The following is a 56,395-nucleotide window of genomic DNA, read 5'->3' on the forward strand; positions in this document are numbered from 1 at the left end:
AGGGAATGACTCACTTAGGAAACCAGAGAGGCTTGTGGAACAGGGCCAGGAGCTTGGGCTCAGGCCCAGCCCAGCCCAGCAGCTGGACAGGAAAGGTCTGAGGAGGCAGCTCCTGAGAGAGGAGTCTGGAAGGGAGAGAGAGTCAGCAGGGCGGCTGGCCAGTCTCAGGGCTGTGTGTTTTAGCCATGGGACTAGAGAAGTGTGGTCTATTGTCCCAGTGGTCAAATACGACCCTTTCACTCTCTCCTCCTCTTTCGTATTTCTTACTTAAACCACTCTTACACGTTCAGTTGAATAACACTGATTACTTTAATTGCGATACAACGATCACCGTTTCCAACATTCTAAAGGAAATCAGCTCCCCTCTTCTTCCTCTGTCAGTGTTCAGGCACCTGTACTGGTCTGCCCTTGTCCTGACAGGATCCGTCCTCAGCTGCAGCTACTAAGCAGCTCCTGCGCACCTTTGTTAAGTTCCCTTTTATTTGTTTATTTATTTATTTTGTTTTTTTGAGATAGGGTTTCTATGTAGCTTTGAAGCCTGTCCTGGAATTAGCTCTTGTAGACCAGGCTGGCCTTGAACTCACAGAGATCCATGTGTTTCTGCCTCCGGAGTGCTAGGATTAAAGGCTTGGGCCACCACCGCTTGGCCTTATGTCCCCCTTTTAAAAGGTAGGCCTTGTCCACCTCCCGTCTTTCTCTCTCGCCCTCTCTCTCTCTCTCTTCTGCCACACTTGTTCCCAGAAACAAGTTTCTGCCCCCTCTCTCTGCCCCTTCTCCCCCCCCCCCCCCTCTTCCGATAAACCTACGTGAGCCCTGTTGTATGGCATGACTCCCGGCCATCTTACAAATTACAACACTGCCTCCTGGTAATCTCTAACCTGCTTTGCTTCTGTGCATTTGCCTAGTCTAAGTTTTCTTTTTAATTTTTTTTCTTTTCTTTTCTTTCTTTTTTTTTTTTTTTTTTTTTTTTTTTTTTTTTTTGGTTTTCTGAGACAAGGTTTCTCTATGTAACAGTCGTGTCTCTCCAGGAACTTACTCTGTAGACCAGGCTGGCCTCAAACTTGCAGAAATCTGCCTGGCTCTGCGTCTTGAGTGCTGGAATTAAAAGAGTTTTCCACCAACACCCGGCTAAATTTATGTATTCATTCATTTTCTGAGACAGGGTTTCTCTGGAGGCTGTCCAGGAACTTGCTCTGTAGACCAGGATGAACTCAGTCTCACAGAGATCCACCTGCCTCTGCCTTCCAAGTGCTAAAATTAAAGACCTGTGCCACCACTGACCGGCTAAAATGTGTAGCCCAGGTTGGCCTTGAACTCATGATCCTCCAGCCTCTGACTCATTCAGCAAATAAATTTATTGTGTCTTGCTATTTGGCCTGAGATTTACACTTAGCCCAAACTGACCTTGACCTCAGTTTCTAGAATGCTGGTATTACAGCATTTATTTATGGTCTCACCCCACTATTCTAGGGAGTGTAGGTAAGTAACTTCTTTCAGTTCTATCTGGCACATTTGCTTAAACAACCTGGCGCTGGTGACACGTACCTTTAATCCCAGCATTCACGAGGCAGAGACATAGAAGTTTGAGGCCAGCCTCCCTTTCAGAGGACCAAGGTTCAATTTCCAGTAACCATTGGACAACTCACAACTGACTGTAATTCCAGTTCCAAGGGATCCAACATGCTCACACAGCCATGCATGCAGACACAACTCCAAAGCACATGAGATAAAATAAATAAAAAGGACTAAAAATGTATGAGAAGCCGGGCGGTGGTGGCGCACGCCTTTAATCCCAGCACTTGGGAGGCAGAGGCAGGCGGATCTCTGTGAGTTCGAGACCAGCCTGGTTTACAAGAGCTAGTTCCAGGACGGGCTCCAAAACCACAGAGAAACCCTGTCTCGAAAAAGCAAAAAAAAAAAAAAAAAAAAAAAAAAAAAAATGTATGAGAAAAAGAATGCTTTAACCTTGGCGTTAGGAGGCGGAGCCAGGAGGGTCTCTGCGAGTTGGGAGTTGCTGGTCTGCACAGTGAGTGTGAGTTCCAGGACAGCCGGGGCTGCACAGTCACCTGCCGTCTCAAAAAACAAGCAAGCAAACAAACAAAAAAGAGTAAACGCAGCAGGGCGGTACGTGTTTGTTATCTCAGTGCTTGGAAGAAGGTAAGGGCAAAAGACTCCAACTGACTGGTGCCCAAAGATGTGGCAGCTGAGCAGCTGAGAACATGCTCAGTGTCCTATGCCACTAGGGAAGGAGCAGGAGCGACCACCCACACACCAAAACAACCACACCCTGCGCCTATCTGCCAGGCCTAGAATGGAGTAAAAGAGGTGTGTAGGCCCGGCGGTGGTGGCGCATGCCTTTAATCCCAGCACTCGGGAGGCAGAGGCAGGCTCATCTCTGGGAGTTCGAGGCCAGCTCTGGTCTACAAGAGCTAGTTCCAGGACAGGCTCCAAAGCTACAGAGAAACCCTGTCTCGAAAAACCAAAATAAAATAAAATAAAATAAAAAAGTATAAATAAATAAATAAATAAAAGAGGTGTGTGGGGCTGGAGAGATGGTTCAGAGGTTAAGAGCACTAACTGCTCTTCCAGAGGTCCTGAGTTCAATTCCCAGTGAGATCTGGCACTAAAGTGTATATAACAATAATAATAATAATAATAATAATAATAATAATAAGAAGAAGAAGAAGAAGAAGAAGAAGAAGAAAAAGAAGAAGAAGAAGAAGTGTGTGAAGAAATCCTCTTTCTCCAGCAGGAAAAGAGGCGACTTATTCTGTGGTGCTGATACAGGATGGAGAATGGTCAAAACCAAACAATGACAATATGAAATGCCAGTTAACAGGTTGGGGGGCAGCAATGGGAACTCTCATTTGGTGCCAGAGAGGACTGGGGTCTGAGAAAGATAGGAGTAGAGGGGGTTAAGTGGTATAACCCAGAGAGAGAGAGAGAGAGAGAGAGAGAGAGAGAGAGAGAGAGAGTTTAGTTAGGCAGAATCTGACTATACATCCCAGAATAACCTTGGACTCCTGTTCTTGCCTCCACTGCCCAAGTGCAGCTGGTGCTAGGTTCACAGGAATATTCCACCACTCATGGATACTTTGTCATTTTCTTTCTTTCTTTCTTTCTTTCTTTCTTTCTTTCTTTCTTTCTTTCTCTTTCTTTCTTTCTTTTCTTTCTTTCTATCTTTGGTTTCTTGAGACAGGGTTTCCCAGTAGCCATGGAGATAGTCCTGGAACTCACTCTGTAGACCAGGCTGACCTTGAACTCAGAGGTCCGCCTGCCTCTGCCCCCAGAGTGCTGGGATTAAAGGTTTGCATCACCCCGACTAATTTGCCATTTTCTTAGATTGAACATATTATTTTTGTTTTTGTTTTTCAAGACAGGGTTTCTCTGTGACTTTGGAGCCTTTCCTGGAACTAGCTCTTGTAGACCAGGCTGGCCTCGAACTCACAGAGATCTGCCTGCCTCTGCCCCCTGAGTGCTGGAATTAAAGGTATGCATCATCACCACCCAGATAGATTGAACATATTCTTGCCATCAGAACCAGCAAGCACTCCTTGATATTTTATCCAAATGATATGACAACTTGTGTCCATACAACAATTAGTACCCATGTTTACAGCAGCTTTATCCATTGTCAAAATGTGGAAGCAAGCTAGACAGACACAGTGGCCTCCAGCTCAGAACGTAGCTCCAGCTAATCGCTAACCTTGACCTGTTTGCCTCATTCTTCCTAGGCCGGGATTCTAGGTGTATGGACCACACCTGACCAGGAATACCCCTGATCCACTCCAGTCTACAGTTACACATTCCCCCAGTGTGTGGCAGTTCCCATTGTGCTACCAGGTTGTGGTGGTGCACACCTTTAAACCCAGCACTTGGGAGGTGGAGGCAGGTTGATCTCTGTGAGTCTGAGGCCAGCCAGGTCTACAGAGCGAGTTCCAGGATAGGCTCCACAGCTACACAGAGAAACCCTGTCTCAAACAACAAAACAAACAAACAAAACAACCCACCAAGCATTTGTGCTAAGATCTTTCTGCAGGCTCCAGACTGCCTATTGTGTCGTGACAAAGACCCACAGAAGGTACACGCCAACTGCTAGAAATCAAGGCGGGAAGGCAACATAGGAAACAGGAAAAACCTGAGGAAAATGCTTTGCCTTGGCAACTCTCAAGTACAGTTTAGAAAACGCTGGCTCTTAGGATCAGCAATGAACAAGTTGTGCAGCTTGGGGTTAAAGTTGAGAGCGAAAGCAAAGCATTCCCTCAGAAATTATTTGTAGGACATTTTAAAGAATAGAATAGTTCGTGGAAGTCCTGTGTTCCAGTTACTGCAACAGGGACTAGGACTGTAAAAATTAGTAAAACCTATCTTTCACCTATGTAATTTGCAATACAGAATCATCTGATGTTGGCTAATGCTGTTTTTGTGACTGGGTCTCACCCCCCAGCCCAGACTGACCTTGAATCTGTCTGCCCTGGCTTTCTGCAAGCTGAGGTTATAGGCGTGTGCTCCTACATATGTGCACTGCTCTGGATTTTCATAGTTTCATCCTCGAGTTCCCTCTGTGATATATATTATACAGGGACATGTAATACATAGTGGGACTTATAAAAGCAGGTTGTGGGCTGGGATGCATCTACACGATAAAGTACTTGCCTAATGTACACACACACACACACACATAGAAGGAAAAAGCAACTAAAGCCCTGTATATGTGATGTGAACAAACTTAAGGCAGTACTTCATAAGCACCTATGTGTAATCTACTGCAGGGATTTAGTGGGCTAAGACCCAAGGGCAAAACTTCGGAGGATGAAGAACCTTTCTAAGGGAAGTCAGTGGTCACCTCCTTTCAACTTGGAGCCTGAGGATGCTGGAAAGACTGCAGGGCAGAGGGAAGACACTCTAGCAGCGAGCACTACACCCCTCCTTATGCTTTCTCTCTAAAAATACATTTATCTTAAGATTCTGTTTGTTTGTTTTTGGGATAGAGTCTCTCTATGCAGCCCTGGCAGCCCTGGAACTTGCTAAGTAGATCATGCCAGCCTTGAACTCACAGAGATCCACTGTCTCTGCTTACCCAGTGCTGGGATTAAAGGAGTGGGTCACAACCACCCAGCGACTGGTCTTATTTTTAATTGTATGTATACACATCTGCCCCTGTGGGGTTATGTGCACTTGAGCACAGCCAATTTAGGAGGCCAGAAGATGGTTTCAGATCTCCTACATCTACTGTTACAGAAGAATGTGTGCTGTGCGATATAGGTACCTGCAACTGAACTCAGATCTTCTGGAAAAACAGAAAGAGCTCTTTACCTCTGAACTATCTCTCTCGCCCCTTATCTCCTTTTTGTTTAGTGTGTGTGTGGTGTTGTCAGTATGAGAAACAAAACAAAACAAAATAGAAACAGAGCTAATGAATAAGATCATTAACCAAAAATATTTTTGTTAGAGCTGGGTGGAGGTAGAGTGGGAAGATCAAGGGTTCAAAGCTAGCTCATGAGGCAGACTCATTAGAGATCAGCCTGGTCTCCATGAGCCCTGTCTCAAAATCCCAGCAGAATAAAACACAGCCCACACAAAAAACTGATGTGGCATGGGTTTAAGCCAATAGTTTTTGTTTGTTTGTTTGTTTTTTGTTTTTTCTGAGACAGGGTTTCTCTGTGCTTTGGAGCCTGTCCTGGAACTAGCTCTGTAGACCAGACTGGCTTCAAACTCGCAAAGATTTGCCTGCCTCTGCCTCCCAAGTGCTGGGGTTAAAGGCATGAGCCACCACAGCCTGGCCAATAGGAAGCTTGTATCAGCCACCCCATGACTACACTGGGTGTTTGGGATCCTAGTGTGGCCCTGGAGCCTTCCAGGGTAAGATTTTAAGCACAAAAACAATGTCCTGGCTTGACATACTTCAGTGAACAAGAACAGTTCGCTAGAAGTGGAACTATGGAGGCCGAAAAGCAAGGTTAGTACATTTAGAGACTTCCCCAGAACTACGGACTTTAATGAATTAGGCCTTTTTTTATTATGACTTGAATGGTACTTTCATCATGGAGTAAGTAGGTCTGGGGCCCTATTACAAAACAACCTTTCCTACGTAACAAATCCTTACAGGACCGGGCCACATGGGTGCCAAACTGTTGCAGTACGAAAGATTTCCACACTAGCCCAGAATGGAGCATAATAAAGGATTATTTATACGGAGTAAACTCACAGGAAGAGGAGTGATCCACAGTCCTCTGCGTGCTCTGGGAACTGGAACTGAATCCTGCAGCCAAGGAGCCCCGTGCACATTCTTACATTGTAGCGCGCCAAGGCGCTCTGCGCACCATGGCGCTGTCAGCTGTCATGTTCACAGGGTCTGGCACTAAGCCCGTTGCCGCCATTTGCTAGTGTCCCTAGTAGTAAACGACTTCTGCACACGCTCGCTACCGGCCCAAGAGTGGTTTGAATCCACCTATCAATTGCTCACACGTCTTGCTCACGCAATTGCATCAGTGTGGGCCGAGCCAATCAAGCAATGACACATCATAGGCGGACCAGGCACTGTATATATTCCCCCGCGCGGTCGGGCTCGGGGTCTTTTCGCCTCCATCTTATCTTCAGTCTTCTGCGCTCCAATAAAGTACGTTCCAAGAAGAATCCTGTTGTGGTCGTCTTCTCTGCTGGAAGAGTTGCGCGCCGCATTACATCTGCATTTGCAGCACACAGACCACACCCCAAGTGGGCCAGTATCTTAAAGGCTCTTGGCTGAAGGAGTTCCCACAGCACCGGCCTAGTGGGTATAGATCGGCCTGTTATCGGAGGCACTGGGTGGCAGGATGACGGCAAGTTCAAGGCCAGCCCCGGCTACGGCGTGAGGACAAGGTCAGCCTTGTAGCTTTAGTGCTAGAATGTCTAAGGAGTGTGAGGCCCTAGATTCGATCTTCAGTACTGAAAGAAGAAAAGAGAGAAGGAAGAGTACTCAAGAGGCCTCTAGAGATTCACCTTTGTTTCATACAGCGACATTTAACTCAGCCCTCTGGTAATATCCAAGCCTTTTCCTTGACATTATTTGTATAGCACAAACATAAATTCTCATACTCTTTGACATCCCAGGCCAATGCCTGTCTTTATGTTCTTGTTTTTGCTTAAGCAGAAATTATAAGAGTCACACAGGGCAGGTGGTGGTGGCACATGCCTTCAATCCCAGGAGTAGGGAGGCAGAGGAAGGTGGATCTCTGTGAGTTCCAGGCCAGCCTCAATAACACAGAGCGTTCCAGGACAGCCAAGACTCCACAGAGAAACCCCATCTGGAAAAACCAAAGTGGGTAGTGGTGGGGAGTCAAGGCAATTGATAAATGAATGTCTTTTTTAAAAAAATCTTCAAAACAAGATTTCCCGTAGCCTAAACTGGCCTGGACTTTGTAATCCTATGGCCTGAGCCTCCTGAATGCTAAGATCCCAGGTGTACACCACGTCCTTCAGCTGCAGCTCTGAGATCTCTGGCTCAAGTGTGAACTGCTGGGCTGTGCAGAGTCACCTTTTTTGTTTGTTTGTTTGGTTTGTTTTTGTTGTTTTCAAGACAGGGTTTCTCTGTAGCTTTGGAGCCTGTGCTGGAACTTGCTCTGTAGACCAGGCGGGCCTTGAACTCACAGAGATCCGTGTGTCTCTTCATCCTGAGTGTTGGATTAAAGGTAAGTGGCACCACCGCTCAGTGGGCTGTGCAGATTCTTATCCCCAGCCTCATGCTGTAGCTAGGCTGGCTCCATCAGTGCAGAACAAGGTGCGGTAGGTGGTCGTTGTGCTGCTATAGGACTCAAGAAGACAGAATTGGTTGCACCAGTTGGGATAGTCCACAGCTTTTATGGCCAGGCATGCAGAATCATGGCTTTCATTTCTGCCAAGGAGGAAGTGGCAGCCGCTGAGCAGAGAATTAAAAAGAGGTTGCCTGCTACCTAAAAGCACACTGACTTTGGCTCCTCCAAAGCTCTTTCTCTTTTTCAAAGTCACTTTGTGAGCACTGACTGTACTGGAATAATCAGCATTCCCTGTGGCTGGCTGAAGGATGAGTCAGGATTCTAAATTCTAGCTGCAGAGCTGGGGAAATGGGAACGCCAGGGAAGGGAGACTGTGATGTCAGCTGCTTCCCAGGGCTGATCAAAATGCTGGAGAGCATGGGCGGGGTTTGCAGGAAAACAGATGCATTTAAATGCTTAAAATGATCAGGGGAAAGCATTACTAAGACAAATCTATGAGCTTTTGACATCTGCCCTCAAGCAGGTAGGAGCTTTGACAGCACCGATTAAGGTATACTGCAGTGTGGTGGGAAGCCAGAAAGACCTGCCCTACTGAAGAGTGGTTCTGTGGACCTCTTCAGTCCCTTCCCACCCTCAAACCTCTAAATAAAGTGGTTTGACTCCTTTCTGACCAAAATAAAATATCCTACAGACACAAAGTGATGCAGAACAAATGATAGCTACCAAGTGTGTTGGCTACAGTGATGTCCACGTGCTCAAAGTGAACGGACGCCCTCACTAACTTGACCACACACTCATGTTTCAGCAATTCTCGAGCAATTCCTAAACTTTCTAACACTTTGGAAAATAGTACTCATTAAGACGGAAATGAACAATCTCATGTGACTGTGACAGCTGATCATGTTTGGAATTGCCTCGAGAGTCATCTCCAGGGGTATTTGTGAGGTGTTTCTGGAGAGGTTTCGCTGAGAGGAATGCCGACCCTGAAGTATGGGAGGCACCATCCTGTGGACAAGGGTTCTGAACTGAACCAAAAGGAGAAAGTGAGCTGAGCACCAGCATCCATTTCTGTCTGCCCCCGGGTCTGGGGTGCATAGGCTTGTGCTCTCACGACCTTCTTGATTGGATGGACCATACCCTCACACTCTGAGTCAACAGAAACTCGTCTTTCCTAAGCTGCTTTTTTTCTTGGCAGTGAGAAAAATAACCAATACCCTGCGAGAGGACTGGGGATTCAAAATACGTATTAATATATCTTGGAGCCCAGGGTAATGGATCATGCCTTTAATCCCCGCATTGGGAGGAAGATATAGGAGGATCTCTGTGAGATCCAGGCTAGCCTTTAAGTAACAGAGATCCTCCTTATCATAATTTAAAAAATGTCTGGGAAGGAGTCACACCATACAACAGGGCTCACATAGGAGTTTATTGGAAGAAGAGAGACAAGGGGCAGAAAAGGGGACAGAGAAGGGATCAGAAAGAAGGGCAAGAGTGTTGGAAGAGAGGGAGGGTGAGAGAGATGGGAGGTGGACAAGGCCCACCTTTAAAAGGGAACATAACGAATGAGCATAGGGGCTGCTCTTAGTGTCTGCAGCTCTGATGTATCCTGTCAGGACCCTGATGGCAGGGCAGTACAGACACCTGAATACTAACCCTCTGCCTCCCGGTGCTAAGATTACCACCATGCTCGGCTGGTATCACATTTTAAAGGATACATTTTTTAGGAGTGGAGCTGAGTTGATGGCTTAGTGAATAAATTGTGGCTTTGTGAACATTCGGAATGTGTTTGAAGCTTACTCCCTCTCATTCTGACCTTGGGCAGATTATTTAAGATCTCTGAACATTTTCCTTCTGGGGATAATGAGAATTTTTTTTTTTGGTTTTGCTAGACAGGGTTTTTCTGTAGCTTTGGAGCCTGTCCTGGATCTAGCTCTTGTAAACCAGGCTGGCCTTGAACTCATAGAGATCCACCACAGTCCGGCAGTTTTGTGAGAATTTATGAAAAAGTTTTTAAAATGCCTAGCACAACTGGGCACGGTGGTGCATATCTGTGACCCCAGTAATTGGGGAGGTAGAGACTGGAGGATCAGGTGTCCTAGCTCATCTTGGCTCTGTAGTAAGTTTGAGTCCACCATAGGCTATAGGAAACCTTGTCTTAAAAACAAAAGAGGGCCAAGTGATGGTGGTTCACGTCAGGTAGATCTTTGTGAGTTCGAGGCCACCCTGGTCTACAAAGGGAGTTCCAGGACAGGCTCCAAAGCTACAGAGAAACCCTGTCTCAAAAAAGCAAAAAAAAAAAAAAAAAAAAAAAAAAACCTCAAACAACTGGTAATGGTGACACACGCTGGCAGGTTGACCTGAAGAGATGGAGGTGAGAGGATCATGAGTTCAAGGCCTGCCAGGACTGACAGAGAAGAGGCAGAGCTCTATGAGTTTTGGAGATTTTTAAAAATGAATTATGTGCGTGTGTCTTCATGGGAGTATGTGTATGTGAGTCTGCACTAGTGAGAAGGGCCTGGGATCCCCGGCTGCTGGAGTCCAACAGCTGTGATCTGGGAACTGGACTGGTCCTCTGCAAGAACAGTGCACACCCGTAATCCTCCTGCTGTCTGTCTAGCCCTACGTTCTGTTTTTCTGTTTTTCTGAGACAGGTTCTCACCTTGTTGACCTACTTGGAACTCCTCCTGAAGGTCCGGCTGGCCTTGAATTCCTGATAATCTTCTATCCTTGGTTTCTGGACTGTGGGAGCACAGGCGTGCTCTACCACGCCCAACTCTGATTTCTTTTCCAGGTTTTAGTTTAGCCCCTGTGTGTCTCTGCTTTGGAGATGTACTTGAGATGGAAACATCAATTTATTCTCCTCATCCTTAGCTGCATACTTTCCAAGTCCTAGCAGTTTCTCAGAAAGCACAAAGGAGGAAGTCCTATGCATCAGCTCAGTTTGACAGCAGAATATGAGGCTTGTGCTATGCAGGTGGGCATTGGAGTGGAAACGAAGAGTTGGCAAGTACAGCTGTTAACTGTGACCCAGTTTAAGAACTCACCCCTGCTGAGTCATAGCGTTTCAGCGGGTCGTCTCTCAAATACTCAGTACTTTCTTATGGCCCTTGTTAATACGCCAGGTCTTCAAGAGCAAGGTCTAGATGATAACTAATTACCTTTGTTACCTGTCTAACACTGGGCACAAGGTCTGACTAATATGGCAGGGAAGGAGGAGGAGGTAAAACACATTCCCAAGGCCAGAGACTGTGACAGGAGTCTCTTTCTTCCAGTACCGACAACTTAACGTTTTAATTACATTTTATTTATATATTTTTGTATGAATATACTTGTGCATGTTTGGGATACTCTATCACACGAGTGGAGGCCAGAGGATATGTTCGGAGTTCATTCTTTCCTTCTAACATGTGGTCTCCAGAGATCAAGGTAGGCAGCAAATACTGTTACTTGCTGAACTGTCTTGGTGATCTACGGCTTAGCTTTTGATAAAGCTGGGTTTTTTTTCTTCCTTATTTTTAAACATTTCGAGTGAAACAGGTGGTCCTATTCAGGAAATACAAGTTAGCTTCCATTACAGATCTATTTGCCAATATCCTAATGCCTCACGGCCAGTCTGGAGTCATGAATAGTGAGAATTACAGAAAGTTGGATGCCAAGTGTAGAGTCATCAGCTGTCACACTGACACACCCAGCTGAAACCAGTTTTTCTTATAAGGAACATTCATCTCTGGGCCTAAGAATAAGATCAAACATTCTGTGTGATTGTATTTAGAATGGTAAGTTTAAAAAAAGCCATAGTTATAACTTATCCTGATACAGTGTTGCACACTTTTAATATCAGATAAAAGGGGCAAAGGCAAGCAGATCTTTGTGAATTTGAGGCCAAGACTACATAATGAGACATTGTCTCAAAAGCAAAACCAGTTATGGTTCTCATACCCTGGAGAAGGAGATGCACCCAGTCTGAACTTGGGATATAGTCTTGACTTGTACATGATCACTGCTTGACCTTAAGAAGGTGATGCTTGTCAGCAATTGCTTTATCTCAAGGCTGGATGTGGTGCTGTGTGTCTGTAACCCCAGCACTTGGGCAATGGAGGCAGGAGGACCAAGAGTTCAAAGTCATCTTTGGCTATCTAGGGAGTTTGAAACCATCCTGTGCTCGGAGACCTGGTCTCAAGCAAACAAGAACACACAAAGATAGGAAAGAAAAGATCGAAATAAAGCCTGCCACTTTACTACTGGGAAGTCTGATGTTACAGCTTAATCAATTGCTAAGGATTTAATCAATATGGCTGGAAATGTGATCTTTTGATGCTGACTACGAAAACATTTTTTATGCATCATCATTTTTGTTTAAAAGTTTAAAAATAGCACTGGTTCTTAAAATCATGCATTCATGTGTTGATAATTGTCACCTTTTTTTATTAACACTGAATTAAACATGAACCGCTAAATACTTTGCAGTGATGAGTAGTGTTGATTTGAATCTAGGTTTCATGTCTCTCGATCATTCATAGCCTCAGAACTGAAAAGGTAACTGAGATGGTATTCTAGGCAAAAATGGTAGTTCAAGCAGGAGTGGTGCATGCCTTTGATCCCAGCACTTGGGAGGCAGGGGAAGGCAAATCTCTAAGTTCAAGACCAGCCTGGACTACAGAGACGCTTTCCAGCATAGCTAGGCCTACACAGAGAAACCCTGTCTCAAAAAAAGCAAAGAAAAAATGAATAAATAAAAACAAAACAAACAAAAACAGTAGCTCAAGTATACATAGCCATCAAAAGAATGAAGGGTACTGGAAGGGGTCTTCATTCTTGTTTTACCTTTTACATTTTTTTAGATTTATTTTTATTTTGTGTGTATGGATGTTTTGGTTACATTCATGTCTGTGTAACACATTGGTACGGTGTCTGTGGAGGCAAAAAGAAAGTTTTGGATCCTTTGGAATTGGAGTTATAGATGGTTATGGCATGCCATGGGGGTGCTAGGAGTTGAGTCTGGGTCCTCTGGAAGACCAGCTAGTGTTCTTTCCAGCTGAGCTGTCTCTTCAAACCCTTTGTTTTGGTACTGGGTATTGGAAACCAGGATCTCACACGTGTCAGCCACTCTACCATTGAGCTCGTATCCCCAGCCTGGCATTCAACTTCCATAGATTTCTGCATTGAGCTTTAAAAAAAAAAGATTTATGAAGCCGGGCATGGTGGTGCAAGTTTATAATCCCAGAACTCTGAAGGTAGATGCAGGTGGATCTCAGTGAGTTCAAGGCCAGCCTGGCCTATATAGTGAGTTCCAGGACAACCAGGGCTATGTAGAGAGACCCTGACTCCAACAAAAACAACAAAGATCTATGTGGCTGAGTGTATTTATGTGCACCTTCTAAGACAGAGGGTATTAGCTCCTCTGGGATTGGAGTTAATGGTAGTCAGTAGTTAGCAGTATGAACTAAATTCTGGGCCTCTACAAGAGCAGCATGTGGATTTTTTTTCTTTTCTCTTTTTTTTGGTAGTGCTTTTATTTTTTATTTTCCAAGACAGGGTTTCTCTGTGTAGCCAGGGCTGTAGGGCTGTCCTGGAACTCACTCTGTAGACTAGCAGACCAGGCTGGCCTGGAACTCACTCTGTAGACTAGCAGACCAGGCTGGCCTGGAACTCACTCTGTAGACTAGCAGACCAGGCTGGCCTGGAACTCACAAATTCGCAATCTCCTCTGCCTCCAGAGTGCTGGGATTAAGGTGTGTACCACCACCTCCTGACTTTGTTTTGATTTTGAGATAAGGTCTCACTACGCTTGAAGGTTTTGTTTGTTGAGGCTGGAGATGGAATCCAGAACCTTGTGCAAGCCAGGTAAATGCTCAACTACTAAATTGAATTTCCACCCCAAGAGTCTTGCCATGTAGCCAGGGCTGGCCTGGAACTTGCTGTGTAGATCAGGATAAACTTGAACTGACAGAGATTCTAATACCTCTATTTCCCAAGTGCAAGAGATTAAAAGTGTGTGCCACCATGACTGGCTGCAAGTGCTCTTAACTATTAAGTCATTTCTGCAGGCCCATATTTACGTTTAAAGAGCAAGTCATTCGTGGGAACAGAGTCCACTCTGGACACAGCAGTCACAATATGGCTAACCCTGATAAGTGTATTAATATTCCGACAAATTTAGTTCTTTTTGGAACTCATGAGACTTATGAATGTTCCACTTTTTTTCCTTGTTTGTATTAGAAACTCATTCCAAAATTGGATAGAGTTCTAGAATGTTTTAGTTCACATAGAACAACTTTTTGGGGGTGGGATGATAGTACTGGGGAGCAAATTCAGGACTTAAAATGAAAACTTAGATTAAAGCCTTCTGGTTTGTAGGCCTTTTGACTGACTCACACAGACTCTCTATTGGAGACACCACCAAATTCAAACTTAAGATCATTCCTGAAAGGGACTGCCCAGGCCAGTGACTTTCCTGGCCTCCTTCTCACCCAGAAATCCTAGGGATGTCACTCAAGACTGTCACTAGGATGTTGTGACACAGATCTCAGTAGATCTGCCACCATCTTCACCCTCATTAGGCATTTTCATTTGGGAGGACTACCAAGGGCACTAGCAGCGCGATGTCGAGTTATACCCAGGAGGCACAAAAACCAAACGCCTCTCATGGGCCATAATGGTGGCCACAGCCACTTCTATGACCAGGCTACTACGTACGACCTTCCCTCAAACTTAAGTGTGTGTTCTGGAAACTTGGCCTCCTGAGGGCCACCGGCTTAGGGGACGCCGGCTCCCGCAAGCTGCGACCACTGCCCAGGACAGTCCCCCTAGAATACGGCAGGCAGGAGCGGTCACTCCGGGCTGGGGAAAGCCTACTAAAGTTGGAGGGACGAACCGCCGGAAAGAGAGCAGCTGACAAGCCCTTGAGCTCAGGAACCCAGCTCCAGGCGGGAAGCCACGCGCCGGACAGCCGGAAGAGGCGGAGCGCGAAGGCGGAGCCTGCCCCGCCCCACGCCGCCCCCGCGCTAGACCGCGCTCCCCGCGGGCGCTTCTGATTGGCCGGCCCCGTTCCCTGCGCTGATTGGACGCGTGGGCGAGGCGGAGGAGAGCCGTGCGCAGCGGCGTGTGTGGGGCCGTGTGCAGACCCGCGTGTGGCGCAGGCAAGGACTCTGAAAATAAACAGCCGCTGCTTTGCGAGTCGTCTTCCAGGCCCTGCGTCCGAGTCTCCACCGCTGTGGGCAGCTCAGACGCCGAAGGTGAGGGCTGGGGATGTAGACGGCGCCGCGGAGGCCGCGGGGTTGGCGCGGCCGAGACCGACTGGGGGGCCGGAGCTGCGAGGCGCGATGGCGGCCGCACCTTGGCCTGCTCCCTGCTGCGTCAGGCGCGGGGCTCGGCCTGTCTGCCTCCTGGGCCTTGGTTTCCGGCCCGCCGCGGTCGGGCGACCGTCCTGGCCGCCCGGCGGCGCGGGAACTGGGAACCGGTGCGTGGGGGGCCTCGCTCGGCGCCCACGGTCGCGCAGGCCGCAGGCGAGCGGCGACGAGGCCCGGCGCCCTTGGGGCTGAGGCGGAGAGGGTCGCGCGCGGGCCTAGCGCCCGGGGCCAGTGTGGCGGGAAGTCCTGGAACGAGGCGGTGTGCTGGGAAGGGCGCTCGGGCGCGGGGGAGGTCCGTAGGCCGACCGCCGGGTGGAGGCCTGGCGGGCCATGTGCCAGCGGCTGCGGGACCTCAGGAGCCGGCCCGTGTCGAAGCCCGCGCACGCCCCTGTAAGGCTCCGGAGTCGGGATTCAGTTCTCTAGATTGCCAACCTTTATTCCTCTTGATTTCTTGTAGTTTTTTTTAATTATTATAAACGGCTTATTCTACGCCGGTGCTCAAGCCGCTTTCTCCTGAATCGATAAGATTCAAGTTTTAGATCTTACGACTCTGCTGGGGCGGCTGGAGGTGGGAAGGGTTCCCAGTTTGTCAGTCCCTAAGGCCATCCCGGCGGCAGAAGTCGTTGCCAGTGTTACTCGGATTAAACGGATATAAATTACAACAGGCCTCGGAAGTAGAATTGGCAGGGGTGAATTTAGATTTTCACTAGCGTGGAAACCTGCTTTAGAACGGTCTAATCGCCCCCACTTGGGTTTGGGTGCTGATTTTATAGGTAAATCTTTAGCTTGTTGCCACATGTCAAGCACATGGCCTCAACTATCAGCACTTCCAGAGGAAGTGACTACAGATGGCCTGGGGGTGGGGGCGGGGGTCCCGGAAAGGAAACCCCGCACAGCAATCGTCCGATTTCAAGTTTTTGAAATATTATCGAGGACACAAAACAGGCAAGACACTGAACTTGTCTGCATCAGTGTAAAAGGGAATTAAGTTAGCTCCATTTTGTTTCCAAGTTTTAGGAGATAAAAATCCCCATTTCCTATTTTGGAGAGATTTACGCCAATGATTTAATCGTTGGATTTAAGTTTTCTCAAGTTTGTTAGCCATTTGCTCCTAGTATATATTGAGTGTAGGGTTGTTGAGAGTTTTAAAAAGATACATGAACTGTGGTTCTTACCGTCCCCCAATTCTTTAGTTCTGAAAAACTATTTTAAAGAATTATTGACGTGGTTAAAGTGCAAGCTTATCAAGCTGTAACCCTCTAGTTCTATCTGCTTTTTTTTCAGCATGCCTTGTCTACAAGGAACTCTGTGTATGCTGTATAAAGGGAATAGGTTATTGGGATCCCAAGGGCTGAATTAAGGGCTTAATTTTACCCCCAAATTACAGCTCCTGGCAAACAGTTTATAAAAACCTAACAGTGCTGTATGTTTGTACTTGTCTCCTTCATATTAAAAAAAATCTTGTATTTGAATTCTTTTTCATACTGATAGCAAGAGATAATTTATTTTATTTTAAACATGTGCAATCTGTAAAATACTTTAAATCAAATGAGTGGAAGACAAAGGGTTTTTATATTCTGGCAATTGAACAACTGCAAATGGGCAAAATAGTAACTTTTAAAGTATTAAAAATTTTGTAATTATTTATGGGATTCTTTTGGACTTTTAGAACCTGATAAAAATTATTTAGTAAATAAGTCACTGCTGGGAATGCTCCATGAGGTAAATACCCCAAGAGTTTGCCTTTCTCTTCATAGCCTCCTAACAGTAAGTTGAGAGCCAGAAGACTAATACCGAGGCATCGTGGCCAGCTATGTGGAGAATGCTCTTTTCCATACTGCCTCACTTAATAAGGGCTCTTATTCTGGCAGTGTCTGATTTCAGGTTGTTAAATACATGGGATAATAAAGTGAACTTAGGCCTCTAATGTAGATTACAAATAGGGCTCTGTATATTAGAAATACAAGCCAGGCGTGGTGATACAGGATTGTAAATAAATTTGAGGCCTGCCTAGGCAACAGTAAAGTTGTCTTAAAGGGCAGAGAAATCCAGGAGTGCTGGAACACTCCTTTACTCCTTGAAATCAGGAGGCTGAGGCCTGTCTCTCAATTTGAGGACAGCCTCCTATATCTAATAAATTACAGACCAGCAAAGGCTGCCTGAGACCCTATTGCCATAAGGGGTGGAGAATGGAAGAAATACAAAAATTACAATAATCATCTGGAGTTGACTCCATAGTTAGAAATGAGTGTATTAGTGAAATTGAGTTGCTAGTGTTTGACACTCAGGTTTAAGGAGGAAAAAAAAAGATTTTGTCTTAAAAATCAAGACATCTCTTGTGAATAAATTTCAAATGACTATTTGGAGTCCTTTTGTTTTTTTGTTTTTCGAGACAGGGTTTCTCTGTAGTTTTGAAGCCTGTCCTGGAACTAGCTCTTGTACATCATCAGGCTGGCCTCAAACTCAAAGAGATTGGCCTATGTCTGCCTCCCAAGTGCTCGGATTAAAGGAGTCGTAACAGTCTAAACTGTAGTTTTTATTCTAAAAGAGTGAATACTTTGTGCATTGGAATTCAGATAATATATAAGAAGCATGTATGTGCATGCTTCTCACCACTTTATCACTTGCCTTAATTCTGCAGAGACTTAGAGGCTGACTGCTGACATCTTGTTAGTACTAGAGTCTACCTTATGACTTCAGTAAGTCACTTGTTCTCTAATTTTTTATTTTTATTTTTTGTCTTTTGTTGTTTAGTTTTAATGAGATTGGTTCTCTGTGTATCCTCGCTGTCCTGGAACTCACTGTAAACTAGGCTGGCATCCAACTCAGATAATGCCTGCCTCTGCGTCCCAAGTGCTGGGATTAGGCGTGTGTGTCACCATGCCTGGCCACTCTGTTCCCTTATTAAAGGGGAGCAAGGATACATAACTTGGAGAGTGGTTAACATAATAGATAATATTTATGGGTGACATACTATTAATCAAGACTTTGTACGGGTAGCCAGGACAGGCAGGAGTGGATGTAATTAACCAAGGTCAGGTAGTGAATTGTCATCATGGTGGCCAGAATCAGGTAACACAAGATTGTATCTTGTTTCCTTTTATTATATCTAGTTTATTACAACAACAGAGTGTGTGGTGTGTGATACCAAGCCAATTTACTGGAGCATAATACTAAGTGAGCATATTCAGAGAGCAAGAACTGCGCTATAGTCTCAGTATAGTAGCCCTGATAAGGCAGGGATAACCCCATGCTTGGGAAAAATTGATCTAAAGCATACAAGCGAATGTAAACCATTGTGCCAGGAAAAGCCAGATGAAATAGTAAAGATAGCTCAATACACACCATTCTTGGTGAGTACCATTTTCTCAGTATTCTTGTTACATAATATGAATGCATTTTCTAAGAGGTAGTTAGGATCATTTTTTTCCTGTGTTAAGGTTGGCACTCTACCACTGAGCTACATCTTCAGCCTAGAGATTGTTTTATTAGAATTCCTGTTAGCTTTGACTGTTGTATACAGTTAAATAGTGCATTTGCTCGGTGGCTTTTTTCTTTTGGTTTTTCGAGACGGTTTCTCTGTGGTGCTTTGGAGCCTGTTCTGGAACTAGCTCTTGTAGACCAGGCTGGCCTCAAACTCACAGAAATCTGCCTCCCGAGTGCTGGGATTCAAGGCATGCTCCACCACTGCCCAGTTTAGTTTGCTGGTTTTGATATAAAAATGTGTTATTGAAAATAAAAACAAATAGCTATAAAGTCTGTTAATTGTAAAACCTGGGTATGTTCAACATCTGTAGAACAATCAAGCCTCTTAGTTTTTGTTTTGTTTTGTTTTTCGAGACAGGGTTTCTCTGGTTTTGGAGCCTGTCCTGGAACTAGCTCTTGTAGACCAGGCTCAAGCCTCTTAGTTTTATACTGGCCTTTTAAGTCAGTCTTTTCCAAACTTAATCTGACAGTTGATCACTATCTATTTTTGAGTGGCAAGACTTACCATATCTTTAGCTGTAGTTTGTGCCATGGCACTGTGATACTTAGAATTGAGGCATAGAATGACACAAAAATGAGCTCAGCAGGTAAAGGTATTTATGGCACAAACCAGATACCTGAGTTTGATTCCTGGAATCCATGTGAAGGTTGAGAAATGACATGGAAGTGGTCTTCTGGCTACAGGATGTGTCCTGCCCTGCACCCCCATACATTTTGTGTGTGTGTGCCAACATGAGTTCATGTGTACCATGTGAATACAGAGTTGTCCGGAGGACAGAAAGTATCAGACCCTCTGCTAGAGCAGTAACTAAGCTTAACCACTGAATCATCTTGCCAGCCTGAAGCCAGTCTATTTATTTATTTATTTTTTTATTTATCGTGTCTTTGTTTTTAATTGGAAATGCCCTTATAGAGTGAGCCTTGATCCTTATTGGAAGCAAAAGCCTTAGCTCCTAAAAAATCTGCTTGTATAAAATCATACCTGTGATTTGACTTGGAGTAATATTGAACCTTTAATGAGTATATAATTGAAAAGTACCATTGTAGTAAATTACTGGTGTAGTAACTTATAATAACAAACTTATTTAGTGCTTTACTGTTGTTATTTGATTAGATTGGATTGGGTCTATATGATATAAATAGTTGCACAAAGCAAAAAGTGCTTAAGGCTTTCCTGCTGTTCCTAAAAGCTGTGCTATATAACTGCCATTTAAAAGATCAGTATATGGTATGCTGTAGTGATTCAAAGGTGAATTACTTGGCCTCAGCTCTTTAGGAATATGATACAAGCATTGTGTTAGTGTGATCTGGTAGCTCTTAACAAAGTATCCTGGATTTTAATACAAATTCCAATTTAGGAGAGGTGTTCAGGTTTTTTTTTTTTTTTTTTTTTTTTTTTTTTTAATAAACTTAGCATTGAAGTAATGCTTTAAAAGTTAGGGGACCGACCGCGCGGTCTTTAATCCCAGCACTCGGGAGGCAGAGGCAGTCGGATCTCTGTGAGTTCGAGACCAGCCCGGTCTACAAGAGCTAGTTCAGGACAGGCTCTAAAACCACAGAGAAACCCTGTCTCGAAAAATAAAAAAATAAAAAAAAAAAAAAGTTAGGGAACTGGGGCTGGAGAGATGGCTCAGTGGTTAAGAGACTGGCTGCTCTTCCAGAGGTCCTGAGTTCAATTCCCAGCAACCACATGGTGGCTCACAACCATTTGTAGTAAGCTCTGGTGTCCTCTTTCTGGCGTGCAGGTATACGTAGAGGCAGGATGTTGTATACATAATAAATAAAATCATTTTTTTAAAAAAATTAGGGGACTGGAGAGATGGCTCAGTGGTTAAGAGCACTAACTGCTCTTCCAGAGGACCCAGGTTCAATTCCCAGCACCCACATGGCAGCTCACAACTGTAATTACCCGCTGGGGGACCTGGCACCCATGATAAAACACCAGTGGGCATAAAGCAAAAATAAATAAAAACTTCTTTAAAAAAGTTAGAAAAGAATGTGACAAGTGAGAGGGGACTGCAGAGAAACCTAATAGGTATGAAAGTCATGATTATCAGCTGTGTTGTTTTTGTGAGTAGTAGATAAAATCTCTATAAAGGTATAACTAAATATGTGTGTGCATATGACGTACTTTGTGAGTTGCCTGGCCAGATTGAGAAGACAATTTGTGTGCACACTATCTAAGACTGCTGAGTTCATTGGCTGTGGATTGACTTTTGGTTTCAAGTTTTTGGGAAAGGATCTCTGTGTGTGTGTGCGCGTGCGTGTGTGTGTGCGCGCGCGCGTGTATCCGAGGCTGGCCTAGAGCTCAGGATTCTCGGCCACTGTTCTTAGCTTGAATTTTAAATTAGTATTTCTTGACAAAAGTAAGCTTGTTTTTCTTTCTGAGATTAAGCCTCCTTGGGCACTAGGCACACAACATGCTGGCAAAACACTCAGGTAAAAAAATGGACCTGGAATGTTGAGGTATTAAGGGGATTATTATCACAAGCATATGGTATTGGGTAAATAAATCAAAGTAAATAGATGGGTGTTATTCTAACCACTATAAAGTAATTCCAAGTGATTAATGTTATTTTTATTATTCCAAAGCTCTAACTGCAGCTATGAGCAGCAACGAATGCTTCAAGTGTGGACGATCTGGCCACTGGGCCAGGGAGTGCCCTACTGGTGGAGGTCGGGGTCGTGGAATGAGAAGCCGTGGCAGAGGTGGTTTTACCTCTGATAGAGGTATTTTTGTCGAATAAAAAATTTGTGGTGCTGCAAAATTCATTAATAACAAGACTGGCCTGATTATCCCAAATCTTTTTATTTTTGCTCAAAATAGGGTTCCAGTTTGTTTCCTCATCTCTTCCTGATATCTGTTACCGCTGTGGTGAGTCTGGTCATCTTGCCAAGGATTGTGATCTTCAGGAGGATGGTAAGTATTTAACACTTCATACTCTTGGGAGAGGTGTGTGCCTACACATGGCTTTGTAATGTTTCTAGTTTAGAGGGTTTGTAGCATGTGGTTTAAAGCATTGCTTTACTTTGTAAAGGTTTTATAGTCTTGGTCTGCTTCTTTTCCTTATTGTTGAAGCCTGCTATAACTGCGGTAGAGGTGGCCACATTGCCAAGGACTGCAAGGAGCCCAAGAGAGAGCGAGAGCAATGCTGCTACAACTGTGGCAAGCCAGGCCATCTGGCCCGTGACTGTGACCACGCGGATGAGCAGAAGTGCTACTCTTGTGGTGAATTTGGACATATTCAAAAAGACTGCACCAAGGTGAAGTGCTATAGGTGAGTCAATAAGTTGTTGCCTAAAAGCAAACAAAAAACTCCATTGTAGATTTGTGTGTGTGTAGCTGTTGTCTGTTAAAGGGAGAGCTTTATTGGTGCATTTGGTGAAAGTTGAGAGCAACTTATGAGCTTGGTTCTTCAATGGGGTAGATTCTGGGGATTGAAAATCATTAGGCTTATTGGCAGATGACTTTGCCCACTAAACAATCTCGTCCTTTTTTACCATGTAGTCCAGATTGGCCTTTCAACTTAAGGCGTTCTTATTTCTTAGCTACCACTCCTGGCAAAGGAAGACTGCATATATCCCATCTCCCTTGTGTCCATCCCCCATTTTTTTCCTTTGTGCTACTGGGTATAGGACAAGAGGCTTCAAACAAAACCTAGATAAAGCTGGGTGGTGCACACCTTTAATCCCAGCATTCCAGAGGCAGAGGCAAACAGATATCTGAGTTCGAGGCCAGCCTGGTCTACAAGAGCTAGTTCAGGACAGGCTTCAAAGCTATAGAGAAACCCTGTCTTGAAAAACAAAAGGGTGGGGGGAAACCTAGATAAAGTGTGCAGTTTGGGTCAGCAAGGGCTTGGTGGATATAAAAGTAATTGTGCATATCTATGTTCTGTCCTACATACTACAGTGGAAAGAGGAAACAGACTTCTGCACAAACATGACTGCAAGGGATTTTTTAAAAAAAATCTTGGGCCATAATATCTCCCAAAATGTTTATAGTCTTAAAATGTTCTTGTGTTAATAGCTTTTTGTTCTGTATTGACTGTTGCTTATTTACTTTTTAGGTGTGGTGAAACTGGTCATGTAGCCATCAATTGCAGCAAGACAAGTGAAGTCAACTGTTACCGCTGTGGCGAGTCAGGGCATCTTGCACGGGAATGCACAATTGAGGCTACAGCCTAATTATTTTCCTTTGTCGCCCCTCCTTTTTCTGATTGATGGTTGTATTATTTTCTCTGAATCCTCTTCACTGGCCAAAGGTTGGCAGATAGAGGCTGTTCCCAGGCCAGTGAGCTTTAACTTGCAGTGTAAAAGGAGGAAAGGGGTGGAAAAAAAACCGAATTTCTGCATTTAACTACAAAAAAAAGTTTATGTTTAGTTTGGTAGAGGTGTTATGTATAATGCTTTGTTAAAGAACCCCCTTTCCGTGCCACTGGTGAATAGGGATTAATGAATGGGAAGAGTTCAGACCAGTAAGCCCTTCTGGGTTTGAGTGTGTTCCCATGTAGGAGGTAAAACAATTCTGGAAGCATCTGAACTTCCATAAATAACATTAATTTTTAGTATAATGACGGCCTTGGAATGTCTGACCTCAGTAGCTATTAAATAACATCAGTAACATCTGTATCAGGCCCTCGTAGAACATACAGTTGAGTGGGAGTAAACTGAAGACACAACGTGTTGATGGCTATGCCAGGGAGATCGGGATAAAAGCCCAACACAGGAGCAGCTTCATCCCATACAGATGGTGATGGCAAAGGTGTAGAACACATTTTTTCAAAGACTAAATCTAAAACCCAGAGTAAACATCGCTCAGAGTTAGCATAATTTGGAGCTATTCAGGAATTGCAGAGAAATGCATTTTCACAGAAATCAAGATGTTATTTTTGTATACTATATCACTTAGAAAACTGTTTCATTTGCTGTAATCAGTTTTTAAAAGTCGAATGGAAAAAGCAACTGAAGTCTTAGAAAATAGAAAATGTAATTTTAAACTATTCCAATAAAGCTGGAGGAGGAAGGGGAGTTTGACTAAAGTTCCTTTTGTTTGTTTTAAATTTTCATCAATGTATATAGAACAAAATACCATATTAAAGAGGGGAATGTGGAGGACTGAAAGATGACAGTTTGGACTTTTCTTTCTGTGCTAAGTAATGTCTTCAGTAAGGAAAAGCTGGTAAAGAAGAACACAGTGGTCCTGGTGCTTTGTTCACTTGCAGAACTGTAGAAAATTCTCTGGATCTGCTGAATGGTCTGGTCTCATGGGAAAAGGCATTTGCCACATAAGCTTGGTGACCTGACTTTGGTTCCAGGATCTATGTAAAGGTGGAAAGAGAACTTAACTCCTGAGTTGTTTTGACTTCCATATTTGCAAAAAGAAAATTCTCTTGATTTGCTCTTAGGTCTGTGTTTACTCCAAATTGGTCTGGACCTCACTGCTTTTTAGCATTTTTAAATTTTTTTCTGGGCTTCTGATGATATGATCTGCCATCCCCACCCCAGGATCATTTGATTTAGTTCCTTTATAATAATAAAAGCAAGCTAGCGGTATGTAGTTTAAGTTCAACCATAAGCACTCTTCCTACCCCTGCTCTCTGATAATTGGTATTTTTCCTATTTAGTAGTTAATTGGTACCCTCTCCTTGCCATGTAATTCTTCACACTGGTTTTTTTGTGCATGCTGCACTACCCGCCCCCCACCCCCGGTTTTCAGAGACAGGGTTTATCTGTAGCTCTAGTGCTTGTCCTGGAAGTTGCTCTGTAGATCAAGCCTCAAAGCTCACAGAGATCCGCCTGCCTCTGCCTCCCCAGTGCTGGGATTAAGGCATGCACCACAACTGACATTCCTTCCATGTGTACCTGCAGGCCAGAAGAGTGCACCAGATCTCATTATAGATGGCTTAGTGGGTTATTGTTCCTGAATAATCTCAACATGGATCTCATGTAAAGGTCGGAATAGAGAACTGGCTTTCACAATGTCTTGGTGGACTTCACACACCCTGGGGTGTGCATGCACATATGGTTTCTTTTCAGCCTTTGATCTAAAATTCCAGTACATACTGGAATGTAGGTTTTGGTTCTTTGGCCTTTACAAATAATGAAAATTACAAGTATGTTGGCTTGCTTTTTGGGTGTGTGGGGAGGGGGGGGTCTTCAAGTCAGGGATTCTCTGTATAACAGTTCTGGCTGTCCTGAAACTTGCTTTGTAGACCAGCCTTGCCCTGAACTCAAGAGATCCACTTACCTCTGCCTCTTGTGTGCGTCCTATCACAGTCCAATAGCCTGTATCTTACTCTAGAAAAGGATTTTAGAAAATGTTGATTGACCTGTGCATTCTTACAATACTTTAGAAGTTCTTTCCCCCGAGGAATAAATACCCTTAAGAGCTCTGTGGGGGAGGGTGGTTGAAGAGGTTACCCCACAGATAAGAGCACAGACTCTCTCCCAGAGGACCTAGTTTGTTTCCCAGCACTCACATGGCATCTCACAGCCATCTGTAACACTAGGTTCCAGGGAATCTGATGCCCTCTGTCCTCCAAAGGCATTGTACATACTGACATCCATTCAGGCAAAACACCCACCCATAAAACAATCTGGATGTGTGCTGTGTGCATTTAGTTACAGAACTCTGGAAGCAGAGGAGGTGAGATGAGTTTGAGGCTATCTTGGACTAAGTTTCAGGAACAACCAGGGCTACATAGTAAAACTTAGAAGAGGAGGCCACTAAGCTGTTTAACAGCACTTGTTCTTCGAGGACCAACCAGCATTTGGAGTTCTGGTTCCAGCACCAACATGACAAGTCAATCACCTGTAATTCCAGTTTCAGAGGATCATAATGCACCCTTGGCTGGCTTGGCACTGGGCACCCACTGGTGTTACGTACTAACATGCTACATAGCCTGATGACTGCCTACCCCAGCATTTGGGAGGCAGAAGTTGATGGTTAGCTTGGCCTACATTGAAAGGCCGTGTCTTAAAGATGAAAAAGGTGAGATGGCTCAGGAAGGAAAGGCTTCTGATCTGAGTTTGAACCCCGAAAGAGAACTGGTCACTGTAAATTGTCCCTCTGATCCACCTACATGCTTCATTGGTTGTAGCGACGGGAGTTCATTGTAGAGAGCTGCGTGGAGTCTTGATGGTGCTGGCTCCCGCCCTCCGCAATCCCGAAAGCGAGTGCTCTCTGTGATAATCAACTAATAGCAACTAGGCCTGACTTATGCTGTTATCACGCAATGATTGTCAGCTGCTTGCATATGCGTGGACCTATGGGCAGTGCCCACCTGGCAATCTGGGGTTGGCGGCCCAGGCCTACTTAAGGGCTGGGAGAGGTTTGCCCAGAGAGAGATGATGGAGGAATTACTTTCATTTAATAAAGAAACTGCCTTGGCCCATTTATAGGCCAGCCCTTAGGTGGGTGGAGTAAACAGACAGAATGCTGGGAGAAAGAAGCCGAGTGAGGAGTCGCCATGATTCTCCCACTCCAGACAGACGCAGGTTAAGATCTTCCCTGGTAAGCCAGCTCATGGTGCTACACGGAATATTAGAAATGGGTTAGATCAATATGTAAGAGCTAGCCAATAAGAGGCCGGAACTAATGGGCCAGACAGTGTTTAAAAGAATACAATTTCCGTGTAATTATTTGGGGGCATAAGCTAGCCATGCGGGCGGCCGGGTGCCGGGGTCGCAGCCCCGCCGCTCTTATTACAACAGAGAGAGAGAGAGAGAACGCATTGTCAAAAGGTCCTGAATAAACTGCAGCAGGAAGAGCTCCGGTGTTGCGTCCTTCTTGCTGGCCGAGGTGGGCGTGACAGTATATAACGGTTCCATACAAAGCACAAAACACTTCATTTTCTGATGTGCAATGCAGCATTGCAAGAGATTTTCTTTGACCAGTATAATTAATTGTTGGACTATTTGGTTACAAGGTGAACATCAGAAATTTGAGGTTAAAAGTTGAGTGCCCAGCCGGGCGGTGGTGGCGCACGCCTTTAATCCCAGCACTTGGGAGGCAGAGGCAGGCGGATCTCTGAGATTTTGAGACCAGCCTGGTCTACAAGAGCTAGTTCAGGACAGGCTCCAAAACCACAGAGAAACCCTGTCTTGAAAAAGCAAAAAAAAAAAAAAAAGTTGAGTGCCCACTGTTTCAGAAGTGAGAAATTGCATAAAATGTTGTGGTACTAGAAAAGTATAAAATCACCTTGGGGTGTGTGTATAAGGGGTATATGAACCAATTCAATGTCATGATTAGACTTGTGATCCATGCCCTGAGATAGTATGTCCATACATTTCAAAGACCAAAGTATTTCGTGATCCCAAACACCAGATATGGGAGTTACTCATGCAGCCAAGGTGATGGTGCATGCCTTTAAACCCATCACTCAGGAGGCAGAGGTAAGTGGGGTCTCTGAGGCCTACAGGGAGTTCCAGGGCTGTTACACAAACCCTTTCTCAACAAAACAAAAAACACCATAACTTATGCTGTAAATTTCGGTTTGGGAAACATTGCCCACGAATGATCTGTTTGCAAAGTTGGTTAAAGTATTAGAAGTAAAACCTGATGTGCTGAAGAAGAGCTAAATGCATGTGTTAGTGACTTCTTAGGGAGATAGCTTCATGCTGAGTATGGCACCAGGGACATGTCAAAAGAAATAATTGCACATAAGTCTAGCTCGGTGAACCATGGATTTATTACAGGCACTTACGTGACTCAACAGCTTCTGCATCACTGAAAAGTCCACCCTAGCATGTGTTACGACAAACACATCAAGTAGCTCCCTGTACAACTTAACAGGTAGCCTGGCGTGGGTGTCTACTCCAGCAATTTTTACAGCTTTGGGAAACGAGGCCTTGAGAAGATTGTAACTTGCTGAGTTTTTAAGCCTTATTTCTTTGTCTGAGTTCTAGGAGCCTCCTTTAGGAGGTAATGTTTTCAATAAGGAAGTAGCTTTATGACAACGTATTCTGCTTCTAGTTTTTCAGCATTTGACGGAGTGGTTGGCTAAAAGATTGGTAGGTCTAAATTTCTATGGTTTTTAAGTTACAAGTATATGATTTTCTATATCATTTTGAATACATTGCTTTTGCAATGTCTTAGTATCAGGTGAACAGTGTGCATATAGAAGGGGTCCCAACTGCTGTTACTCATAAAATACTTGTTCTACAAATCAGCCCAATCTTCCAAGTGCTGTGCCTATATGAGTTCAAAGCAAAGATCCTATCATGAGTAGTTGCTAGTATGAACCACTTATTGAAGTTGGAAATTCAAACACTTGGGTTAAATAAATGTTCAAGAGTAGGTTTTGAGCCATCAATATTTTACAGGTTTCCAGATGGTTCTAATATGCTACCAGATTGAAAACCACTAGCTTAGATGACTACAGACAGGTATTACTGTCGGAATAGGAATTTCAGAGCAGCTACAATGCTAAGTCTCTTAATTACTGTGGTTTCAGGTTTTTGTTACTTTGCATGTCTTATAAAGAATTGGCCCAACTACAAAGTTGTTGCTCATAATTAATAAAATAACTATCTGATGGTAAGGTCCATGGTATAGTACTTCAATCTTTCAGTCTATGTTTATACTAATTGGCTCAGAAAAAGATTTATGAATGAGGCATATTGACGTACCACTTACAAGTCAGCCACATGTGATCACTGGAGCTCTTGGGGGAACTCTTCTGGTCAAGAATTGATTAGAGTTTGATGTTCAGTACTATATATTTCTGGCTGATTTAGGGACAATCCTATTTAGGGATATATTAAATATTTTGTATAGTACTTCAATACAAAATTAGATACACGGGGGCTAAAGAGATGGCTCAGCAGTTGAGAGCACTGGCGGCTTGACCCTGCTTCCTGAGTGCTGATATGTGTGCTACCATATCCAGCAAAGATTTTATTACTTTGTATATGTCTGAGTGATTACCATATGTATAGCTGCTGAGGCCACAAGAGCATGTTGGATACCATGGTGCTGGACTTACAGGTGGTTGGAAGCTGCCCAGCATTCGTACTAGAAACTGAACTTGGAGGTTTTCTGGAAGAGTAGCACATACTCTTAACTGCTGAGCAATCTCTCCAGTCCCTTATGTTTTGTTAAATTTTCTTTATATGTGTATTGGTGTTTGCCTACTTGTATGTCTGTGCACCATGTGTGTGCCTGGTACCCACAGCGTCAGAAGAGGGTATTGAATCAGGAACTGGAGCCATGTAGGTGCTAGGAGCTGAACACAGAATTCAGGTCCTTTGAAAGTGCAGTCTTTTGGTGGGAAGTGGGAATTAAAGCAAGCTTTTAATTAGAACTTTATATACTGACCAAGATAAAATTTGGTCAGGATCACTCCATAGAAATGCTACAGGTGAGTTCACCTGAGGCACAAGTTGTTGGGGCTTGTATGTCCAAAACCCATAGGCCACTGTACTTTTCCATGAGGCTTTGTTATTTTCAAGAACTACAACTCCCAGCATTCCAGGAAGTTACCTGGTCCTTGGGCAGATGGGACTTAGAAGTTAATTTTTTTTTTTTTTTTTTTTTTTTGGTTTTTCGAGACAGGGTTTCTCTGTGGTTTTGGAGCCTGTCCTGGAACTAGCTCTTGTAGACCAGGCTGGTCTCGAACTCACAGAGATCCACCTGCCTCTGCCTCCCAAGTGCTGGGATTAAAGGCGTGTGCCACCACCGCCCGGCCTAGAAGTTAATTTAAGGCATAACATTTCTTAGTTGTATCTTGTATCTTGGGTCAAATCCTTAACTCTTTGATGGGTATCAGTTTACATTTAGATCTAATAACCATTAGCTTAATGGTACCCAAACAGGAATTATTGTATCAATGGTGTAAGAGCCAACAGTAATTATCAGAAGCAGAAGGGCCAAAGACCCTGTGATGGATAATATCTTTGTTCTGTATAAAGGATGCTGTATTGTATAGTATTGTAGACCTATTTGTTAATGAACATGCCTGTTGATAAGCCTGATCCCATTTTTCTGATATATCGATTGACATAGATAACCATTTTGTCCCCTAAGTCAGGGAATTTTCTTTTGTCTCAGCATTTCCAGCCTGTTAAGGGGAGCAGGGATGATGTACTCTCTTCTTTAATTCTGGCTGAAACTGGGGCATTGGTTGTCAGGGCCAGGAAAGTTGAAAGGCTAGTCAGTGACCAGGCAATGGGACATTTATCAGATGTATCTGGTTAGCTGATCCAGGTGAAGGGACAGCAGTCACCTCAGTTTTTAGCAAGTCTAGAACTCTGCAGCTTACAGTTTGCATGTGCTTCCCGAATAGTGACTGTCAGCAAAGTGGAAGTCAGAAGTTAAAATTCAGAAATTTAAAGAAAAACCTAGTATTTGGAAATTGCACCTTTGGCCTGTGACAGGTAGCTCCAAATCTTATGTGGAAGAGTAACCAGTGTTCTTAGTCACTGCTGAGACATCTCTCCAGTTCCTTAACTAAGTTTTAGAATCAGGTTAACAATGACAGAAATGTCTTGGACTAAAATAGCTGTGAAATAAGCAGTAATGTGTAGAAGGCATGGTGGTGGCCAGGTGGTGGCACACGCCTTTAATCCCAGCACCCAGGAGGCAGAGGCAGGTGGATCTTTGTGAGTTCGGGGTCAGCCTGGGCTACAGAGTGAGTTCCAGGACAGGCACCAAAGCTACAGAGAAACCTTGTCTTGGGGGTGACAAAAAAAGGCATGGTGGTGTGTGCCTGTAATCCCAGCAGCACTAGGAATTCAAGGCCATCCTTGGCTACAAATATTTCAGGCCATCCTGGACTACCCCAGACCTATCTCAAAACAAAACACAACAAAAACCTTATAAGCCTACACATGCCATGCCGGAGAGGTGGGAAACGGGTCTCATAAGTGAATATAGGCAGGGCTGTTTTCCCTCTGAAAACTCTAGAGAATAAATGTGTGTGGTGCTGGGTATTGAACCCAGGGTCTTGTGCATGCTGGATAGGCACTCCATCACTGAGTTACATCCTTGCCTTCTGCTTCTAGCTGCTGTCCACATCCTTGGCTTTTGCCATGTCAGCTCCCCTTTACTCACAAGATGACAAGTCTCCACCGAACTTTGGCTTCCCTGTTATGAGGGCCCTTCTGATTCCATGGAAACCACTAGAGAACATGGGATGGCGCCCATTTTTGAGTTCCTTAGTTATACCTACAAAACCTCTTTTGGTCTGTAAGGTAACAATTTTCAGGTCCTACCAGGCAGTGGTGGTGCACACCTTTAATCCCAGCACTTGGGAGGCAGAGGCAGGCAGATCTCTGTGAGTTTGAAGCCAGCCTGGTCTACAGAATGAGTTCCAAAACAGGCTCCAAAGCTACAGAGAAATCCTGCCTTGAAAAGCCAGACAAAACAAAACAAAAAGAACATAAAACAAAAACAAAATTAGGTCCCAGGGGATAAGGGTGTGGGCATCTTTAAGGGCTGTGTTTGGATGTTTTTGTTGTCATATCTCCAATAAATTCTGGAAAGAGGAAAGAACAGTATTTGATTCTCATAGAAGGGGTGAAACTTGGAAGTGTTCTTCCAGTCAATTCAATCTACTAAGTTTCCTACCGTGCTTCTGGTGTAGGTGACAAAGCAAGGCCTGAATGGATTGAATTGGCAAGAATAGATTGAGTTGTCCCAAATCAGGATTCTTCTTAAAAATTTTACTCTTTTTTTTTATTCAGTTGTTTTATGTATATGGGTGTGAATGTGGAGGCCAGAGGACAGTTTTTAGGAGGCAGTTCTCCTATCATGTGACTTTCAACATACAATGACAAGCAGCCACGTTTCTTTGAACTGTGAACTGGATGTGGTGCTGTACTTGGCAGTTCCTGCACTTGGGAGACTGAGGCAGTATTAGCATAGAGTTCAAAGTTGGTCTTGGATATAGGAAGACCTTGTCAAAAAACAAAACAAAAAACAAACAAACAAACAAAAAACCCAACAACAAACCAATCCAGAGGTAGTGGTTGCACAACTGTAGTCCTGGGAATCAGAGGCAGGAAGCAAGTCTTTTTGAAGCCAGGTTTGGGGACATAGGTCTTTAATCCCACTACTGTGGATTCAGGTTAATCTGTGCATTTGAGGCTAACTTGATCTACATATGGCCAGGCCAGCAGAACATCCTAGTGGGACCCCCGCCCCCCCCCGTCTTTGTGTGAAGATTGCCCATTCTTGTTTGGAATAAAATATATAACATAATGGGTACAACACAGCAAATGCAATGGCTTCAAGACATTTCTAATTTTACAGAGAGAGAGAGGCTCTAGGCCTGGCAATGGACTCTCTACTGCTCATGAGACTTTCATTTCTCAGTCCAAGTTGGCTGTTCCTAATTAAGGTTGCCTCTCAGAAAAGGGAAAGGGGAAGAAAAGGGAAAAGGTCAAGACTTTCTTTTTTAAATATGTGTTCTAGGTATTTAACCTGGTAATCATTCATTTCATGAAGTAGAGTGATGAACACCTCTCTGACTCCATTTGTTGTGAAATATTTGTTTAACTATGTGGCATTTGTTTATGTTTTCTGAATAATTATTTAATTATGTAAAAATGTGTTGCTGTTTTCCTTTGCCTGCCAAAGGCACCTGATTGGTCTAGTAAAAAGCTGAACAGCCAATTACGAGGGAGGAGGTATAGGTGCAACTTCTAGGGAGGGAGAGTAAGTAAGGAGGAGGAATTTAGCTAAACAGACACGGAGGAAGCAGGAAAGTAGGACATACGGAATGAAAGAAAGGCAGAGTCTCACAGCAAAATGTAGATGAATAAGAAATAGGTTAAAGTTAAGTTAAAAAAGCAACTGGAGCCGGGCGGTGGTGGCGCACGCCTTTCATCCCAGCACCCGGGAGGCAGAGGCAGGCGGATCTCGGTGAGTTCGAGGCTAATCTGGTCTACAAGAGCTAGTTCCAGGACAGGCTCCAAAGCTACAGAGAAACCCTGTCTCAAAAAAAAAAAAAAAAAAAAAAACCCAAACGAAAACAAACAAACAAAAACAAAAGCAACTGGGACAAGCCTAAACTAAGGCAGAACATTTTGTATTTAATAAAAAATCTCTACGTCGGGCTGGAGAGATGGCTCAGCGGTTAAGAGTATTGCCTGCTCTTCCAAAGGTCTTGAGTTCAATTCCCAACAACCACATGGTAGCTCACAACCATCTGTAATGGGGTCTGGTGCCCTCTTCTGCCCTGCAGGCATACACACAGACAGAACATTGTATACGTAATAAATAAATACTTAAAAAAAATCTCTGCGTCTTTATTTGGGAGCTGGTTGGCTGCCCAAAGGAAAATGCCAGCTATGTCTATTTCCATAGTTTTTCCCTCCCTTCAAACTTATGGACAGTTGAACAGAAAAAGCCAAATGAACTCCACAAATCTCTAAATATAAAATGTCATGGTGCTTTAGTTATGCATACATAAAGGGGTAAGGAAAACTTTTGGGGCTCCTGGCCCAAAGTCGTTATTTGGTGATATCCGCATACCTAGTTACAAGAAGTGGGAAGACAGGTTCTAGCCGGGCGGCCATTTGCCCACTTACATAGATAACTCTTAAGTACCTGTCCAATCCTATTTGATCCTGAACTCCTCCTAGTGCAATGCTTTCCTTGAGAATCTGTGTACCAATGGTTGAGTCTAATGGTAGAATGACCAGGAGCAGGGAAAGTCAATATAGCGGGCTGACTATGGCCCAGATGTATAACCAAAATGACTGCTGAATGTACAGCCAAAACAAATGCTATCAGGTTCCCCCACACTACCCTTCCGGTGATGCCATTGTGGTTTTTACCATCATAAATGCTGTAACCCTGAGCTTTGGTGCAGAGAGAGAGTGCTTTGGGACAGGAGCCTGCCATCAGCTGCTGGCTAATAAAGGACTCTAATTTGGCCTTATATGCATGGTGGTTAATATTCTTGCCTGAACTGTGACATGAGTGTTCTTAATACAAACTCAATGGGAGAGCCCACCACCGTTTCTAGCGCCCAAATCTCTGGCAAGTGTCTCATGTAGTCTCCAGCCCCCAAGTACTCCAGGTAGCCTTTTCTTCTCTGGACCTTACCTCTGTATTTTATTTTCTCCTCATTACTTTTTTTGTTTATTTTTCGAGTCATTGTTTCTTTATGTAGCCCCGGCTGTCCTGGACTCACTTTGTGGACCGGCGGTCTTCCGAACGGTGGAATCAAAGGTGCCCAGCCCTTCTCTTTAGTTTCTGAGGCAGGGTCTCACTATGCACCCCTGGCAGGCCTGGGACTCTCTATATCAACCAACCTGTCCTCCCTCTTACAAAAACCTGAATGCTAGGATTAAAGGCATGGACTAGCAAGCATAGCCTTAAATTTGTAATTAAAACGGTGGTCTCTGACTTCTGGGAATGTGTGGAGAAAGGCCTGATTCGTTGGCTCACACCTTTCTTTCACGATCACATTCACCCTGTCAGTTTCTTGGGAACAGTCACTTTTAATAATGTATAATAACTAAATGATGGAGGTGGGTCTTGTATCTTATCTGTTGCTTTCATTGGTTAATTAATAAAGAAACTGCCTAGGCCCATTTGATAGGCCAATCCTTAGGTGGGTGGAGTAGACAAAACAGGATGCTGGGAGAAAAAAGCCCAGTCAGTGAGTCGCCATAATTCTCCCATTCCAGACAGACACAGGTTAAAATCTTTCCTGGTAAGCCAGCTCGTGGTGCTACACAGAATATTAGAAATGGGTTAGATCAATATGTAAGAGCTAGCCAATAAGAGGCTGAACTATACATGTTTCCGAAAAGGAGGAGGGAGGAGGAAGATCGTGGTCTTAGGCACAGTTCAGCTCCAAGCGAATGACAGCCGTGAAGAAGCCCCCAGGAAGGCAGGTTTGCTCCACTGGCTCCCCAGCCAGCGTGCCAGGGACCCGGGTCCACGCAGGCGACAGTACTCCTGCAGGGCCCCAAGTGGCTGTGGACACTCAGTGCATTCAGAGAGGTAGAGGAGTCATCTTCAAAATGGTCAAGTGCTGTCCTAGAAGGATAGGAAGGACAGAAACAGGCAAACTCTCTGACCGCTGCTAACACAACAAACTCAAACGCTGACAGCCTCGTTGCCGCGGAGCAAGCGTAGTCCCGCCCACGTTGCGCGAGACGACGCATTGGACAGACGTCGACGGAAAGCCGCCCACAGAGCATGGCTGCGTCTCCCGCCCCTCCTCCGCTCTTTTATCCGCTTCCGGTCCGTAACTTCCGGTCCTTTTTATTATTCTTCCGACAAAAAGAGAGCAACCTGTTGGCTACCAGAGTTTTCCGTTCCCGCGCCGGCTCGGCTGGTCCCGGACTGCAAGGCACGCTGTTCTGCTGCCCGGCGCCTCGGCGCCCTCGCCGGCACCATGGTGAGTGCTGTGGGGAGGGCATCGGGCGCCAGGGTGCGAGAGCCTGGGTCAGTGGGCGGCCTCGGGGTCCCAGGCCTAGTGAGGGGTTCTTTTCCTGCCTGGCGTGGGTGTTAGAAATTGCAGGGGAAAACTGAGTTGGGGAGCTGAATTACATTCCGGTGGTTCAGTCCGGATGAAGCACGTATTGATAGGACTGAACGGGCGGAGGATCCCCCAAGGTGTTCTCAATTTTCACAGATAAAATTTTCTCAAGGGCAGGGTCTTCACATTTTTACTTGCTTAATGCCCGAGACGGAGTGAGTGAATGACTGACCAGGGATGAAGTGTTGAGAGGTTGTGACCCTCGGTTTCATTCGCTCAAGAAGTGTCTAATATGTAAATATATATGAGATCACTGCGAGAATTGGCACAGAGAGGCGTGGTTACTGTAGTATTTCAAAGTGAAGACCCTATGGAGGCTGGAAAGATGACCACTAACTTCACTTCAGTTTCCAGCACCGACATGGTGATTCGCAATCATCTGTAACTTCAGTTTTAGGGGATCCAATACCCACTTCTGAAATTAGTGTGCGCTGCACTCAGGTGGTGCACATACATATATATAGGCAAAACCTCATACATATACAAAAGAATCTATATATTTTTCTACGTGTATTAAAAGTAGAAGTCCCCTTAAAAGCGTATGGAGCTGCTTTAACACCTCTGAGTTTTGTTGGTATCTTTGAGGTCTAGTGTTGAGATCTGTATAGTCCTAGCCACAAAACCAGCCCATTTTGATAGATATTTACCCATATGCACATTCCAAAATATGTTTATGAAACAGGTTTAAGATTATGCATAACCATGTAAGATATATACAAAATATGGGCATTTATTCAAATATATAGGTCTTCTTCTCAGTCTGGGGTGTTTTACAATACCAAATAGAAAAAAAAGCCATTAGTACACTTTTATGGGAAATGTTACTATACATACATATATATATATATATATATATATATATATACAAACAGATACATACTCTTATTAAATAAAAATAGATAAACAAAAATTTAGGAAGCACATGATGCCATGGAGTGATTACAGAGGATGTTTTGGAAGCCACTAAAGACTGTTAGCACAGAATCCTAACAAGGAGAGAAAGCTGGTCTTGAAGTGGCTGTGTCTGGAGGAGGGTGTGTCCCGCACTGCTGTCCTGTTCAGCTGTGTCTGGAGGGCGTGTCCCGCACTGCTGTCATTTATCCTCCCACCCCCTGCCAAGTTGCTTCCAGAGGTGGTTGGAAAGGAGAATCTGAAGTTAAATGAAGCTCAGTTTGCCACCTCTGTCAACCATGTATCTGATTAGCTTCCCACATTTATCTGAAGACGTCATCACGAAATTGTGTGTGGTGCAAAGGGAAACTAGGTTTTAGTGAGACCATGTCTCAGTGATAGTGAGAGGAAGAGCTCGTAGCAAAATCCAAGTCCCAAATTTAGCAAGTAGTCTACGACCCGACTGAAGAAAATGTGTTGTCTTCCTGACCCTGTGGTTTAGGGATCATTGACTTTGCACTGATGTGCAGCACTTGCGTAGAAATTGCTTTGCAGACGCCTGTCTTGGTGCTTTCCTCTGTGTTCACAGCCAGCTGTGCATGGTGGTGCATGTGTAATTCCAGTAGGAGTGGGAGAGGGCTCAGAGAGGTTAATGGATTAACACAGTACATTTTACACACATGTATGAGTTAATGAGTTAACAGTACATTCTACAAACGTGTATGATCATAAAAAGTAAATAGCTTAAAGAATGACAAAAATAGGAAACGTTTGAAGTGACAAGGTATTCTAGGGGCTGAGGAGTTGGCTTAGTGGTTAAAAGCACTTACTGTTTGATGTGGGATGCCCCTCTGTATCCTGTGAATATGTTTTATTACCATTGGTTAATAAAAAGTTGCTTTGGCCTATGGCAGGACAGAATATAGCTAGGCAGGAAATCCAAACAGAAGGAGGGAAAAGCTAACAGTTGACGGAGGAGTAAGAATTAAGCCTCAGAGTGCCTATTCGGGAACTGGTGGGCGAGAGAGAAACTACCAGTTACAGCTGTTCATGCAGAGGACCCAGGTTTGGTTCCCAGCATCCAAATCAGGTGGCTTACAATTGCCTGTACTCTAGTTCTGAGGACCTGACGTTCCCGTCTCTCCTGGCCACTGTTCACACATGGTGCACCTACAGGCAAGCAGGAATTTGAAAGAAAAAAAAATAATTTTTTAACCCTTTAAAATCATCATTTAAAGTTAACCACAAGAAAAAAACAGATATTCTAAACTCAATGTTTTCTTCCTTTGACTCTATCTAGGCCCGAAATGCAGAAAAGGCTATGTGAGTATCAACTGAATTTTTTTTTGTTGTTTTGTTTTTCAAGACAAGGTTTCTCTGTGGCTTTGGAGCCTGTCCTGGAACTAGCTCTTGTAGACCAGGCTGGTCTCGAACTCACAGCGATCCGCCTGCCTCTGCCTCCCGAGTGCTGGGATTAAAGGCGTGCGCCACCACCGCCTGGCTTCAACTGAAAATTTTGAGATATGACGACCAGCATAGAACTTTTACATGATCCCTTGTAACTTTACATGGTGGGAGTCTTTCTAGAAGCGTTTCTTCTCTCCTTGTGCTAAAATAGCATTCCTGTGTTTGCTCGTGTTTGTTTTCCCATTAATGTTTTCTGACATCTTCCAGAACATATGCTGGATAAACATTTCCCCACCTGTGGATAGGTTGGGAATGACAGCAAGAGCATCCATGATGTTAATTAATCTTTTAACATTTCTGTATGTTGCTTATCACAGTAGTCTGATAGAGTTTCCCCAGTCTGTACGTGTGGTATTTTTAGATACCTGAGTGCTCAGAAACACACATAGTGTTGGAGGCTTATCCCTTGGAACTTGAAAATCCTTGGCTGCTCTTGTTTCTTTCTTACTGTGCGCACTAGACTTTAGATGTGGTCATGAGCAGACCTGTCCCATCCAGGAACTTGAGTGGTGAGAAATCTAATGGGGTCTTTTGTGTGACTGGCAGGACCGCCCTGGCAAGATTTCGTCAAGCTCAGCTGGAAGAGGGGAAAGTCAAGGTGAGTGAAGTTGCATCTTCTGGGAAGTGTCAAGAGGCAGCGGATTGGAACTCCTTGGACAGGCTTCAGACTCCATCTGTTCCTGCCTGTACTTGCTGAAGCGTTTGTATACTTGAACTTCTGGTGTTCCTCTCTTCTGTTGGAGCACGTGGTTATATGGCCCCTGCATCCCCCCCCCCTTTTTTTCTTTCTGAATTTAAAGATCTAAAGTGATATCTGGGTTCCCTTATCATTCTAGCTCTAATAGCGACTATAAGAAGGTAGAGGGTGGGCCTGGAGAGATTATATACTTGCATGCATTTATTTTAACTATAGTTGCTTTAGTAATTGTGTTTCCTAATTCTATAGTTTCCTAAGAAAAGATTGGAGAGTAAGGGGTAGGAATTGAGTATCCTCTAGCACTGTGACTTCAAGTGTATTTAGAGCATTAGATTTGTTAGGGTTCAAGCCTGAATCATCTGTGGATGTCACGTGTGCACAGAGCTTAGTGGCAATATGTGATATTTGCATTCTCCTTAGGAACGAAGACCGTTTCTTGCTTCTGAATGTACTGAGTTGCCTAAAGCTGAGAAATGGAGACGACAGGTATGTTCTGGGTAAACCTGACCTCAAAAGAAGAAAATGCTTTTACTTGCTTCTTTTTGTCTCAATGATCAGTAACCAGAATTTAATTTTTTTTTTTTTTGGAATGGGTCTCTTCTTGTGTTCCTGGCTATCCTTATATAGACCAGGCTGGCCTCTAACTCACAGTCTCTGCCTCCTAGTTTTGGGATTAAGGTGGGCCCTCGCTCTGCCCGGTTCTGTTTTTGATTTGTGAGACACGGTCTCACATTGTAGTCCTCGCTGGCTGGGATTTACCTTGAAAAGCACAGAGGCCCGCCTGCCTCTGCCTCCGCCTCCCCAGGGGTGAGGTGAGAGGTGTGCTCTACCGCACCTGTAGTATTTTTGTTAGTTGTGAATTAGTTTTCCTGTGCTTCCAGATCTGTTCAGACACCATGAAAATGTGCCTGTTGCTATTTGTTTCCCCACAGATCATTGGAGAGATCTCGAAAAAAGTTGCTCAGATTCAGAATGGTAAGATGGCTAACCCTGTAAAGTGCTCTAGAATACACAGTTAGACATGGGGACCTCAGCCCGCCTTTCCTAATGACCAGTAAGGCAAGTCCATAGGGAATTAGCAGGGCCATTGAGATGCGAACACTGGCCCAAGTGTGGTGCTTGCCTGCAGTCCCAGTGTGGGTGGAGCTGAAGGCCATCGTCATAGCTACACAGTACACAGGAGGCTAAAACAGAACACGCAGACAAATTGTCAGTCAGTTTGACCTAGATGACATTTATAGAATAATGCACCTGATAATTTTACACTTCACTTTTTTTTCTTTTAGTTTTTTTAAACAGGGTTTCTCTGTGTAGTCCTGGCTGTCCTGGAACTCTGTAGACCAGGCTGGCTTAGAACTCAGATCAACCTGCTTCAGCCTCCTGAGTACTGGGATTAAAGAAAGATGTGTGCCACCACCACCCGGCTTCTGCTTAACTTATTTTTTTTAAATTAAATTTTGTGTTTTTAAAAACATTTTTCATATTTAAATGTATTTTGTTCATATTCTTCCACTCCCCAAGTCCTTCCAGATCCTTTCCCCTTCCCTACCCACTCAGCCGTATCTAGCTTCTAGTTAGATTTTCAAAATGTCAGCAAGAAGGTATTAAAGCATATATATATATATATATATATATATTTTAGTAAAATCTTTTTTTAAAAAACTTATTTTTATTATTTTATGTTCATTGGTGTGAGGGTCAGATGCCCTGGAACTGGAGTTACAGACAGTTGTGAGCTGCCATGTGGGTGCTGGGAATTGAACTCAGGTCCTCTGGAAGAGCAGCCAGTGCTCTTAACCACTGAGCCATCTCTCCAGCCCCTAAAAGCACATATATAAATTTTTCCTTTTTCTTTAAGGTAAGCATTAGCTTTGCTTTGGGAAGACTGGTTGCTTTGAGTTTCTTTCTGACTATAGGGTTGCACATCCTCAAAATGAGAGTAATGGGTCTTTTTCTTGCTTAAGAGGCTTTTATGGGAATGGAAGTTTGTAAATTTATTTTCATATTTGCTCTACTTGGTATTAGTTATAGTAATTTTTTTTTGTTAGTTTTTTTTTTTTTTTTTTTTTTTTTGGTTTTTCGAGACAGGTTTCTCTGTGGTTTTGGAGTCTATCCTGGAACTAGTTCTTGTAGACCAGGCTGGTCTCCAACTCACAGAGATCCGCCTGCCTCTGCCTCCCGAGTGCTGGGATTAAAGGCGTGCGCCATCACCGCTTGGCTTAGTTATAGTTATTTTGAGACAAGATCTTGTTAAGTTGTTTAGGCTGACTTTTGAACTCTAGTCCAGGCAAGCCGTGAGCTTTTTTGTTCCTTTTGCCTCAGTCTCCAGAACAGTGTGATGGCTATGCACATTTTTTTTTTTAATGGGGGGGCGGCGGTTAGGTTTTCTAGACAAGGTTTCTCTGTGTAACAACCCTGGGAGTCCTGAAACTCTTTGTAGACCATCCTGGCTTGAACTCATGAAGATACGCCTGCCTCTGTCTCTTGAGTGCCCTCTGTCGAGTGCTGGGTTTAAAAGTGTGCACGACCAGCCTGGCTGATCTTTTTCTTTTTTTAATTGGTTTTATTTTCAATTATGTGACTCCCTCTGCAGCTGGAGTCACAGGCAGTTGTGAGCCACCTGGTGTGGATGCTGGGAGCCAAACTGGTCCTCTGCAAGAGCCGCAAATGGTCTTAACTATGGAGCTGTCTCTTGATCCTTAATTTTTCTTCCTTTTTTAATGGACTTATTCAAGATGAAGCATGCCGTTTCTAACATAAGTGGACTGACTTTGGGCTGATTGGCATATCTGCATCAGCTGTCAGCACAGACAGATGAGGTCACGCCTCCCTGCAGCGTTCCACATGCCAGTTTGCAGCTTTCCATTCCCCTCTGTTTCAGGAAGACCACGCTGGTTCTCGACCTGTGTGGTCACCAGCTGTCCTCCTGTTTGTTGGGGTGCCCATCTGTGTCCGGTCCTTAGCCACCGCAGTCAGCACTTGAGCGTGCACTTTGTGCACTTCCTTTCCAGCGGGCCCCTAGGCGGTCTGTAAAGCCCATAGTCTTGCCCGAAGTCCCATAGCAGCACACTGCTTTTCTGAAAGGTCTGGAGCGGCGTAGGATGGTGCTGGCCATTGGTGCTTAAGTCAGACTCGCCGAATCTTTGCCCGAGAGACTAACTGTTGCCTACCACCTAAACTGGTTCATTTTAGTAGTGGTGTAAATAGTACAGAAGCATTTCCATTTCCTTTTTTTTCTTTTTTGGTTGCTACTGAGAGTGAAGTTTTTAAAATAATTTTTTTTTTTTTTTTTTTTTTTTTTTTGGTTTTTCGAGACAGGTTTCTCTGTGTAAACTAATTTTTTAATCCTACACTATTGTGAATCTCTGTTTATAGTCTTGGTCTTCCTTTATTTGCATGTTGATGACTTTCCTTACTTAACTTACTTATTTTAAAATTTGTTTTTGAGACAGGGTCTTACTGTGTATCCCTGGCTAGGTTGGAACTTGCTGTGTAGACCAGGTTAACCTGGAACTCACAGCAATCTGCCTGCCTCTGACTCCTGAATGCTTGGATTAAAGGTGTGCACTACCACCCCAAGCCCTCTCTTATCAATTTAAATGAGCAGTTTTATGTAGTAGACTGTTATGGTGTTGCCAGCCGTTGTAAAGCTATGACATTGAGTGCATGTGTTGGGAATGTTGACATTCATTGTTTCAGGGCGTGTCTTTTTAAGAACTGATATTAGCAGTTTTGTTTTCTAGCTGGTTTAGGGGAATTCCGAATTCGAGACCTGAATGATGAAATTAACAAGCTGCTAAGGGAGAAAGGACACTGGGAGGTCCGAATCAAGGAGCTGGGTGGTCCTGACTATGGGGTAAGTAAGCTATAGCTTGGTCGGGATCAAGGAGCTGGGTGGTCCTGACTGTGGAGATCAGTGGTACCTGAGACAAACTGCTGAGCTTGCTGAAGGGCGTGCCTAGCTTTGCATTGTTTTTATTTTTATTTATTTATTTATTTATTTTTTTTGTTTTTCGAGACAGGGTTTCTCTGTGGTTTTGGAGCCTGTCCTGGAACTAGCTCTTGTAGACCAGGCTGGTCTCGAACTCACAGAGATCCGCCTGCCTCTGCCTCCCGAGTGCTGGGATTAAAGGCGTGCGCCACCACCGCCCGGCTTTGCATTGTTTTTAGGTTCAGTCCACACCTATTCAAGGTTCTCAAGGGGAGCCAGCTGGTAGTGACGAGGGTTGAAGAACAGCTGTTACTTGTTGACAGGATACCTGTGGAAAGGATGGTGGCATAATCCTGAAATACTGCATGGCTCAGGCCTTAGCCTAGGCAAAATACCTGTTTAAAATAGCTATGGCCAGCCGGGCGGTGGCCCGCTTTTAATCCCAGCACTCGGGAGGCAGAGGCAGGCGGATCTCTGTGAGTTCGAGGCCAGTCTGGTCTACAAGAGCTAGTTCCAGGACAGGAACCAAAAGCTACAGAGAAACCCTGTCTCGAAAAATCAAAAAAAAAAAAAAAGCTATGGCCACCTTACATTCTTTCCTTGCGCTCCCCAGAGACATTCCTGCCTGTTGTGGGCTTTTCCCCTTAGTATCAGATTATGGTAAGACACCCACACCCACACTTTATATTTTTGAACAAGTTCTCTATTGCATAGCTGTGGCTGTACTGGAACTCACCATGTAGATAAGACTGGCCTCGAGCTCACAGAGATCCGTCTGCCTTTGCCGGGATTAAAGTCTTGCACTACCAATTCTGGAGTACACTTTATTTTAAATTTAGATTTAGTTTTGCATAAGTGTGTGTGTGTGTGTGTGAGAGAGAGAGAGAGAGAGAGAGAGAGAGAGAGAGAGAGAGAGAGAGGAGAGAGAGAGAATGAAGACACGAGTGTTGAGTGTTGGTGCCCATGGAGGTCAGAGGAATTTGAGCTCCCGGGAGTTGGAGTTTCAGGCAGCTGTGAGCTACCTGGTGTGGGTGCTGATGATCGAACTGAGATCTTCTGCAAGAGCAGTACCTGTTTCTTAGGTCTGAGCCATTTCTCTAGCCTCAGCATATACACTTTATACTGCAATCTCCACATATAAAAGTATGCTGAGAAAATTCTGTGATATTCTTTGATATTTCCGTTCTGTTTTTATTTTGATATTTATTATTGTTTTTGCTTGTTTTTCTTTTGAGACTGGGCATCATGTAGTTCTGGTTGGCCTCACAGTAACCAAGGTTAGCCTTGAACTGCTTCTTCCTGCCTCAGCCTCCTGAGTGCTGCAGTTTCTGGCATGTACCACCACACCCAGTTTTGTTTGGTGCTGGGATTGACCCTAGGAACTTGTGCAAGCTAGGCAAGGCCTCTACTGATTGGGCTATATCCCTAAGCTCCTTGGTATGTTTTTTCTTTTTCTGTTTTTGCTTTAAGTTTTTGAGACAAAATCTCACTGTGTAGCCAGGGTATATGTAGTCTAACCTAGCCTTGGATTTTTGGCAGTCTTCCTGTCTCAGGCTCTCAAGTCCTGGGATTGTGGGGACGCACCACCACACCCAGTTTTATCTGGGGCTAGGCAGGCACTGTGCTGAGCCGTATTCACATCCATGTTGATTTTTCCTTTTGGCTTTTAATGTTTCTTAATGACATTTATTTATTTACATTTATTTATGTGTGCGTGTGTGTGCTTGTGTGTGTGTGCATGCATGTACATGCCACAGTGCGAACTTGGTGGTCAGAGGACAATTTGTAGAAGTCCCTTTTCTCTTCTGCCATGTGGGTCCTGTGAAATTGAACATGGGTCATCAGGCCTCCTTCCTTTGCCCTCTCAGTGCTGAAGTTAGAGGTGTGTTACCATGTCAGGCTGTGACTTTTTTTGTGTTCTGGGAACTGACCAAGGCTATTTGCATGATAGACAAGCACTCTACTCCTGGTCTATGTCTCTAGCCCTAGGTTAATTTTTTTTTTTTTTTTTTTTTTTTTTTTTTTTTGGTTTTTCGAGACAGGGTTTCTCTGTGGTTTTGGAGCCTGTCCTGGAACTAGCTCTTGTAGACCAGGCTGGTCTCGAACTCACAGAGATCCACCTGCCTCTGCCTCCCAAGTGCTGGGATTAAAGGCGTGCGCCACCACCGCCCGGCCCTAGGTTAATTTTTAAGAGGTTTTAAAAACAGTCCTCAATTATTTTTCCATGTGGGGTGTTTTCCATATATAACATTATTATCTCAATGTATCTGTAAACACAGGAAAGTAGGTTCATGTATCAGATTCATTTTTCTTTTCTCTTCCCCAATAAGAAAGTTGGTCCTAAAATGCTGGATCATGAAGGTAAAGAAGTCCCAGGAAACCGTGGCTACAAGTACTTTGGGGCAGCAAAAGATTTGCCTGGTGTCAGAGAGCTATTTGAGAAAGAACGTAAGTAGCTCATATTTGAGGAGGCCTTGGCCTTTAATTGTTGCTAGTGAATGAGAGAAGGATGCCATATACTATGCAGTGTAGGAATTATTATATCCAGATTTTTAAAAATAGCTTTAGAGCCAGGTACGTATGCCTTTAGTCCCAGTACTCAGGAGGCAGAGACAGGTGGATCTCTGTGAGCTCGAGGCCAGCCTGGTCTATGGAGTGAGTTCCAGGACAGGCTCCAGCGCTACAGAGAAACCCTGTCTCAAAAAACCAAAAACTACCCCCTCCAAAAAAAAAAAGCTTTAAAATTTTATTCTTAATTTTATTTTATGTATTTGGATCGCAGTCTCATGTAACCCAGGCTTTGAACTCCTGATCTGTCTGCCTCCACCTGCTAGGATTATAGATGCCTAGCTTGGTTTTTTTTTTTAAGACTTTATTCCATCTGGCCTCAAACTCGCCTTCAGAGTTTTGGAATTACAGACTTGTGTTACCATGTAGGATTTCTTTTTGTTGTTGTTAATTTTTTTTTTTTGCATTTACTTTTCATCTTTCTGTATTGTAATTAACATTTCTCTACAGTATGAGTATTTGTGTGTGTGAGGGGTCATGTTGCCGTAACATCGTGTGCTACCGAGGACAGCTTGCAGGCATTCTCTGCTTGACCATGCGTGTCATCAAGCCTTTACTCACTCAGGCATCTCATTGTGCCATTTACTTTTTTCTAAATGTATTTAATTTTTCTGCTATGTTAATTGAACCCTAGACCTTGTGCATGCAGGCAAACACTCTACCAATGATTTATGTCTTCAGCCCTCAACGTATATTTGTATTTTCGCTGTAGGTTTTGTTGTTGACATAGAGCCCTTTCAGTGTTACCCAGGCATGTCATAAACTTGTGAGCTCCAGGCCTCAGATGACAGCCTGGCTCAGTTTCAAGTGGTGTGCATAAGTCAGGAGTGTCCATCCGTCCGAACCCCCACCCCAGACAGGGTATGCTCTGGAGCTTGTCCTGGAACTTTCTCTGTAGACCAGGCTGGCCTCGAACTCATGGAGACCCCTGCTTGTTTCTACCTCCCAAGTGCTGGGATTAAAGGCATGTGCCACCATTGCCCAGCTAAAGAGAGAGTTTAGAGTCCCCTTGCTGACCCAATGCAGGTTTCCAGCAGAGATGACTGGAAACCAGTATCATCTTGGTGTTTCCGTCTAGGCCCTTCTCAAGGCCTAGGTGAAAGATTATTCAGTCCCAGTTGACTAAGAGTATACATTTTCTCTTTTCTTTCACATGATTGGACTTTAAAACTAGTCCCTGTGGTCAGGAGGAAGGCAGTGCTTTTGCTTTCGCTAGTGTGATAACCACCCTGTCACAGGACATGAAATGAAATGGCAGATAAAGTTGCCATTTCCAACTGTGGGCAGTGAGTGGAGGTCTACCAAACACGGCTGTCCCCTGCCTGCCGGGACACTCCTTGATGGATCACTTAACAGTTACTGACTGCATAGTTGGTTGTGAAGAATTAAAGTGTGTCCCGGGCATAAGCTGATGGGGAAGCACTTGCTGAGTGTGTATGCGGAGGCCCTGGGTTTGATCTGTAGAACCAAGGAAAATAAAAGGATCACCGTGGTGTGAATTAGTCATACTTAACCGTTCTTTTGGTAGTATTGGTAGGCCTTTATTTCCAGTTTTCAAGTTCTCCCTCTCCCTCTCTCTCTCTCTCTTGCTTTTCCAAGACAGGTTTTCTCTGTAGTAGTTTTGAAGCCTGTCCTGAAACTCACTTTGTAGACCAGGCTGGTCTCGAGCTCACAGAGATCTGCCTGTCTCTGCCTCCTGAGTGCTGGGATTAAAGGTGTGTGCCACCACTGCCTGGCTTCAAGTTTTCTTTTTTTCTTTTTAAAGACTTACTTATTTATTATGTATACAACATTCTGCCTCCTTGTATGCCCGCACACCAGAGGAGGGCACCAGATCTCATTACAGATGGTTGTGAGCCACCATGTGGTTGCTGGGAATTGAACTCAGGACTTTTGGAAGAGCAGTCAGTGAGTGCTCTTAACCTCTGAGCCATCTCTCCAGCCCAAGACTTTTGTTTTGAGAAATGGTTTCTCTGTGTAACCCTGGATGTCATGGAACTCACTCTGTAAAGCAGGCTGGCCTCGAACTCAGAGATCACCTTCCTCTGCCTCCAAAGAGTGCTTGCTGTTAAACAGAGAAATGCTGTCTCTAAAAAACAAACAAACAAACAAAAAAAAAAAAAGAAGAAGAAAGAAAGCACAGTGTGAAACAGCATTAAAGTGTTTTCTGGATACCGCATGCTGATATTTATGGTATTAGCTTATCCCTAGTGTTTTCACTGTTGTATGAATAGTTTTGTGATGCAGATCTCTGCCTAAAAAGCTTTGTTCTGGATTTGTGTATTGAGAGTGTTACTAGAAGGTGCTTCAGACTGAACTTGGGACCTTGTGCTTGCTTAGCACAGTTCATCACTGATCTAAATCCCCAGTTTGTGGATTTAAATCATGAAGATTCCATTTATTTACTTGTTATTTATCTGGTTTTGTAATGTTGAAGGTTGACCCCAGGGCCTGCAGCATGTGAATCAAGGCTCTAATCACTGGCTTAACCCTTAGCCAAGGGTAGATTTCTTTAATTTGAGTCCACTTAGCTTTAGAGAAGGTGATTCCACTTTCTTGATCCCATACATGATACAGAGAAATGCTGACTTTGTGGCATTTTCATGGCCATGTGTCATGTGTGGCTCTAGCACTGTATGGAGAAAAGTTTTGGCTCAAGGATGATCTTGATGGGAATCAGTTAAGTTGTTGCCATTTCTTGTAGCCCTCCCTCCTCCCAGAAAGACCCGTGCTGAGCTCATGAAGGCGATTGACTTTGAATACTATGGTTACCTGGATGAAGATGATGGAGTTATTGTGCCTTTGGAACAAGAGTATGAAAAGAAACGTATGTCTGAGGGCACGTCACTGTATGTAGCTGTGGGCGTGTCACTGTATGTAGCTGTGGGTGCATCACTGTAGATAGCTGTGGGCGCGTCACTGTATATAGCTGTGGGCGTGTCACTGTATGTAGCTGTGGGCGCGTCACTGAGGATAGCTGTGGGCATGTCACTGTATGTAGCTGGCACCTGGCTTCTCTTCTCTCCCTTGAAAATGGTTTAAAATAGTGCATGGTCCCAAAAACTGTCTTTTATTGTGGCTAACAGTCTTCAGTGGACTATTAGTGAGCTGACATCTAGGTGGCAGGTGAGGCAGTCAGGTCTTGCTAGGCTCAGAACAGTTGGTGAAGCTACAGATCTTCCTCAGTCCTGATCTGTTTTTGGCAGGTCACAGTCTAGATCCTTATAAGCTAGCTTGTTTCATAGTGTCTGTATTAGTAGCTTTTAGATCTGCGTCTTGTACCACTGACAGCTTACTGACGGAGAGGGAGGTGGTGTCTGTACAAGGGAGTGCTTCCTCCTTGCAAAGCAAAGATGTGTGTCCATATCTGTTCCCATAGAAATTTGGGAGTGCATGGTGAGGGTGGGACCCTTTTTCATGTGTGCTTGTCAGGCAGTCACTGGAGAGGATTTGGAGATACTGTTACAAAAACTGTGTTGTATGCACTTGAAGCTAGAGGCATTGTAGGACAGACTGTCCTTTGCAGCCATTTTTACCCTTTAGGGCACAATCAGGGTGTCCTTTTCCAGAGGGGCTATCTTGGCCTCGTAGCCCAATGGAATGTTTTAAAATACTCTTTATTCTGCTTTGTCTTCAGTCAGAGCTGAGCTGGTGGGAAAATGGAAAGCTGAGAGAGAGGCTCGGCTGGCAAGGGGAGAAAAGGAAGAGGAGGAGGAAGAAGAAGAGGAGATCAACATCTATGCTGTCACTGAAGAGGAGGTACTGGTGTGGGGTCCTCTTCTCTGAGCTACAGACTGCACCAGGGAGAAGGCTGGGTCATGGCTCAGAGCCCAGCTCCCTCACCTGCAGGATGGAGCACAGGGAGGGTTCCAGACAGGAAGGGCGAAGGGAGCTCTCGTTAGCTTTGAAGAGATGGGACAGTTTATAAACCCATTTGAGGTCCATGACATCAGCACTTGGGTCACAGAAGTGAGTAGTCTGTAGTAGTCTTCTGTAGTCTTCCACTCCCATTTCACAGATGGAAGCAGGCCGCTGGGCTTCTGCAGAGGCTTGTGACCAGAGGGGGCTGTGGTCTACACCTCCCATGCAGAGCCCTTGGGCTCCAGACAAGTGTCCAGCATGGCCTTGCTGCTTGGACCAGTCAGAACACATCCAGTAAAAAAAGAAAGAAAAAGAAGCAGGTTCGGAGATGGGTTTGATGACTTAGTGAATGTGTTACAGCATGTGGAGGTTTCTGCCCAGGTCCAGCTCACCTGCCGCAGAGATCAGTAGAGCGTTTAAAACAGGATGGCGGCAGTATGTCCTGGGCTCTCTCTGTGCTACAGATAAATGCTTGATTCTTTAGGTGTTTAGTTAGTGGCCTCTGTAAGCCATGCTCAGCCACAAGCAGGAGCAAAGTAAGCAGCATGTTCTGGGAGATACATTCTGAGTGAGGACCGAGGGCAGGCCAGGGGTCAGGTGTAGACAGGTGTAGTGCTGGGGTGGTATGGCCGAGGAGTAGTGCCCCCCAAGTCCGACTTTCCTTTATGTAAAAACAATGAAAGGATTTTTTTCCTTTCAAAAAATTTAGGCTTTGTTTGTTTTTATGGTACTGGGAGAGGTAAGTCTTATACCACTGAGGCTGTCCCCAGGTCTCTTTTTATTTTGAGACAGGGTTTCTCTAAGTTGTTCAGGTAGGCCTTAAAAATTATTCTCCAAACCAGGTGGTAGCGGGGCATGCGTTTAATCCCTGCACTTGGGAGGCAGAGGCAGAAGCAGAAGGATCTTTGTGAGTTTTAGTCCAGCCTAGTCTATAGAGCAAGTTCCAGGACAGCCAGGGCTGTTACACAAAGAAACCCTGTCTCAAAAAGCAAAGCAAAACAAAACAAAAAAACCCCAAAAACAACAAAAAAATTACTCTCAAGGCCCATGGTGCTTGTGTTTTTTTATTGTTAATTTTGGAGACAGGGTCACTTTGTAGCCCAGGCTGCCTGGAGCTTGAAGCAGGCCTATTGCCTCCGCTTCCCAAGTGTAGGGTTACAGGCTTGTGCTACCAGGTCCAATGAGCGACACTGTCTGCAGAGTGTGACCTGCTCATGGTTGTATGTCTGTCTTCTTCAGTCTGATGAGGAAGGCAGCCAGGAGAAGGCAGGGGAGGATGGTCAGCAGAAGTTCATTGCTCACGTTCCGGTGCCATCGCAGCAGGAGGTAGGATGGGTGTTGCGCCCAGCTGAGCTTTCCTCCAGCTAGGCTCACCTTCCTGGTGTTTCTTGTCTTTCCATTCCATATGCAGCCTTTGGCCCTGACCATGTACTCAGAGGACTGTGGGGTCTGTGAAGTACAGGGCCCGCTTGATGGGATTGATAAATGAACCTTGGTTGAATGTTCTCAGAGGGAAATAGCTGGTTCTTGCAGACAGTCTTGACTATGTATGCCCCTGCAGGTATTCCCTGCCTGGGTTATGGTAGAGGTGGAGGCCTTGCTGAGGGCTGACTTCTTCACTGTGGGTGTTCACAGATTGAGGAGGCGCTTGTACGGAGGAAGAAAATGGAACTGCTGCAGAAATATGCGAGTGAGACCCTACAGGCACAGAGTGAAGAAGCCAAGCGGCTGCTGGGGTACTAGGATGAGCCAAGCCCTTCTTGGACTCTGGGAGATCTGGTGGGTGTGCTTGTGACGCACCTTGGGCCTACCCTCCTCATAGCTCCCTTGAGCTGTGGCTAGACTGACCAGTGCTGGGAGGCCCTGTACTTTCTCATCCTTTCCTGGATATGTGAGCTGGCCCTGCCCCTGACTTCCCAGTAAGCTGTCAGGATACCGAAGACTAACCATCACTTTTTACAGATACCTTTGCTACCATACGGTTCCACTTATTTTTATTTTGGAGTGTGTAAAATCAGCTCTCTCGCTGAAAATTTATTCTGCCTTGTACTATGATTTTGGGAAGAGAGAAGGATTAATTAGTAACCAACATTTAAAAAATGCATGATTTTTATCCAAATCATGTTCAGATTCAAAGGCGTATCTTCTCTGGAAACTGAGATGGTGTGTCTACCCTGAAATGGAACTCCACCGTCAGCGGTAGAGCCTTCCCCATGTGCTGGTTAGAGCTTTACTTTCCATGGTCCCCTCTGAGAATCTGCTTCACCCTCCCTCTCCTGTCTTGTGGGACAGGAATTCTAAGTTTGCAATTTTACTTTTATAACTTGTTTCAGAGAAAGCTACTTTTATTAAATATTTTAATAAGAAAGGAAACATCTGTGCCTGGACCTTGTGGTGTATCTAGGCTGGGATGACATGGTGTCAGTCAGGAAAGGCGCTGAACACTGTGTAGAGAGGGTGGTGGTGCCAGGAATGGTGTATTCACAGCTGGGGATGGCTGTATGCTGGCCTTCTTGGGTACACAGTGTACACCCTAAGTGACGGACTCCAAAGCACCACTTTGAGCTGAGTCTTTGCTACCGAACCAACCTGTCTCTAAGCCTGAGCAGTGTGAGCCACAGGCCTCCTGTTCTGAGGGTAGTGGGAGTGTCTGGGAGGCCAGTGTCATAGTAAGTGGCAGGGATCCAACCCAGGGTGAGGGAACAAGGGCCCTTGGATTGGAGAAGCTTTCAGGGAAAGGATGTGGGCTGTTTAGAGACTGGGGAGAGTTTGCCTGTGGAGCAGCATCACGGAGGATGGCAGAGCTATGTAGTGATGAGGCGAGCAGGCCTGCTTTTCATCCTGCCCGACTCCCACACGGCTAGCTTTACACCCGAAATAACAACACACAAATTGTATTCTTTTAAACACTGCCTGGCCTTAGCCCTAGCCTCTAACTGGCTAACTCTCACATCTTGATTAACCCATTTCTAATAATGTGTGTAGCACCACGAGGTGGTGGCTTACCAAGAAAGAATCAGCATGTCTGACGTGGCGGCTGGCTCCATGACATCTGACCCAGAGAGGAGAGGCATGGCGATTGCCTCACTTCCCTCTTCCTCCCAGCATTCTGTTCTGTCTGCTCCACCTACCTAAGGGCTGGTCTATCAAATGGCCAAGGCAGTTTCTTTATTAACCAATGAAATCAACACAGAACAGAAGACCCTCCCACATCAGAGCTATGTCCTGTAAATGGCCTTGTTGAAGGTGAGTCAAACAGGGCTGTGCTGGCTGACTCCTGTATCAAGGACATGAGGTATCATGGTTGGTATTTGATCATCTTTTCCCCTTGTTTTCTGGATTAGCTTTGGTGACACACAGGGAAAATTAGGGTGATGCTATGTATGGGCTGTATATTTTAAGATAAGTTCAGAAAGAAAGAAGATGCAGAAGATGCAAAAGGAATGAGGAATGAGAGGAAGAGGGCATGATTGTCTTTCTGACCCCTGGGAATAGGGTGGGTGGCTCTGAAACACACAGAGTGGTCTTTATCAGCTAAGATGGTGTCATCTCGTGACAGTGACTGTTAACGTCCACTCAGCTCACTCACTAACTTGCTTTAAAAATGTTCATTCAGCTGGTGGTGGCTCACCTTAATCCCAGTACTTGGGGAAGTAGAGGCAAGAAGATCTCTGTGAGTTCAAGGCCAGACTGGTTTACTGAGTGAGTTCCAGGACAAGCTCCAAAGCTACACAGTGCAACACTGCCTCAAAAAACAAAAAGAAGAAGAAAAAAGTTAAATCTAGGAGCCCAGAAAAATGGCTCAATGCTGTCTTTGCAGAGGATCTGGGTTTGGTTCCCAGGGTAGTTCATAACTACCTATAACTCTAGTTTGGGGGGACCTGACACCTGTCTTCTTTGGACTCTTACACACACATGGTGTATATGAACTTATGCAAGACATAAACGTAAATGATAAATTGTTTTTTTTTTTTTTTTTGGTTTTTCGAGACAGGGTTTCTCTGTGGCTTTGGAGCCTGTCCTGGAACTAGCTCTTGTAGACCAGGCTGGTCTCGAACTCACATAGATCCGCCTGCCTCTGCCTCCCGAGTGCTGGGATTAAAGGCGTGCGCCACCACCGCCCGGCTGATAAATTGTTTTAAAAATTAGTTTGTTATATGTGATGGGGAGGGCACCATGGAGCGTGTGTAGAGGTCAGAGAACAACTCTCGGCAGCCTGCTTTCTTCCACCATGTGAGGACTGGAGGATCCAATCCAAGACTTTATGTTAGAATGTTAGAAACTAGCACCTTTACTCATTGAGCTGTCTTGTCCACTTTTATAAATTAGATTTGTACATTTCTTTTCCTTTTTTTGAGATAGGATTTCTCTTTGTAGGCTGACTATTCTAGAAGATCCACCTGCTTCTGCAGTGCTGGAATTACCACTACCACTCAGCTAAATAAATAAATCTTAAAAAAAAAAGACAGCGTAGGACTTGATAGGATTCAGCGTCAGTGGGTAAGAGCACTTTGCTACTCTCCCCGAAGATCTGAGGTTGTGGTTCTCAGTCACCGGCACCTGACTCCACCTCTGTGGTGTGATGCCCTCTTCTGGGCTCTGCAAGCACCTGCACAAATGTGGCCTTCAAACACACAAATACAAAATAATTTTAATTTATTTTTGTTTTTTCGAGACAGGGTTTCTCTGTAGCTTTGGAGCCTGCCCTGGAACTCACTCTGCAGACCAGGCTGGCCTCAAACTCACAGAGACCCACCTGCTTCTGCCTCCTGAGTGCTGGGATTAAAGGTGTGTGCCACCACTTCCTGGAAAAAAAATCTTTAAATCTTGGGTCACTTAAATTTGAGATACACATTATTTCAAAATTTGCAGTTGAAATAGGGCTTAATTCTTTTCTATAGGAAAAATAGTTTATTGAGTGTAATTTTGAACTATTCCATCTTAAGTGAGCATAATGCATTTAAAAAAACGCTGCTGTGCTTTTAAAAAAATTTACTCCCAAAAGAAGGGAAGAGGCTGAGTGATACTGGCACACACCTTTAATTCCAGCACTTGGGAGGCAAAGGCAGGAGGATATCAGTGAGTTCAAGGCCCGGTTGGTCTATAAAGTGAGTTCCAGGACAGCCAGGACTTCTAAACAGAGAAACTCTGTCTTGAAAAACCAAAAAGAAAAAAAAAAGGAAGTGCTGATCTTATCTGATGAGGTGTGATCTGCACAGCATAGAATACTCTCCTTGTCATATTTTGTTGTATTTGTGTGTGTGTGTGTGTGGTATATGCATGTATGTACATGTGTATGTTGTGAGGAGGTGCCTGTGCACTTATATGTAGAGGCCAGAGATTGATGTTGGGTGTCCTGTGTTCTCCCTATTGTACCTCCTTTGTTTTAAAGACTAGCTGTCAGAAGGCAGTGGTCCTGCACACCTTTAATCCCAGCACTTGGGGCGGAGGCAGGTGCAGCTTTTATCTTTGAGTTCCAGGTCAGCTTGGTCTACAGACTGAGCTCTAGGACACAAATGGAAGAAAGGAAAGAAAGAAAAAAGAAAGAGAGAAAGAAAGAAAAAGATGAGTCTCATTTGAAGCTGGAGCTTGCTATTTTAGCTAGGCTATCTGGCCAAGCCTCCAGGATCTGTCTGTCTGTTGTGTCTAGACCGTGGTTTCAGGTGTGCACCTCCACACCTGACACTTCACACGGACACTGGAGATCCGAACTGAGATCCTCATGTTTCCCCGTGGGCATTTTATCCACTGAGCCTTCCCTTACCCCCGTTTCTAATGGCTTTAATACATTTCCTGAGTCATGTAGCTCTCACCACTGGTAGTTTTTTTATTGCTTGTTTTTGAATGTTTTTGTTTTCTGACATAGTTTATCCCTGAATGGCCTGGTACTATATAGATCAAGCTATCTTTGAACTAAAGGCAATCCTCCTGTCTCAGTCTTCCAAGTACTGGCATTACAGGTATTCATCACTATACCTGGCTTTACAGTCCAATTTTAAAATGTCACAGCATTCCGTGAATGAAAGTAGTGGGTTGGCTTTTGCTGACACAGCCCACATGCAGACAAAATCCCTTCTTCCCTAGACGCAGGGCAGAGCAGAGACTAGTGAGCCATGACTAACTACCCCTCCCCCTTGCTCGTGCTTACCTGGCTCTAGGACTCCCTTTTCCCTTCACCCTGGGAGCTAGACCCAGCTGAGGGGTACTTCCCACCCCAGAGCCATCTTCAAGGAGGGCACCACTCTGGTTCAGCGTACATATTGGAGTGGAGGCAGTTTCTCCACCACCAGAGATGTGCCGAGGCAAGGCTCTCGGAATTCGTGTCCAGTGGCACTCTAGGGGTTCCTGGCTGGAACTGCTGGGCATTTCTCACAGGGATGGAGTTTCAGCTGTTTCAGAACAAACGGCTCTTCTGCTTTCTCCATGTGCCAGTGAGGCTAGTCACAGGGCCCGTGGTGCTGGCGCCTGTGGGCTTGCTCTCTGTGCTTTCCCTAAGTTTTGGGAGATCCTCTTTCTCTTTCCTACTGGGGAAGGTTTAGATTTTGTATTTTACTCATGGATGGATCTCAAGGCACTAGAACAGTGCGTGGCCACAGCCATTAATGAAATCTATTGAATTAGATATCCCTGGAAGGTCTAAAGGGTTGTCTGAAGAGACTAGGGCATTCCGAGTTTCCTCTCATCTTTAGGGATGGGGCCTGTTTGATCTACTTGAGACTGCTTACAGACATTTGGGTCCCGTTTCTGCGACCTCTGGTTTTCCAGGCCAAACCTAGGAGCTGGTTGGCCCACACGTTTTCCTTGTACCTCTTGGGTGCAGGTGTGTTTTGGTTGCGATCTGGACTGTATTCCTAGGGAGTCCAGATTTGGCTGGACTCCTGTCTGGCCTGTCATTCTTCCAAATGGGACTCTGGGTTATTCTGCCCTCAAGAATTTTCATTTCCTCTTCATTTTTGACCTAATGGAAACTGCCTTTGCTGTGAGTTACCGGGGCTTTAGCATTTCGGAAGTGGGAACATGGAGGTGGGTTCTGCCACAGCCCTTCATTGTCAGTCCTACCCCAGAACTATGCTATGGAGACCTCATGCATGCTCCTGACTGGGTGCAAGCCAGGCGAAGGACAGAGGCAGGCCAGTGCAAGCTGGACGTTTGTCCCGGCTGAGTTGGGCAGGAGGTTAGGTAGGGATGGACTGGCCATAGCGGGCAGTTGTGGACTAGTAGGGGCCAAAGACTGAGAGGGGGCACATACTGAGACCGGGCTGAGGAGGGGCCAAGAGCTGCGGGGCGGGGGTGGGGGTGGGGGTGGTGGGGGATTAGGGAGGAGTTTGCTGGAGGGCAATGAAGAGGTGTGGGCGGATTTCCGTCTTGGATGCGGTGCCAAAGGCGAGGACCAAGCTAAGGCGGGTTCGGAATTACCAACTAAGGCGGAGTAAGAGGTGCTAAGGGCGAAGTCAGGACTAAGTGGAGGATCAGGGAGCTGTTGACCACGGATCGGATCCGCACGATGCTTATACCCTGGTTACTGAGGTGCTGAGAAGTGAGAAAGAACGGTGCTGAGGGCGGGATCAGGGGGATGTTGAGAGAAGGGTCGAGGGCGTTGACCATGGTGGGGTGCGGGCGCTGCTCGGGGAAGAGCCAGAAAGGTGAGAAGCTTCGAGGGGTGTTGTGAGGTAGAGTCGGGACCCTACCGACAGGATAGGAGGCGTTGGCTACGGGAGGGGGCATCTGGGCGGTGCTGGGGGCGGGACCCAGACACCGAGCTGCCGGAGATGGGCGGTGCTGGGGAGCAGGGAGGCTCGCTCCGCCCCGAAGGCGGCGCCTAAGCGGGCCTGAGGTAGCCCTGGGCCGGCCGCAGCACCGACGGCTGGGAGAGCTCTGCGGAGGGCCAGGCGCTGCGCTCCCGGGCGGAGCCG

At 44.9% G+C, this 56,395-nt stretch overlaps 3 protein-coding genes across 7 annotated transcripts in view; all 3 read left to right on the top strand.

The window, feature by feature from the left end:
- Positions 1–14,808: 14,808 nt before the first annotated feature.
- On the top strand, positions 14,809–23,691 carry Cnbp (CCHC-type zinc finger nucleic acid binding protein). Of its 5 annotated transcripts, XM_057773774.1 has the most exons (6): positions 14,810–14,968; positions 17,724–17,781; positions 21,161–21,298; positions 21,396–21,486; positions 21,643–21,846; positions 22,636–23,691. In XM_057773774.1, exons 3-6 carry the CDS (start codon positions 21,175–21,177, stop codon positions 22,751–22,753), a joined length of 537 nt encoding a protein of 178 aa, XP_057629757.1. In that variant the 5' UTR covers positions 14,810–14,968; positions 17,724–17,781; positions 21,161–21,174; the 3' UTR covers positions 22,754–23,691. The 5 variants fall into 5 exon arrangements, with proteins under 5 accessions (XP_057629776.1, XP_057629757.1, XP_057629748.1 ...); XM_057773793.1 differs by lacking the exon at positions 17,724–17,781 and having other exon boundaries at positions 14,809–14,968; positions 21,161–21,277; XM_057773765.1 differs by lacking the exon at positions 17,724–17,781 and having other exon boundaries at positions 14,811–14,968.
- Positions 23,692–34,727: 11,036 nt separating this feature from the next.
- Positions 34,728–50,845, top strand: Isy1 (ISY1 splicing factor homolog). The gene is made up of 11 exons (XM_057771462.1): positions 34,728–34,926; positions 37,259–37,281; positions 37,972–38,023; positions 38,543–38,608; positions 39,055–39,097; positions 41,866–41,978; positions 44,384–44,501; positions 47,326–47,448; positions 48,259–48,380; positions 49,722–49,808; positions 50,118–50,845. Exons 1-11 carry the CDS (start codon positions 34,924–34,926, stop codon positions 50,223–50,225), a joined length of 858 nt encoding a protein of 285 aa, XP_057627445.1. The 5' UTR covers positions 34,728–34,923; the 3' UTR covers positions 50,226–50,845.
- A 5,476-nt stretch (positions 50,846–56,321) lies between these two features.
- Positions 56,322–56,395, top strand: part of Rab43 (RAB43, member RAS oncogene family) — a 21,656-nt gene continuing 21,582 nt past the window's right edge. The window contains exon 1 of the mRNA XM_057771472.1: positions 56,322–56,395. This exon is cut by the window's right edge and continues 374 nt beyond it. The gene's annotated coding sequence lies outside the window, so the exon portion shown is untranslated.

Source organism: Chionomys nivalis, chromosome 1, assembly GCF_950005125.1.
Source record: "Chionomys nivalis chromosome 1, mChiNiv1.1, whole genome shotgun sequence".
NCBI classification, from domain to species: domain Eukaryota; kingdom Metazoa; phylum Chordata; class Mammalia; order Rodentia; family Cricetidae; genus Chionomys; species Chionomys nivalis.

Bases quoted from the DNA above. Each gene is read 5' to 3' on its own strand.
- Cnbp (XM_057773774.1), top strand. From the start codon at position 21,175: ATGAGCAGCAACGAATGCTTCAAGTGTGGACGATCTGGCCACTGGGCC. The intron at 21,487-21,642 runs TGGTAAGTATTT...TTTCCTTATTGT, and splicing joins GATTGTGATCTTCAGGAGGA to TGAAGCCTGCTATAACTGCG. The intron at 21,847-22,635 runs GTGAGTCAATAA...TTTACTTTTTAG, and splicing joins ACCAAGGTGAAGTGCTATAG to GTGTGGTGAAACTGGTCATG.
- Isy1 (XM_057771462.1), top strand. The intron at 38,024-38,542 runs GTGAGTGAAGTT...CATTCTCCTTAG, and splicing joins TGGAAGAGGGGAAAGTCAAG to GAACGAAGACCGTTTCTTGC. The intron at 49,809-50,117 runs GTAGGATGGGTG...GGGTGTTCACAG, and splicing joins CGGTGCCATCGCAGCAGGAG to ATTGAGGAGGCGCTTGTACG.